Raw genomic sequence first — 72,089 nt, forward strand, 5'->3', positions numbered from 1 at the left:
CCCTGACACAACAGCTGGCACACCTGAGACAACGGAAATAACAACGGCACAGCAGACAAGTCAGTCATCTGAGACAATCTTGGCAACAACAACGCATACCATTTACTCTACTTCTGTTTCTGGATCTACAGAGGGGTTGACCTCAGGCACAACAGCTTGGACCTCCAGAGATTCAACCTTTTCAAGTGGTGAGCCAACTGAAACATCCACTACTGAAAAGTCAACAACACCTGAGACAAGTTCAACAGCAGCCAGTCAAACCTCTTACCGTACCCCCATCTCTAAATCTACAGAGGGGCTGACATTAGAAACAATAGCTTGGACTACTGAAGGATCAACTCTTACAACTGATGAGCCAACTGATACATCCACTTCGGCAAGAGTGACATCGACAGCCACTATTTCAAGCACAAACGCAGACACAACTCTCAGTACAACTGATAGACCAGTGACCACTTCTGCCCAGGAAACAAGTGCAACATCACAGACAAGTTCTTCACAGTGGACAACCATTACTGAAACGCTTTCTTCCACTGCAGTGTCAGAAGCCCTATCAACAAGTGCAACCATTGGATCTTCTTCCACAGAAGCTTTGTCATTTACAACTGGTAAGACAACTGATACATCCACCTCGGAAGCAGAGACAAGTACAGCGCTCACTTTAAACACCAGCCCTGACACAACAGCTGGCACACCTGAGACAACAGAAATAACAACGGCACAGCAGACAAGTCAGACATCTGAGACAATCTTGGCAACAACAACGCATACCATTTACTCCACTTCTGTTTCTGGATCTACAAAGGGGTTGACCTCAGGCACAACAGCTTGGACCTCCAGAGATTCAACCTTTTCAAGTGGTGAGCCAACTGAAACATCCACTACTGAAAAGTCAACAACACCTGAGACAAGTTCAACAGCAGCCAGTCAAACCTCTTACCGTACCCCCATCTCTAAATCTACAGAGGGGCTGACATTAAAAACAACATCTTGGACCACTGAAGGATCAACTCTTACAACTGGTGATCCAACTGATACATCCACTTCGGCAAGAGTGACAACGACAGCCACCATTTCAAGCACAAACGCAGACACAACTCTCAGTACAACTGATAGACCAGTGACCTCTTCTGCCCAGGAAACAAGTGCAACATCACAGACAAGTTCTTCACAGTGGACAACCATTACTGAAACGCTTTCTTCCACTGCAGTGTCAGAAGCCCTATCAACAAGTGCAACCATTGGATCTTCTTCCACAGAAGCTTTGTCATTTACAACTGGTAAGACAACTGATACATCCACCTCGGAAGCAGAGACAACGACAGTGCTCACTTTAAACACCAGCCCTGACACAACAGCTGGCACACCTGAGACAACGGAAATAACAACGGCACAGCAGACAAGTCAGACATCTGAGACAATCTTGGCAACAACAACGCATACCATTTACTCTACTTCTGTTTCAGGATCTACAGAGGGGTTGACCTCAGGCACAACAGCTTGGACCTCCAGAGATTCAACCTTTTCAAGTGGTGAGCCAACTGAAACATCCACTACTGAAAAGTCAACAACACCTGAGACAAGTTCAACAGCAGCCTGTCAAACCTCTTACCGTACCCCCATCTCTAAATCTACAGAGGGGCTGACATTAGAAACAACAGCTTGGACTACTGAAGGATCATCTCTTACAACTGATGAGCCAACTGATACATCCACTTCGGCAAGATTGACAACGACAGCCACCATTTCAAGCACAAAAGCAGACACAACTCTCAGTACAACTGATAGACCAGTGACCACTTCTGCCCAGGAAACAAGTGCAACATCAGAGACAAGTTCTTCTCAGTGGACAACCATTACTGAAACGCTTTCTTCCACTGCAGTGTCAGAAGCCCTATCAACAAGGGCAACCATTGGATCTTCTTCCACAGAAGCTTTGTCATTTACAACTGTTAAGACAACTGATACATCCACCTCGGAAGCAGAGACAACGACAGCGCTCACTTTAAACACCAGCCCTGACACAACAGCTGGCACACCTGAGACAACGGAAATAACAACGGCACAGCAGACAATTCAGACATCTGAGACAATCTTGGCAACAACAATGCATACCCTTTACTCTACTTCTGTTTCTGGATCTACAGAGGGGTTGACCTCAGGCACAACAGCTTGGACCTCCAGAGATTCAACCTTTTCAAGTGGTGAGCCAACTGAAACATCCACTACTGAAAAGTCAACAACACCTGAGACAAGTTCAACAGCAGCCAGTCAAACCTCTTACCGTACCCCCATCTCTAAATCTACAGAGGGGCTGACATTAGAAACAACAGCTTGGACCACTGAAGGATCAACTCTTACAACTGGTGAGCCAACTGATACATCCACTTCGGCAAGAGTGACAACGACAGCCACCATTTCAAGCACAAACGTAGACACAACTCTCAGTACAACTGATAGACCAGTGACCACTTCTGCCCAGGAAACAAGTGCAACATCAGAGACAAGTTCTTCTCAGTGGACAACCATTACTGAAAAGCTTTCTTCCACTGCAGTGTCAGAAGCCCTATCAACAAGGGCAACCATTGGATCTTCTTCCACAGAAGCTTTGTCATTTACAACTGTTAAGACAACTGATACATCCACCTCGGAAGCAGAGACAACGACAGCGCTCACTTTAAACACCAGTCCTGACACAACAGCTGGCACACCTGAGACAACGGAAATAACAACGGCACAGCAGACAAGTCAGACATCTGAGACAATCTTGGCAACAACAACGCATACCATTTACTCTACTTCTGTTTCTGGATCTACAGAGGGGTTGACCTCAGGCACAACAGCTTGGACCTCCAGAGATTCAACCTTTTCAAGTGTTGAGCCAACTGAAACATCCACTACTGAAAAGTCAGCAACACCTGAGACAAGTTCAACAGCAGCCAGTCAAACCTCTTACCGTACCCCCATCTCTAAATCTACAGAGGGGCTGACATTAGAAACAACAGCTTGGACCACTGAAGGATCAACTCTTACAACTGGTGATCCAACTGATACATCCACTTCGGCAAGAGTGACAACGACAGCCACCATTTCAAGCACAAACGCAGACACAACTCTCAGTACAACTGATAGACCAGTGACCTCTTCTGCCCAGGAAACAAGTGCAACATCACAGACAAGTTCTTCACAGTGGACAACCATCACTGAAACGCTTTCTTCCACTGCAGTGTCAGAAGCCCTATCAACAAGTGCAACCATTGGATCTTCTTCCACAGAAGCTTTGTCATTTACAACTGGTAAGACAACTGATACATCCACCTCGGAAGCAGAGACAACGACAGCGCTCACTTTAAACACCAGCCCTGACACAACAGCTGGCACACCTGAGACAACGGAAATAACAACGGCACAGCAGACAAGTCAGACATCTGAGACAATCTTGGCAACAACAATGCATACCATTTACTCTACTTCTGTTTCTGGATCTACAGAGGGGTTGACCTCAGGCACAACAGCTTGGACCTCCAGAGATTCAACCTTTTCAAGTGGTGAGCCAACTGAAACATCCACTACTGAAAAGTCAACAACACCTGAGACAAGTTCAACAGCAGCCAGTCAAACCTCTTACCGTACCCCCATCTCTAAATCTACAGAGGGGCTGACATTAGAAACAACAGCTTGGACCACTGAAGGATCAACTCTTACAACTGGTGATCCAACTGATACATCCACTTCGGCAAGAGTGACAACGACAGCCACCATTTCAAGCACAAATGCAGACACAACTCTCAGTACAACTGATAGACCAGTGACCACTTCTGCTCAGGGAACAAGTGCAACATCACAGACAAGTTCTTCACAGTGGACAACCATTACTGAAATGCTTTCTTCCACTGCAGCGTCAGAAGCCCTATCAACAAGTGCAACCATTGGATCTTCTTCCACAGAAGCTTTGTCATTTACAACTGGTAAGACAACTGATACATCCAACTCGGAAGCAGAGACAACGACAGTGTTCACTTTAAACACCAGCCCTGACACAACAGCTGACACACCTGAGACAACGGAAATAACAACGGCACAGCAGACAAGTCAGACATCTGAGACAATCTTGGCAACAACAACGCATACCATTTACTCTACTTCTGTTTCTGGATCTACAGAGGGGTTGACCTCAGGCACAACAGCTTGGACCTCCAGAGATTCATCCTTTTCAAGTGGTGAGCCAACTGAAACATCCACTACTGAAAAGTCAACAACACCTGAGACAAGTTCAACAGCAGCCAGTCAAACCTCTTACCGTACCCCCATCTCTAAATCTACAGAGGGGCTGACATTAGAAACAACAGCTTGGACCACTGAAGGATCAACTCTTACAACTGGTGAGCCAACTGATACATTCACTTCGGCAAGAGTGACAACGACAGCCACCATTTCAAGCACAAACACAGACACAACTCTCAGTACAACTGATAGACCAGTGACCACTTCTGCCCAGGAAACAAGTGCAACATTAGAGACAAGTTCTTCACAGTGGACAACCATTACTGAAACGCTTTCTTCCACTGCAGTGTCAGAAGCCCTATCAACAAGTGCAACCATTGGATCTTCTTCCACAGAAGCTTTGTCATTTACAACTGGTAAGACAACTGATACATCCACCTCGGAAGCAGAGACAACGACAGTGCTCACTTTAAACACCAGCCCTGACACAACAGCTGGCACACCTGAGACAACGGAAATAACAACGGCACAGCAGACAAGTCAGACATCTGAGACAATCTTGGCAACAACAACGCATACCATTTACTCTACTTCTGTTTCTGGATCTACAGAGGGGTTGACCTCAGGCACAACAGCTTGGACCTCCAGAGATTCAACCTTTTCAAGTGGTGAGCCAACTGAAACATCCACTACTGAAAAGTCAACAACACCTGAGACAAGTTCAACAGCAGCCAGTCAAACCTCTTACCGTACCCCCATCTCTAAATCTACAGAGGGGCTGACATTAGAAACAATAGCTTGGACTACTGAAGGATCAACTCTTACAACTGATGAGCCAACTGATACATCCACTTCGGCAAGAGTGACATCGACAGCCACCATTTCAAGCACAAACGCAGACACAACTCTCAGTACAACTGATAGACCAGTGACCACTTCTGCCCAGGAAACAAGTGCAACATCACAGACAAGTTCTTCACAGTGGACAACCATTACTGAAACGCTTTCTTCCACTGCAGTGTCAGAAGCCCTATCAACAAGTGCAACCATTGGATCTTCTTCCACAGAAGCTTTGTCATTTACAACTGGTAAGACAACTGATACATCCACCTCGGAAGCAGAGACAAGTACAGCGCTCACTTTAAACACCAGCCCTGACACAACAGCTGGCACACCTGAGACATCAGAAATAACAACGGCACAGCAGACAAGTCAGACATCTGAGACAATCTTGGCAACAACAACGCATACCATTTACTCCACTTCTGTTTCTGGATCTACAAAGGGGTTGACCTCAGGCACAACAGCTTGGACCTCCAGAGATTCAACCTTTTCAAGTGGTGAGCCAACTGAAACATCCACTACTGAAAAGTCAACAACACCTGAGACAAGTTCAACAGCAGCCAGTCAAACCTCTTACCGTACCCCCATCTCTAAATCTACAGAGGGGCTGACATTAAAAACAACATCTTGGACCACTGAAGGATCAACTCTTACAACTGGTGATCCAACTGATACATCCACTTCGGCAAGAGTGACAACGACAGCCACCATTTCAAGCACAAACGCAGACACAACTCTCAGTACAACTGATAGACCAGTGACCTCTTCTGCCCAGGAAACAAGTGCAACATCACAGACAAGTTCTTCACAGTGGACAACCATTACTGAAACGCTTTCTTCCACTGCAGTGTCAGAAGCCCTATCAACAAGTGCAACCATTGGATCTTCTTCCACAGAAGCTTTGTCATTTACAACTGGTAAGACAACTGATACATCCACCTCGGAAGCAGAGACAACGACAGTGCTCACTTTAAACACCAGCCCTGACACAACAGCTGGCACACCTGAGACAACGGAAATAACAACGGCACAGCAGACAAGTCAGACATCTGAGACAATCTTGGCAACAACAACGCATACCATTTACTCTACTTCTGTTTCAGGATCTACAGAGGGGTTGACCTCAGGCACAACAGCTTGGACCTCCAGAGATTCAACCTTTTCAAGTGGTGAGCCAACTGAAACATCCACTACTGAAAAGTCAACAACACCTGAGACAAGTTCAACAGCAGCCTGTCAAACCTCTTACCGTACCCCCATCTCTAAATCTACAGAGGGGCTGACATTAGAAACAACAGCTTGGACTACTGAAGGATCAACTCTTACAACTGATGAGCCAACTGATACATCCACTTCGGCAAGAGTGACATCGACAGCCACCATTTCAAGCACAAACGCAGACACAACTCTCAGTACAACTGATAGACCAGTGACCACTTCTGCCCAGGAAACAAGTGCAACATCACAGACAAGTTCTTCACAGTGGACAACCATTACTGAAACGCTTTCTTCCACTGCAGTGTCAGAAGCCCTATCAACAAGTGCAACCATTGGATCTTCTTCCACAGAAGCTTTGTCATTTACAACTGGTAAGACAACTGATACATCCACCTCGGAAGCAGAGACAAGGACAGCGCTCACTTTAAACACCAGCCCTGACACAACAGCTGGCACACCTGAGACAACGGAAATAACAACGGCACAGCAGACAAGTCAGACATCTGAGACAATCTTGGCAACAACAACGCATACCATTTACTCCACTTCTGTTTCTGGATCTACAGAGGGGTTGACCTCAGGCACAACAGCTTGGACCTCCAGAGATTCAACCTTTTCAAGTGGTGAGCCAACTGAAACATCCACTACTGAAAAGTCAACAACACCTGAGACAAGTTCAACAGCAGCCAGTCAAACCTCTTACCGTACCCCCATCTCTAAATCTACAGAGGGGCTGACATTAGAAACAACAGCTTGGACCACTGAAGGATCAACTCTTACAACTGGTGATCCAACTGATACATCCACTTCGGCAAGAGTGACAACGACAGCCACCATTTCAAGCACAAATGCAGACACAACTCTCAGTACAACTGATAGACCAGTGACCACATCTGCTCAGGGAACAAGTGCAACATCACAGACAAGTTCTTCACAGTGGACAACCATTACTGAAACGCTTTCTTCCACTGCAGCGTCAGAAGCCCTATCAACAAGTGCAACCATTGGATCTTCTTCCACAGAAGCTTTGTCATTTACAACTGGTAAGACAACTGATACATCCACCTCGGAAGCAGAGACAACGACAGCGCTCACTTTAAACACCAGCCCTGACACAACAGCTGGCACACCTGAGACAACGGAAATAACAACGGCAGAGCAGACAAGTCAGACATCTGAGACAATCTTGGCAACAACAACGCATACCATTTACTCTACTTCTGTTTCTGGATCTACAGAGGGGTTGACCTTAGGCACAACAGCTTGGACCTCCAGAGATTCAACCTTTTCAAGTGTTGAGCCAACTGAAACATCCACTACTGAAAAGTCAAAAACACCTGAGACAAGTTCAACAGCAGCCAGTCAAACCTCTTACCGTACCCCCATCTCTAAATCTACAGAGGGGCTGACATTAGAAACAACAGCTTGGACTACTGAAGGATCAACTCTTACAACTGATGAGCCAACTGATACATCCACTTCGGCAAGAGTGACATCGACAGCCACCATTTCAAGCACAAACGCAGACACAACTCTCAGTACAACTGATAGACCAGTGACCACTTCTGCCCAGGAAACAAGTGCAACATCACAGACAAGTTCTTCACAGTGGACAACCATTACTGAAACGCTTTCTTCCACTGCAGTGTCAGAAGCCCTATCAACAAGTGCAACCATTGGATCTTCTTCCACAGAAGCTTTGTCATTTACAACTGGTAAGACAACTGATACATCCACCTCGGAAGCAGAGACAACGACAGCGCTCACTTTAAACACCAGCCCTGACACAACAGCTGGCACACCTGAGACAACGGAAATAACAACGGCACAGCAGACAAGTCAGACATCTGAGACAATCTTGGCAACAACAACGCATACCATTTACTCCACTTCTGTTTCTGGATCTACAGAGGGGTTGACCTCAGGCACAACAGCTTGGACCTCCAGAGATTCATCCTTTTCAAGTGGTGAGCCAACTGAAACATCCACTACTGAAAAGTCAACAACACCTGAGACAAGTTCAACAGCAGCCAGTCAAACCTCTTACCGTACCCCCATCTCTAAATCTACAGAGGGGCTGACATTAGAAACAACAGCTTGGACCACTGAAGGATCAACTCTTACAACTGGTGAGCCAACTGATACATCCACTTCGGCAAGAGTGACAACGACAGCCACCATTTCAAGCACAAACACAGACACAACTCTCAGTACAACTGATAGACCAGTGACCACTTCTGCCCAGGAAACAAGTGCAACATCACAGACAAGTTCTTCACAGTGGACAACCATTACTGAAACGCTTTCTTCCACTGCAGCGTCAGAAGCCCTATCAACAAGTGCAACCATTGGATCTTCTTCCACAGAAGCTTTGTCATTTACAACTGGTAAGACAACTGATACATCCAACTCGGAAGCAGAGACAACGACAGTGTTCACTTTAAACACCAGCCCTGACACAACAGCTGACACACCTGAGACAACGGAAATAACAACGGCACAGCAGACAAGTCAGACATCTGAGACAATCTTGGCAACAACAACGCATACCATTTACTCTACTTCTGTTTCTGGATCTACAGAGGGGTTGACCTCAGGCACAACAGCTTGGACCTCCAGAGATTCATCCTTTTCAAGTGGTGAGCCAACTGAAACATCCACTACTGAAAAGTCAACAACACCTGAGACAAGTTCAACAGCAGCCAGTCAAACCTCTTACCGTACCCCCATCTCTAAATCTACAGAGGGGCTGACATTAGAAACAACAGCTTGGACCACTGAAGGATCAACTCTTACAACTGGTGAGCCAACTGATACATCCACTTCGGCAAGAGTGACAACGACAGCCACCATTTCAAGCACAAACACAGACACAACTCTCAGTACAACTGATAGACCAGTGACCACTTCTGCCCAGGAAACAAGTGCAACATTAGAGACAAGTTCTTCACAGTGGACAACCATTACTGAAACGCTTTCTTCCACTGCAGTGTCAGAAGCCCTATCAACAAGTGCAACCATTGGATCTTCTTCCACAGAAGCTTTGTCATTTACAACTGGTAAGACAACTGATACATCCACCTCGGAAGCAGAGACAACGACAGCGCTCACTTTAAACACCAGCCCTGACACAACAGCTGGCACACCTGAGACAACGGAAATAACAACGGCACAGCAGACAAGTCAGACATCTGAGACAATCTTGGCAACAACAACGCATACCATTTACTCCACTTCTGTTTCTGGATCTACAGAGGGGTTGACCTCAGGCACAACAGCTTGGACCTCCAGAGATTCAACCTTTTCAAGTGGTGAGCCAACTGAAACATCCACTACTGAAAAGTCAACAACACCTGAGACAAGTTCAACAGCAGCCAGTCAAACCTCTTACCGTACCCCCATCTCTAAATCTACAGAGGGGCTGACATTAGAAACAACATCTTGGACTACTGAAGGATCAACTCTTACAACTGATGAGCCAACTGATACATCCACTTCGGCAAAATTGACAACGACAGCCACCATTTCAAGCACAAAAGCAGACACAACTCTCAGTACAACTGATAGACCAGTGACCACTTCTGCCCAGGAAACAAGTGCAACATCACAGACAAGTTCTTCACAGTGGACAACCATTACTGAAACGCTTTCTTCCACTGCAGTGTCAGAAGCCCTATCAACAAGTGCAACCATTGGATCTTCTTCCACAGAAGCTTTGTCATTTACAACTGGTAAGACAACTGATACATCCACCTCGGAAGCAGAGACAACGACAGCGCTCACTTTAAACACCAGCCCTGACACAACAGCTGGCACACCTGAGACAACGGAAATAACAACGGCACAGCAGACAAGTCAGACATCTGAGACAATCTTGGCAACAACAATGCATACCCTTTACTCTACTTCTGTTTCTGGAACTACAGAGGGGTTGACCTCAGGCACAACAGCTTGGACCTCCAGAGATTCAACCTTTTCAAGTGGTGAGCCAACTGAAACATCCACTACTGAAAAGTCAACAACACCTGAGACAAGTTCAACAGCAGCCAGTCAAACCTCTTACCGTACCCCCATCTCTAAATCTACAGAGGGGCTGACATTAGAAACAACAGCTTGGACCACTGAAGGATCAACTCTTACAACTGGTGAGCCAACTGATACATCCACTTCGGCAAGAGTGACAATGACAGCCACCATTTCAAGCACAAAAGCAGACACAACTCTCAGTACAACTGATAGACCAGTGACCACTTCTGCCCAGGAAACAAGTGCAACATCAGAGACAAGTTCTTCTCAGTGGACAACCATTACTGAAACGCTTTCTTCCACTGCAGTGTCAGAAGCCCTATCAACAAGGGCAACCATTGGATCTTCTTCCACAGAAGCTTTGTCATTTACAACTGTTAAGACAACTGATACATCCACCTCGGAAGCAGAGACAACGACAGCGCTCACTTTAAACACCAGCCCTGACACAACAGCTGGCACACCTGAGACAACGGAAATAACAACGGCACAGCAGACAAGTCAGACATCTGAGACAATCTTGGCAACAACAACGCATACCATTTACTCTACTTCTGTTTCTGGATCTACAGAGGGGTTGACCTCAGGCACAACAGCTTGGACCTCCAGAGATTCAACCTTTTCAAGTGGTGAGCCAACTGAAACATCCACTACTGAAAAGTCAACAACACCTGAGACAAGTTCAACAGCAGCCAGTCAAACCTCTTACCGTACCCCCATCTCTAAATCTACAGAGGGGCTGACATTAGAAACAACAGCTTGGACCACTGAAGGATCAACTCTTACAACTGGTGAGCCAACTGATACATCCACTTCGGCAAGAGTGACAACAACAGCCACCATTTCAAGCACAAAAGCAGACACAACTCTCAGTACAACTGATAGACCAGTGACCACTTCTGCCCAGGAAACAAGTGCAACATCAGAGACAAGTTCTTCTCAGTGGACAACCATTACTGAAACGCTTTCTTCCACTGCAGTGTCAGAAGCCCTATCAACAAGGGCAACCATTGGATCTTCTTCCACAGAAGCTTTGTCATTTACAACTGTTAAGACAACTGATACATCCACCTCGGAAGCAGAGACAACGACAGCGCTCACTTTAAACACCAGCCCTGACACAACAGCTGGCACACCTGAGACAACGGAAATAACAACGGCACAGCAGACAAGTCAGACATCTGAGACAATCTTGGCAACAACAACGCATACCATTTACTCTACTTCTGTTTCTGGATCTACAGAGGGGTTGACCTCAGGCACAACAGCTTGGACCTCCAGAGATTCAACCTTTTCAAGTGGTGAGCCAACTGAAACATCCACTACTGAAAAGTCAACAACACCTGAGACAAGTTCAACAGCAGCCAGTCAAACCTCTTACCGTACCCCCATCTCTAAATCTACAGAGGGGCTGACATTAGAAACAACAGCTTGGACCACTGAAGGATCAACTCTTACAACTGGTGAGCCAACTGATACATCCACTTCGGCAAGAGTGACAACGACAGCCACCATTTCAAGCACAAACGCAGACACAACTCTCAGTACAACTGATAGACCAGTGACCACTTCTTCCCAGGAAACAAGTGCAACATCAGAGACAAGTTCTTCACAGTGGACAACCATTACTGAAATGCTTTCTTCCACTGCAGTGTTGGAATCCCTAACAACAAGTGCAACCACTGTCTCTTCTTCCACCAAAGATTTGTCATTCACAACTGCTGGGACAACTGATACATTCTCCTCAGCAGCAGAGACAACGACAGGGCTCACTTCAAACACAAGCCCTGACACAACAGCTAGCATGGCTGACACAACGGAAATAACCACATCAGAGAGGACAAGTGAGAAACTTGAGACAAGTTTGGCAACAACAATGCAAACCACTTACACTGCCTCTGTTTCTGGATCTACAGAGGTTTTGACCTCAGGAAGAACAGCCTGGACTACAGAAGTATCAACTTTTACAACTGGAATGCTAACAGGAACATCTACTCCAATAGAGTCAACAACATCTGAGACAAGTTTCTCTGCAGCCACTCAAACCACTCACACTACCCCCATCTCTGGATCTACAGAGAAGCTGACCTCAGAAACAATGGCTTGGACCACTGACGGATCAACTATTACAAATGCCCGGCAAACTGATACTTCTACTTTGGGAGCGGAGATGATCAACACCATTTCGAGCACAAGCCCATACACAATGGACAGTACAACTGATGGGAGATTGAGCACATCTGCCCAGCAAACAAGTGCAATACCAGTGACAAGTTCTTCACAGGGTTCAACCATTACTGAAACAGTTTCTTTCACTGCAATGACAGAATCCCAGACAACAAGTGCAAACATTGGATCTTCTTTCACCGAAGCATCAACAAATGGTGGGCCAACTGTGACATCCACCTCAGCGGGAAAGACAATGTCTGTTGTCATTTTGAGTACAAGCCCTGACACAACAGCTAGCACAACTTATGGACCAGTGAGCACAATTTATCAGCAAACAAGTACAACATCAGAGACAAGTTATTCACAGGGGTCAACCATTATTGAAAATCTGTCTTCCACTGCAACAACTGAAGTCCCAACAACAACAACTGAAGCTAGTACTATTCCATCTTTAACCACTTATTTGTCATCTTTGGGCACAACAGATGTCACTTCAGAATCAGAGCCAACAGATTTACCAATCACAGGCCTTCCAGTTGTTTCTTCATCATTAGCCACATCTCCATTTACGGAATCAACATTTTTCAGCACAGAAATTACACCAGCGGGAGAGACAACCACTGCCGCCATTTTGAGTACAAGCCCTGACACAACGACCAATATAAGTGATGGACCAATGAGCACTTCTGCCCAGCAAACAAGTGCAACATCAGAGACAATTTCTTCACATGGGACAACCATTACTGAAAATCTTTCTTCCACTCCAACAACTGAAGCCCCCAAAACAACTGAAGCTAGTACTATTGTATCTTTGGGCACAATAGACGTTACAGAATCAGAGCCAACAGGTTTACCTGTCACAAGCCTTCCGGTTGTTTCTTCATCATTAGCCACATCCTCATTTACGGAATTGTCATTTTTCAGTACAGCAATTTCACCTGTATCAACTGATGCATCAATACATACGGCTATGCAATCGACTGAAAAACCAACCTCTGGAGAAATTGTGACAAGTCCTATTTTACATACAAGCCCCAAGTATTTTGCAACTTCAACTGACAAATTACCTAGCCCTACTGCTCAGGAGATAACTGAAAGCCCAGTCACAGTCACTCTTGACACTGGTCCTACCTCTAAATCATCAATAGTAACAACTGATACATCCACTTCAGGAAAGCCTATCACAACTTCGATTTTACAAACAAGCACTCACTCATCAGCAAACACAGCAGATTCATTTATAAGCACCACTTCTGAAAAAACAACTGCAACAAAAGTTACAATTACTCTTGAGCTTACACCTACATCTGAACCATTTTCATCAACAACAGAAAAACAAACTTCAATCATAACACAAGTTTCTTCTACTTCTGGATTAGTAAGTACATTTTCCCCAAATACTCAATAAACTACAACTACTTTCATTAACAATAACAACTGACCCTAATGTTTTCTCATCAACAAAGCAGAGCAGCACATCTGGTCTTTTCCAAAGCACTTCTGGATTTCCTGCAACATCCAATGTACCAATTCCAACAAGTACCCCAAGTGTTTGTGAAAATGGTGGAGTTTTTGTACCTGGATCTGGCTGTAACTGTACAAAAAACTGGGAAGGTCAGAGATGTGAAATACCTAAAACAACTATATCTGTGGGTAAGTGATTCCATTTTTGAATTAGAATATTTACTAAAGCAAGTATCATTTTAAAATATCAAACATTTGTTAAACAGTTCAATTTGTACTATGAGTATGACAAATCTATTTGTGAGAGTAATATGATCGAAGTAATATGATTATATTTAAGATTCTGACTATACTTTTGTATGTCTTTCTTTCATGACATATAGATTTTATTGATGTGACAACAGATGTTGTTGTCAGAACTGACACAGTCTTCATAGAGGAATTCAGAAACACAAGTTCTCCAAAGTATAAAGAATTTGTTAAAAATTTCACAATGGACGTAAGACCCCTTTTAATTATTATAATTATCTAAATTATGTTATAGCTATGTTGAATATTATTATTCTTGCCATATCAGTCTCTTATTTTATACGAAGACGAGAAATCTAAATTTATATCCAAATTTGGTTTATAGATGGAGAGTGTGTACAGAGCCACAGTGAAACATTTTAAAAACATCACCGTTTTGCGGCTGAGGTAAGCATTGTATCCACCATGAAAATGCAGGCAAAATGCAAAACTGCAAAATGTGGTGCCTTGCATGAATGAGAGCTTGGCTCTGAAAGTATGCTTTTGTATTTTTCCAAGCATGGTTATTTATTGTCACTTGTAGAAGACTGTCTAGCAACTTTTATTATTGACTAGCTGTTTAAGAAGAGAGAACGAAATCATGGTACTGGAAGATGGTCCATGTAATGCTTTACAGTTCTGTTTTCAGACCATACCAATCCAAATGCAAAAAGAATTAATAATTAATAAAATAATGATTAATGATTTCTTTTTCAGTTACTTCATTATTGGAAAATTGCCATTTTCTGTAATTTTCTTACATTTGACTTTTTCTAAATTATTCATTTATTATTTTATTGAATAAATGAATTTACACCAGTTTACCAGTCTTGCAATTTGCACTATGGACTGTACCCTGGGGTTACAGTTTGCGCTGTGGGCTGTTAACAGGGGGTTGGGGAAAAAGTGGACACAGATTTCTTGCATTGACATTGAGGAGTAGTCTAAACAGCATTAGGCAATGGTGTTAATTTTTGGCAAGCAGGTAATTACGAGAGTTGACAAGCCAATTGTGCTATCCTCATAGGGATAGTTTCCCCAACCCACACCCCCTGGCAATTTGCGCTTTTAGCCCAAAGCGCAAATTGCAAGACACAAAAATGTAACACTGACAAGTCATTTATTCAAAAAAATATTTCTGTCACAATTTAGAAAAAAGTTTAATTCAAGAAAAGGGGAGCAAAGGGCAATATTTAATTCATAAAGTAACTAGTAAAAAAAAAAAAAAGAAGAAAAAAAATTGTTTATTTAGATTATTGCGCTTGGATTGGTATGGTCTTAAAACATTTGAGATTTGTTATAGTATTGTTCAGACAATCATTATTCTCATCAGGACCTTGATTTGGGGGGAAATGAAAACAATGATTACACTGAGAGGTATTTAGCTTATAACAAAACATGACCCCTACCAGAGCAATCACTTTACGAGGTGATGGTTTATCAAGGTCTGAATAGCTAATGATGAAGGCTTGTACTGTAAGTGTCCAGAAACCTCAGCCATTTGGAATTGGAATTGTACACAAAGTTTGTATTATGAATCAGAATTGACACTAACTACGTAGTTTCTTGCACAGGTAAAGGAGAACAATATGTTGTGTTATCCTACTTGATTTATAGGTTAGACTGTTTAGTTAGCTGTATTTAAAAAAAAAAAAAGCATCTTACTAAATGTTACTTTAACATTTTAGTTACATTAGCATGTCAGTGCAGAGACATGGATGTAAGCAACACAAATTATTATATGGTCATATGGCTTCTTTTTTTTTTTTTAAGTGCCTGTTTCAATAACATTCCAAACCATACTAGCTCAGAATCATTCACAAATTTTCTTGGTTAGAATAAAATTGTATAAAAAATTTGAAATAACAGTTTCATGAAAATAATATATTTACTTGTTCATCACAGACCAGGCAGTGTTGTAGTGGAGCATAAAATTTTTGTGGCCATAAGGAATGACAAAAATCTCACAATGATGGTTACTGAGAGCCACAACGAAATAAAAGAAGCTCTTGATAAACTCAAGAACTGTACAACAGGTAAACAAATATTATTAATGTATACAGTATTATTAATAGATATGTAATTTATATAAAATGTTTTGTTTGATATTTAGCAAAAAACATACAAAGCCTCTGCTAATTGGTGCAACATGTAACATTCTGTTGTTCCTTCATTCATAGGAGCTGATGGCTGTCCTCAGCTTCCAATCATAGGTGACCCAGAGTATTCCCAACCAGAAATTGATCTAAGCTGTGAGTAGATACATTCAAACCTTTGGAAAAAATGCCATGTTGTAGGTACATTACATAAAATTGTCTGGATTTTTCTTAACCTTCTCTCTCCTTTTAATGTTTTTCTCCTTTTTTATTTTGTATGTATTCATTTTTCATAACAGCGGTATGTACTGGAGAAGTCAATGATTTCAGTATTTACTACACACCAATTGTGCAAGGAGGAGAGATTTTGTGCATGTCAGCTTGTGATGCCAACCATCCAAGGCCAAAGAGCTGTAACACAGGAAGATGCCAAATAGAACAAAGTGGTCCAGTTTGCATGTGAGACACGTACACATTGACGACAGAAGACAATTTTAGGCTGAAATAAATTAATGCTTAAAAGTATCAAAATACTTCATTTTTGCTTTAATATGTATCACTGTGATCACTTGCCTGCATTTTTGTTGAATGTTGCAGTTGTGATGATGCATACTGGTATAGTAAGTCAGACTGCAGTGGACGAATCAGGAAAAGGGATGTTTATGCTGGTGTGGGAACTGCGGTAGTATGCGTAGTGTGCTTAATTGTGTTACTTGGACTATATGTGATCTGGCAAAGTCGAAAGGCACGAAGGTTGGAACAAACATGTTATTGTGCTTTTCACTCTCTGTAACATTTACATTGGGCTTGCAGATTAATGTGATGCAATTCATCAGAAAAAAATACTGGTTTCTTAAAATATGGCTCTGTGACACCAATCAAATTCAAGTGTACCTTTCTCTTTGTATTTTCTCTAGGATGAAAGATAGTAAATCTGAGCAATTAAATCAGTGGTTGGATGAAGAATTTGAATGGCCCTCACGAGAGGGTTGGTATGCTTCCTCTATCCATTTAACAGGTAAATTTTAAAGATGTAATAAACTTATTTTAATCATGTTCAATAACGATACTAAGTATGACTGCTTTTATGTGTTTTGCCGCTGTTTTTTGCACACTGTGGAACACAGATGTGCAGTGCCCCTGAGAGAGATTTATCACAAAACATGGGAGAAGGTAGCAAAACAGTGGAATATGCACAAGAACTTGCAGAAAAAAGGCCTGCTGCCCTGAAGGCAAATTTTAGCAAAAAGAACATTTTCCTAAAAAGATGCCATCCCTACTGTTTAAGAGGCAACCCGCTCTTTCTCCATCTTCTTTGAAATTGAGAAGCACAGAGCATGTGCATTACTGTGCACTGCTAGCCACATGTACCCTGGGTGTCTGTAGTTTTAAAACTGGATTAGTTCTGCAAAAATGTGTACAATTTCAGACATGAATGACACTTTATTAGAGGAAAAACAGTAAATATCAACACATTGATATTAACGCCCCAAACTCCCATTGACCAGCTGCAACGCTTCAACCTCTAGGTCTTTAGGCAAAAAGGAATAAGCTTTTGCTGTAGTTCAATAAAATTTTGGGGTGTTAATATAAGTTCAGTCAGGTCCAGTTTCGTCTTTATTTTTTTGATACATAGCAACAATTATGTTTGGAGGTATGATCTGCTCTGGGCAAAACTCCCCATGCCTTCCATGCGGTTGTGCCAGGACAAGGCAGGGGGAGCAGCAAATTATTTTTACATAACCCCCAGAGGTAACAGAACAGATATACAGACACAATGTTGGCACACAAATAGTATAAATGACATGCTAATAACAGTGAATAGAATAGATAAGACAAGATAGCAATGCTCATCCAGAATTGCTGACAATGAGGGAAAAGGGAGACCACAGGGTTCATGCTAAGGAGGGGCTGGGGATGGAGGTGAGTGTTTAAATGCAACATGCAGTATGCAATGAGGCAGGTGTGAATTTAAAGAACACTAGGTCATGTATCTACAGTTGATTGGTACACCTCATAATAATGTGCGTGCTGATTCAAGCGGACTGTCGTGGTATGCCTGAACTAACGCGATGCTTGATTGTGCAGATATTTTAATTGTTTTTCCTCATCTTGCGGCACTGTGTCCAAAATGCACAATCTTTTTATGCATTTGTGTGGATGTGCATAATTTCTCCATGACGCTGTCTTATTCTCATTAACAGGGGATGGTAACAGCTCTGAAGGCGGTGGCCTGTTTGGTTTGGATTTAAATGGTGGCACGGCTGCTAGCACTTCAAATTCAGACCTGATGTCGCCTTACTATGGTCCCCAGACAAGACAAGTCCAAACAAGGCCAGATACAATATATTATGACTACAGATCACATGATGAGATGAATGGAAGTATGACAAGGGGGGGGCAAACTTTGCTTGACCAACAACTACTCAACATCCCCTACACAGACAGACACTTTAAGGTATGTGTGAATAGACAATGTATGAAGTAAAACATATTTCAGTTTCAAATTGTTCTGCGAGAATTTATATAAACTGGTAAACCGGTTTCTTAACCGACTGCAATGGTTATCTATATGCGTTACACTCTGATAAAATTTCTTTTACCCCTCCCCACAGGCTAGACAGCCCCAGCTTGGAGATTATACAGAGATCTAGTTACACACCACACTAATGTTTGTACTGAACACAATACAAACAGACATATGATAGAACCATGAAGAACAAGCCTTCTCTACTGATGAACAAATAACTATCATACCCTCAAATTTATCAGAGCTAATAATAATAGAAATATACAAATTGCAAAATAAATAGGTTTATTTATACCTCAGTTTAAAGATGTATACTCTTTGTAAAATGTACATATTTTTCTCACTGGCACTTTAAACATACTATTTAATGTTCTATCATTAGTTTAATATTTAATGTTTTTTTTTTTTAAAGTTATTTAATGTTGAACTTCACTGTCTTTACTATTTTATTGTAACGCACTGTAATTTGTAATAATAAAGTGATTTTAATGGAAAAGTTCTTGAATGTCATTTCAAGTACAGTGAAACCTGCATCTTTTATGCACACACATTCAGAACAACACAAAAAGAACAGTTGCCCATGTAGTGAACAGCAAAGCAAAACATACAAGGCACGAAGAGAATTGATTAGGCTCAATGGTACAAAACTGAATGAGCCTGGCTAAGCACATAATTTCTTAGAATCCAGGGACTGTCTTTTCAGCAAGGTGACTGGAACCAACAAAGGATTTAGAGGACAGATGCCAGCAGTAGCCCAGTCTTTGTCTATTGCTTTTTCTGTGAAAGATGACTGACTGGAAAGATCTTCAGAGGGACAACAGGATCCAGAAGCTGTCCTATGTTGCTTTGTTAATGCAGTAGAATCTACTATATTAGCATGAGAGAAGCATGTCTTGTTAGTGCTGGAAGAGGAGGATGGCATTATCGCAGGTTTGGAGAGTTGTGTGTGTAACTGAAGCAGGTGATGTTGAAGTTCCTTGCAGTCCAATAAGGGGAGCTCCTCAGGCAAACACATCAGCATATCCAAAAGCACGGCACTCTCTGTGAAAAAATATCAGATGGAATTTGTCGAAAATCAGAGAAAGAATAAAAGAGCTTTTCTTTTTTTTTGGCTTCACCTAACTTCTACATCCCTGGCACATTGTGTAAATGCCTTTGGAGACTATGATGTATTTAAATAAGTCGTAATACAAGATATGTTAAATGTATCATTTAACAATACATACCCATTGAAGTAAGGGCTGAATTGCATGTTTTATAGTCAATGTCACTTATAAATCGATAAATCTTGTCAAAATTGACAATACACTTCAGCACTCTCGGTCTGTGTAGACAATCTTGATCTGACAGTTCCAACTGAGCTGGACTGTGCTTTTTTGATGGTAAGGAAGCTGATGGTGATACTGGACCAGTGGAAACCAGACTGGATTCTGTTAGCTTTTGCTCAGACTCCAGCTGACTTGGGCTTTTTGTCAAATGTGAGGATTTTGGTATGGGTGTTTTAGATGCGTTAGTCTCTAAAAGTGAACTGCTTGATGCATTATCAAGCTGGAATTTGATAGTATGATCAACAGCATTGAAACTAGTGTCAGAATAGTCTACTATGGTAGTTGAAGAACTGATATTTGGGCTTATGCCTGAACCGGAAGGCTGTGAGGAAGTTTTAGGGGTCTGACTAGGCAAGACTGTGACTTCAGGACCGGTAGACAGGAGGGAAGACCAAGGTTGTGCATTAGGCTTTGGCCTGATGAGAATAGGGTGAACACTGGAGTAAGCAGGCGTTTGGATAGTGATAGAGTGTGGAGGATCCGAGTGCAACAGGCTGCAGGGCTCTGTGGCAGCAATCTCTAGCATCTGATGACAGTAAAAAAAAAAAAAAAAAAAAAAAAAAATCAACAGTAATGATTACCTGATAAAGATTATTAGAAATATTACATAAGATACAATATTTCATCTGCTATATGAGTCATCAAAGCAATAAAGTCAATTATTGTCCAATATAACTGATTACCAAGTTTGAAATGGTAGAAGTCTAAATATTTAAGTCTTAAGATAATGACAGTCAATTCCTGATATTATTGACTGTGGTGCAAGGATGATACAATGTGAAAAACAAAAGTAGATTAATTCAAGAACCACATCTCTTTATTTTGCTTGCCTAAGCATTGTGGTTCCATTGCACTGTTTCTCTAGAAACTCTAAGTATTCTACTGTAAAACAAACTGCTTCTATCTACTTTTATTTGACTTAGCCACCACTCTTGGTCCATCTGTTTTTCTCTCAGACTAACTTCTTGATTCTTTGTGGTTTCATTGATTTCCATTAAAATATCTTATACAGACCTGGGAAAAGGCAGACAAAATTGTCTTTTCATGGGACCCTGAGATGTTCTGTACCAGCTCTGCCCAGGATTCAATTGGAACTTTAGCCCTGCGCTCCTCTCTCCTCTGATTCTGGACCTGTAGAAACACCCTCTGCACCACACGGGACTTCAATGATTTTATCAAGTGCTCAATCTGAAACCAGGCAGTACAAATAGCTACATTACAATGGACATCTGCACTAACTTCAGCATCAGTTGTATTTTGGGTGGCACAAAGGAGCCTACCTCTTGGAGAGAATGTTGGGGCACTCTTTTTTGAAGCTCAGTCAAATCTAGTTCGGATTCAAAATTCTGCTGCTGCTTCAAACCTTGCAAAAAGTTCTGTTGATCTTTGCGATTCCATCCTTTGCAGAAAGATCTGACGCTCACAGTCTGTTTTGGTTCAGTAGCCTTTAGTCGAAAGCGTGATGGTTCAATTCGGCGACGAGATGGAGGCTTCATTGTTGCTGGTTAGATAAGTAATTCCCCATGTACCTTAAAATTACCTGCGTAGCAAAGGGGAAATGTCCACACTTAAAATTAAAACTACCATTCAGTTACCTTATTCATACAGCAAAGTATATATTCATATACAAAATATATATTGTTTTATATACAGGTGTTTCTACAGGGGGCAGTTCGACTGTAAATGATGTCCAACAAAGATATTCTGTTCAAGATATTTACCTTGAGTTTTCTTTTTTTTTTCTTCAAACATCACTTCTCATTTTTCTCACATCATCTCATATTTCATCTCAAGCATGCTCTTTTCACAGACATCTTTGTTGACTTAGTAAACAAGTACACTAACATTTGAAAAAGCTTTATTGGGTGCAAAATTGTTTGGTGTGGTGGAAACGATGCCACAAATGTGAGACAGTCGTAACTTCTCGAAAATTGATGGAAATAATTTTTACATATATTGAAATGGATGAACTGGGTATTTGAAAAGTATAAAAAAAAATTATTGAAGGCCTGCTAAAACAATTCTAATTGTAGGGCTTTACTGATTGTTTAGATCAGTGTTACTATCAGAAATAATTAATTATTTCTGTAGTTATTAATCAATATTTAAATTAATTAATTGGATCTAACTCATTAAAACCTCATATGGGACTCCAGTAAATGTAGTGTGCTATGTTTAGGAGCAAGTTTGGTTATTAGCAATAATTAATAATTATCAAAGATAATTATTAATTATAAAAATCAATAGAACATTGATGAGAATCAATGTTAGCTTTTTCTAATCCTTTAAATCAACAATTATCAAAGATAATCGGTAATTGTTAACATCGATGAAACATTAATTAAAATTAACACTAGCTTATTGATCATTCAAATTCAATCATAAAAGATAATTATCAATTATCAAAAATCAATAGAATATTAATAAGGATTAACATTGACGGGGCACCACCCTGGAATCAGGGACTAATAACCGAATATTAAAACAGTCTCAATATTAGATTGTTTTCTTAGGAAAATTGACATCCGAAGAATATCGATTTTCGGGAAAAAAAACAATGAATGAAGGTTTGAATCCGAGCACTGACATCCCGTCAGCATGACGCAGGTGTATGCAAAACAAACCAAAACACTTCTCTTTGTAATATAAACAAAAGTTTATTTATGCAGTAATATCAATTAATAATTAATACAATGCAGTCAATAAACTTCCCACTTACAACTACAAACTAAACAGTGACATGATTAGATATGGAAATAAAAATAATCCTATAACACATAAGGTGTATGTGTGTGTGTGTGTGTGTGTGTGTGTGTATGTGTGTGTGTCAGTGTGGTTAGTGAGAGAGAGAGATTATTCAGTGACAGCCCGAAAGCTGATTTCGCGATAGCTGGAGATAAAAGCAGCCGTGTTCATCACTCAGAGACGCGGTTTTACGAGCGGGGCTCGTAAAAGTCCTGCGTTATTTGACTCTAATGGATGAACTCAGTTTCTGTCTCACCCGCGATGGCGAAAATGCACAACAGTCCAATTTGGTCGGACCACAATACAGCAAACAAATTCGTGATAATTAATACCCTGTGTATTAATAATGAGCGGACATGGCGATCCGTAAACTGTACAAGCAAAAAACCTTGAAACACAAGAATAACACACTATAATATTCTATCTCTGCCCAGACGTAAACCTCTTACTTGAATCGCATGAGGATACTGGTAGAATGTGTTTTCCTCCGTCCTTTAACTTTGACCCGGTTCCTTGAGGCTCGTGTGATGACGGGAGGCCGTTTCCTCGCGCTGTCGGCGGGCGGTACGGCTGTTGATTGTCGGCGGGCACGGCTGTTGATTCTCGGCGGGCTGGCGGAGAACTCAGAAATGTCGACTTGATTGAAGATGGAAGAGAAATCTTTAATCTCTTCACTTCTGTAGGCCAACATTACTTCCTTATGCCACGAGGCTGCACCGGAGAGCAGCAAAAAGCTACGTCCGTATTCGGTGAACTAAGTCGCTGGAAGCAACTCTGGAAGCATTTCAGAATTATTTGAAGTCCTGATGATGTCATGTTTGAGGGACGTTCTGTGGTGTGCCTCATCCAATAGGAGTTGAGCGCTCGATCCTTTAGTGAGCAAGGCTTCATGGATCTGTAGTCTGTTTTGGACTCCCTTTGTTTGATTTTGGCACGATTTTTATCAGTAAAATTTACGACTTAGAAGGTGGGGGCTTGAGTTATGTTTTTATGACTGTTAGGCCTGCCTTTGTCTTCTATCTGAACACATGAGGCCCAACATAATTCAGTTTTAATGAAACCTTCATATAACAAAAAGAAAAGTTGAAATCCATTTGTTTTAATAAAAATTATAGTAACAATGACCTAAAAATATTAGGACCACACTTTGCCTTAAGAACCAGGGTTCGGTTCAAGGTTACTATCGTAAACTAAAACTAAAAACATTTTTGTAAACTGACATACATTTTTTTTTTTAAATCTACATAATTGGAAAAACAAACTAAACTAATATACATTTTCATGGCTCTGAAAAAACTAAAATAAAAATAATCTTTAAAAAAAAATTCGTTTTCGTTGCGATAGGTTTTTAAACCTTTAAACTCGCTATCACCTTAACACGAAGATGCCACTAGGCGGCAATAGCACCAGCAGATGGCCTTTGCCTTCATTACATTAGAAAAGACAGAGTAGGAGGGAATCACTACAGTACATCATGGAGAGAAGCAAAGCAGGTAGGAAACCAGGGTGACCAGAAGTCGGTCCCGGATTTATGAGGTATGACCCGGTGTCCCGTCATTTCTCTAAAAAATGTAATAATGTTCCGGTTTCAGCTGTTTGACTCACTGATTTTTTTCCTTTTAAATTAAATATCATCAGTGTCATTCTTGGCATCGTGTCTGGTTTTGATTGCAGGGAAGATATTTTATTGCACTGCACAATGATTTGACAATACTTTCATTCTATCGATCCGCAGCAATCTGCTCAGAATCTATCTGGTTACCATGACAACGACTCACGTGCTTGGCGCTCCCTGTCATCATCCAATGCAAATTATAAATGCCCAAATGAAAACGCATGTTCAACAAGCTGAAAGAAGCCGATCTATTTCTTTGCACAACACGTGAAAATGGAATTGAAATGTTTTGCTGTCACTGTAAATGTTCACTTTCCCATGGCCACAGTGTTAATCTGGTGTTACATTAGGGAGACATCCTAAATGTGTAGTGTTGTGGGCACTCCAAGACCACGGGTACTTCTCAGTGCTCAAAGGGTGCTTCTAATTTCTTAAATTGTGCATCCTTGCTTCCATTCCTTGTTTCCTAGCTCCTCCCTCTTAGGAAACAAGGAAAGGATGCAAGAAAAAGAAGAGAGGAATCAAAGTAGGACAGATTTGTAAATAGGAATGTCCTGCTCATTCAAGCTTTACTTCAAATTCCATCTTTGTGCAGCTGCATTACACTGGAGTGTCTGCCATTATGTTGTTGAAACTTGATTAATTTTTTCATAATAAAACCTAATAATTCAAGATGCACAGTTTAAATGTAACATTATGGTTTTATTAAGCAGCAAAGGTAAAACATGAATAAAACTGTTGTGTCAGATGTGAAGGGGGAGGAGAATTTATGCAAGTGTCAGGTGCTTTGACCAAAAAGTCTTCAGCATAGGATGTTCCTGTGCTTTCTTTCCTTAACTGTAATTGTATTTAAAAAAAACAAACAAACAAAAAAAAAACAAAGAAATACAGTGAATGCAATACCAGTAATTGTAAATGTCAACTGTATGATAACCGTCTCTAAAACTCTCGTCTTTAAAACTGTGGTACACCTTGAAACCATGAGACGGTTACATCCAGAGGAAGCTTCCTGAGAAGGCTACAGCCAAGCCCTTCTACCAAATGAAGCCTACAAGGCTAGCAAAGCAATGCATAACGTGGCGGTCCCATAGACATTCTATGGCGGTATACTGGTGAGGAAAACAGAGGCTGTATTTTTAATTGATGATTATGGAGATGCTTGAGTGTGCTGAATAAACTTATTTTGAGGAAACAGCTCGTTACTTAATGAATTGACTGCCTGTCTGCTAATATTCAACATGTTTTAGACAAAACAATCCTTTTGGAATGAACTATGTGTGGAGTTTATTACGATAAAATTGCTGTTTCGTAAGAGAATACGCAGTCTATTTTGCGACAGGTAGTTGTTAGTTTACAGCTCTCCCCATTCATTTGTATGGTATCCCCATAAGGCTTCCTATCATAACACGCTAGCTGACAATTACATAGGGGGGTAACAGTTCATCGTGGCATGGTACATCGCGGTTAAAATTGTGATGCGTATTGTGGAGATGGGACGTTTTTTAATTTATTTTTTTTCGAATTTTTGCATCTGTTCTATCCAAAATGTGCGAAGGGATGATGGCCTACACCTACATAACTGAACTATGTGGTCATACAAATGGCTTCACTATATAGCCTATACAGAAATAGCTTAATTGCACACAAGGAGCTCTAAAATACGATTGCACACAAGCAGCCACAGGTGTTTGCTGAAACTGCGGAAACTTAAACCAGCAGCGGAAGAGAGATGCGCCTTTTCAGCATGAGAGATCGAATGTCCGTTTGAAGGGTGAGAGTGATCTGCTCTAACTGCACGAGAGAAAATTTACAGTTTACAGAGGTTTAATTATAGTGCTATATTAATCTACTATTTATAATGCTGAATATTATGTATAATAATGCTATAGGTATAATAATGATATATAATCCTAATGTCAAATGTCATGTATGATTTGATTTCATCAGGAAATTATTTTTCTAAATGGATAAGCACGCACTTCGATTAAATAAGTATTTTTGAAAATAATATTTAGATGTAGCCTAATCAAAGACAATATTATTTTAGAAAAATACAATTTTAATTTAAAATATATTAAATGTACAGTATGTAATCAGTGACAGTGTGTAAGCTAATATTTCCATTCAGTGTCACCTTTGCCCTGCTCTGGGCTGATTTTAATTCCCAGTACATCTCTGATGGATCATTTAGCACTTTTATAAACAGTACTCTTAGCTAAATTTTAAAGGAAAGGAACCGTTTTGCATATGTCTTTAAATAAATAACTAAAAAAAAAAGCTTGATTCAAGCTTAGTTTAAAGAATCGCGAACCGAACCGCGAGTTCAGTATCGTGAACGAACAGAACCGAATCACCAAGGTTGTTATCTCAGTATAAAGATCTCTGGCAGTAGTTCTTATCAAGCAACTTGTTAGCAACATCCTTTATAAAAAATAAATAAAAGATAAATTTAAAAAAAAACAACAAAAAAAAACAGCAGCTCCAAAATTCACATTTGTCTGTGTGCTTTGTTGCAGAACAAAATGTTGAAGTATCTTAAAATAATGTTTACCACAGTCCTTATTTTACTCAAATCCAAAACTGTCATTATAAAACCCATAAGAAAACCCCGTGGTTCGAAAATGTTAATTCTCTTCCGGGTTTTTGTGGACTACACCTGAACAGTTCTAATTCTCTAAATGCACCAGAAGGAGGTGAAGACAGAGGAAGCTTCCTGAGGAGGCTTCAGAGATGATAAACAGGTGCATCCTATGTGGAAGTCTTTTTTGTAAAAGCACCTGACATGTGCAAATTCTCAAAAAAAAAAAAAAAAAAAAAAAAAAAAAAAAAAAGCTAAAACCATACCAGGCTGGTCAGATGGCTGGTTTTAGAAGCGTTTTTTAACACAGCTTTAAAAGTGTTCAACCCCCCTCTAAAATCAGCCTGACCAGCTATAAACCAGCTTTTTTTAAATCTGGTCTTTTCAGCAGGGACATTTGGCAAAACGGTTTTAATTCATATTCCATCATTTCAGTTCAAATAACATAACTGTCACATACTTCAACAGTGCATCTTGAATGATTAGGATTTCTTATGAATGTATTAATCAATCAAGTTAACAACATAACATCAAGCGCTCCAAAATAATGCTGCTGTGCAAACATGCAGCTTTGAAGTGACACCTGAGTGAGCAGGACATATAGCAAGCCCTTTAAACTTTTAATCATTCATAGCAGGGCTGCAACTAGTCGATTATTTTGATAATCGACTAATCTAACGATTATTAGAACGATTATTCGACTATCCAACGATTATTGCAACAATTAATCAGTAGCTCTTAACCGACTATTCAGCTTGTGCCCCGACTTAAAAGGTTGCATTAAACATGCTTACTAACAATAAACAGGACAAAATTATCTTTTAAAAATACCACTTCCAGCCAGGTCTCCTAAGCAACCAAACTGGCCCGGTTGCTAGGGTGGGTAGAGTCTCATTGGGTTATCCTTCTCATGGTCACTATAATGTGGTTCTCGTTCTTGGTGGGGCACGTGGTGAGTTGTGCGTGGATGCCACGGAGAATAGCACAAAGCCTCCACACGCACTATGTCTCCGCGGTAACGTGCTCAACAAGCCACGTGATAAGATGCGCGGACTGACAGTCTCAGACATGGAGGCAACTGAGATTCATCCTCCGCTACATGGATTGAGGTGAGTCACTACGCCACCACAGGGACTTAGAGCGCACTGGGAATTGGGCATTCCAAATAAAAAAATTAAATAAAATAAAAAATACCACTAAAATGACATTCACTGAATTAAAGAGAAAAAAAAAATTAATTCAGTAAAAATTCACTGCAAAAAATGCTATCATCAAGTGTTTTTGTCTTGTTTTCCCATTAAAATCGTCTAAAAATACTTAAAACAAGATACATTTACTTGAGAAGCAACACATAAGATATTTAGACTTGCTTTGCTTTATATTATTAAATATAAGTATTTTTTTACTTGGTTACACTTATTTACACGTGGTTACACTAGCTGCAGCACGTGCACTCGAGGGACGAGCATCCCTGTGACAGAGTGTGACTCAGCCGGGTGCAGTTTCAGTCTCTGCCCCTTAAATCGGACACTTTGCGCAATTCACAGAAGAGGCGCTGACCGCACAGAGAAATGCCAGTTTTGGAGTTGTAGTAATTTACATGACCTGCTTATTATTTGAACTTTAATAAAGCTATAACACATTAAATATAACTGCATTTAAGATGTAACGCTGGCGTGTTTCCTTTAAAGAAGCTCAACACCCAAGTTTTGCTTCAGCGGAGCAGCAGGTCCAGCTCTGCTTATTTCACAACAAGAGTGCTTCTGTATTTACTTATTTTGTATTATTCCCTCATACTTGCAATCTACATCACCTGAAGTTGTTTGGAAAATTTGGAGAGCGTCTGGACTGTGAGCGGTGTTTTTCCTCTCCTCAGTCAGGCGCAAGCTGCAGTGTCATCATTAGAGTTTCATATGATCACGTTATGTTAAATGAGATCAAAAACGAAATTTTTGATGTCGATAACGTTGACTAATCGTTTCAGCCCTAATTCGCAGGATATGAATTGTTGATATCAACAATTCAGTTCTAACTAGTTAAATGCTAATCAGTCATCACTTGCCGAAATCACATTCTTGATTTCAAGAATGGAATACCAACTAGTAAAAACTATAATTCTTGTTTACTGCAATTGCATTTTTACTAGTAGGATTTCACAAGGATCTGTCATTCACTCCTATTCAAAATGCAATTACAGATATCTACAATTGCACAAAAGAATAACCTGTATGGCAAGCCCTACTGACTTTTAATCATTCGCAGGATAAGAATTGTTGATATCAACAATTACATTTCCACTAGTAAGGATGCTAATTTTTTATATCAGAAATTTTACTTCTACTAGTGAAAATGCCAATTCCAGTGCCAATAAAAAATGTAATTCTTGATATCCATAACTGCATTCTTACTAGAAGTAACTCCCATTCAGAACACAATTACAGATATCTACAATTCATTTGTTACAAGTTGAATTTCCAATTTCACATCAGCAAAGCATTTCTTACTAGTAAAAATGATACATTTTGATATCAATAATTAAATTGTCACTATTGCAAAAGTTAATTCTTGATTTCAATAATTAAATTGCAATAGTGAAAATACTCATTTATGGCATGTCAACATGTTGGATTTGGTTTTTCAGATATCTGGAAATGGATTTCAGATTTCATTAAATTGTATTTAGTAGTAGTAATTAAAGAATCCACATATCTTCCATTCATTCCATATCCGTTTTGAAAAAAATTAAATAAATATTTATAAATTATTTGCTTAATTATTCACTAAAACATGTTTTTTACCTTTATTAAAAATGCATTTTGCATTTATAATATTAAATTAGAGTATCTTTACATTATTGTGTGGAACTAATTGGGTGTACTCTTTAATATGTAAAGAGAAAAAACCTCTAACTACACATTATTTCTATATAAATGTATAGCTTATTAAGAAAAACTTTAACTAGTATACTGGATAATGTAGCAGCAAAATTAACAGTAATTCCAGCCTTCCAGTCTTCAGTAGAAAAGAAACCAGTGTTTTATTTTTGCCTTTTTTTTCCAAAAATCTTTTAACTTGCTTCAGGACTTTAAAGGATTTAGATTTCTTTTTTGTTCAATTTAGTTGTGAGAAATCACTCCACTTTTCATTCACACAGTTATTTTTTGGAACCCATTCAACTTAAATTTTATTATAATTTGTAAACAAATAATAATGATGACAATAATAATAATAAATTGTTATATTATTAACTTTTAAATACAAAAGTAATATATTTAAATCGTGCACTTTTTAAACCCTCACGCTTTTATTTTGACATTCTAAACTCTCCAGGAAGTCCTGTATGTGTCTGTTTGTAGGCAAGTTCACAGTAGTTTAATTCGCTTCTTATTCAAATTCTGGTAAATTCTGAGTTGCTGTTCTTGAGTAGCGCTCAAATATTGCGCACCGCTGTGAAGGCTAAAAATAGCCGTGAGTGCATCACCAGCCTATGCGTGAGTGTGTCAACAGAGCAGCACCATTCACTAATGCACTGTGCATACTATATATTTACTTATTAAACACAGCCTTTTGTGATTCACAGAGCTATCGCACATCTTCTAGTGGCTTTGAATAAAATGCACGAGTCATATGAACTACTTTAATAGTGTTTTTATGGTTCTTTTATGTCATTTTTGGAGCTTGACAGTGACGAACATGATTAACACACAGTATCGGATTTGGATCGGGCTCGTTGGACCGATACTCGATCCGTCTAAAAGCTTCAGTATTGGAGCCGATACCGATCCAGGAATCTGATCGGTGCATCCCTATTTTTAATTGTTGGTGTATTTAAACGTCTTTAACCGTTTTGATGCGTTTCTGGCAATGTGCACCTCGGTACAGGATGATACTGGAAACTGGATGTGTGCGTCTTCATTTGTGCTTTGGACTTTCAATGTGCATCAAGTCAATGTGTCTTCAGCGTATTTCAGTGTGGATTGCTTGTGAACTAGTCATAAAACGATTCAAGCTTTGCAAAGGAATTGTCAATGAAGGATGAGGCAGTTAAAACACTATTGGACCCAATCACAAATGTGAGTAAACAGTTCCATTCATGAATATTTCAAATGTCATGACTGTTTGATAGTTTATGGTGCTGAAACCTTGTCTACACTGGGCGCGTCCATTGATGTGACGCAGCGGCTTGAAAAATACCACAAACTTTCCAAACCATTTATTTGTGTTGTTGTTGGCAGTAGTAGCGCCAGTGCAAAATATTATGGGAGACCTGTTTACTGCAACGTACGCTTCCATGGTAGACAGCATAACTGATTATAATGGGTTCTATTGCTTTTGACATGACGCGTCTCTCCCATCCAGTTGTGCTCGAGATAAACAGTTTAATATATTCAGATGCGATGTGTTGGATGTGCGTTGTGTGTAAACCCTGAAATGTAGTTTTATAAAATTGCGGGGTTGTTCATTCTCTTCCGATGTGGCTCTATTTGCAAAATGTTAGCCAATCAGAACAGTGGGCGTTTACGTTGACATTTAAAGGAGGACCTGAGGCCAAAACCAAGCATTTAGAAAGAGAACAAGAAAACAGGGTGTAAAATAATCATACACCGATCAATCACAACATTAAAAGCAACTGCTTAAAACTGTGTAGGTCCCTCTCGTGCCACCAAAACTGCGCCAACTCGCATCTCAGAATAGCATTCTGAGTTGATATTCTTCTCACCACAATTGTACAGGGCGATTAACTGAGTTACCGTAGACTTTGTCAGTTCGAACCAGTCTGGCCATTCTCTGTTGACCTCTCTCATCAACAAAACATTTCCATCCACAGAACTGCCGCTCACAGGATGTTTTTTTGTACCATTCGGAGTAAATTCTAGAGACTTTTAGCTCTATGTCTGCTGACACTATTTACTTTGTTTACTCACATAATTTATTGTGACAAAGGCTGTCAAGCTCCAAAAAAGACAAAAAACTAATCATAAAAATATTATAAAAGTAGTCCAAATGACTTGCTATATCCAAGTGTTCGATTCCATATCGCATTGTGTGAGGAACAGACCAAAAATATAAGTCATTATTAGAGCCTGACCGATATGGGATTTTTGAGACCAATACCGATTTTAAAGATTTTAATAAACATCAGTACTGTTAGTATAAGTCAATTGCTGACCATTTAAATAAAGAATAGAGTAAAATTAAATAAAAAAAAAATCAGTACTATATGTTTAGTATCAGTCAATGGCTGACCATTAAAATAAAGAATAAATTAAAATAAAATAAATTGCCAAATAAACATCAGGGGCCGGTTGCATCAGCTAAACGTACGTTACGACTTAGCCTAGTTGTGGCGTAAATGGGCACTAAGTCACAATTTACGCTCTACTAAACATTTGAGTGTTGCACCATTAAATTTATGTAGGACGTAACCCTATGTATAAACTAAATATACACGGCAGCCTCCGACAAGGAGTAACAGATGGAATAAAAAAGCAGACTCACTTAATGACATCAATGAGCAAATGTTTTGGTTGACAGGAATCAGTCCTTTCGACATATATGATGTTGACATTTACACTCATTTACATTTACGAGAGAAAGAGGAAAAAAAACTTTTAAGCGGCTCTTCAGCATGAAACCGATCTAACAGTGCCGTTTTTAGGGTGCATCGCCCCATGTCAAGTTTCAACACATTCAATATATATATATATATATACATATATATATATATAGGATATTAAAATGAATAAATGTCTATTTTTCCAGCCTGTTGTATTAGTATGTATCACCCCTCATTTATTTTAGATACAGTTCCTATATATTTACATGGGGCAAAGATACTATTTATTAAATCTACTTTTATTATGTATCCTATTTTAATGTCTGGAAAACCAGACTTTTAAATATAATATTTTGTAAATGCAACGACTGTAATTGTTCGGTTGAAGGGGGTACCTAACTGTGAATCCTGAACAAAACAGTTTGGTGAATACATGTTTACTCATTGGCTTCCAATCAGCTGACTAGTCTAAAGAGAAACCAACCTTCAGAAAACAGTATAAAAAAAAAAAAAAAAAAAAAAAAAAAAAACATTATGAGACGCATTTAAAATACTTAATCTATTCCAAATCCGATGCTAAATTCCACTGAAAAGGGGCATTTATCTGTGTGCTCGCCTTGAATTATGATCATTGTACATTAACTATAGAACTGACACACATTCACTGAATCAACATTAGCAAATATTTAACAGACACATTTATTGAAAACAATTGAATGAATAACGCAGGATCAATGGAATAACCCTAAAAGCCTGTTCTAAACGGAAATCACCAAGTAAAAGTTACTTAACATATTAAAACAGTCAGGATATTGTTGAAAATAATTAACAGGTAGACTAAGCCAAATCTATGAGAGAGAAAAAAAATGCTCTGAAAAGTCAAGCGTATTTCACGACATGCAGTCATGCATTAACCATTGATCTAATATGACAGCTGTTCGGTAAAAACGTTAACCAATAACAGTTAAAACAGTAGCTATAGGATAGAAAAACTAGGCCTGTGATGTAGCCTACAGTAAACCTAATGTATTCTAAACATGACGTGTACACAGAATAAAAGACAGTTTAACCCGTTAAGCAGTCGACACCTCGTTGAAAATAGCCTTCTTAATCAAGAGATTAAAAAAAATGGCATACCTAGTCTAAATCAGTTATTTTCTAGGCTACTTAAAGGATACATTTTTTGTTGACCAAAATTAACATGTCAACATGGTCTGGTGAAAGACGGGACTTGACTCACCTGAGGTGGCTATCCTGCACTTGAAAAAGTCCGCACAGCAGAAAAATAACGTACAAGCATGCACAGATGTAAAGAAGACTCAAATGTGAAAACATCCATAGGGACTTTCAAACGTTTGGAAAGCCGATTCCCACACCACCAAAGTGATTTCATTACTACTTTGTTGAGTTTGCTTCTCTAGCGAGAGGATATTTTCCTGCTCATGCAGGAGTGAGAGAGGGAAGAAGCACATGCAGCCTGAGGTGAAATTAAACTTTGTATCTTCTCCAGATATACTCTTCTTAAAAATAATATTTGTATTATTAATTCTATTTAAAATATGTAACATTAATATGACAGTAATTTAAGCGCAGCCACAAACGTAAATGTGTAAAAATTATGATCAGTTTAATGGGGGGAAAAATTAACCGACTAATAATTCCAGTGTCGACTAGCAGCATCAGAAGTGTTTAGTCGACTAGTATAACCAAACCCTAGTATTCACCAAACTGTTTTGTTCAGGATTCACAGTTTGGTACCCCCTTCAACTGAACAATTCCAGTCGTTGCATTTACAAAATATTATATTTAAAAGTCTGGTTTTCCAGACATTAAAATAGGATACGTAATAAAAGTAGATTTAATAAATAGTATCTTTGCCCCGTGTAAATATATAGGAACTGTATCTAAAATAAATGAGGGGTGATGCATACTAATACAACAGGCTGGAAAAATAAACATTTATTCATTTTAATATCCTATATATTTTGAATGTGTTGAAACTTGACACGGGGCGACGCACCCTAAAAACGACACCGTTAGATCGGTTTCATGCTGAAGAGTCACTTTAAGTTTTTTTTCTCTCTCTCTCTCGTAAATGTAAATGAGTGTGAATGTCAACATCATATATGTCGAAAGGACCGATTCCTGTCAACCAAAACATGAGCTCATTGATGTCATTAAGTGAGTCTGCTTTTTTATTCCATCTGTTTCTCCTGGTCGGAGGCTGCTGTATATATTTAGTTTATAAATAGGGTTACGTCACACATAAATTTAATGGTGCAACACTCAAATATTTAATAGAGCGTAAATTGTGACTTAATGCCCATTTACGCCACAACTAGGCCAAGTTGTAACATACGTATAGCTGATGCAACCGGCCCCTGATGTTTATTTAGCTATTTATTTTATTTTAATTTATTCTTTATTTTAATGGTCAACATTTGACTGATACTAAACAGTACTGATGTTTATTTAGCTATTTATTTTAATTTATTCTTTATTTTAATGGTCAGCATTTGACTGATACTAAACATACAGTACTGATGTTTATTTAGCTATTTATTTTATTTTTATTTATTCTTTATTTTAATGGTCAGCATTTGACTGATACTAAACAGTACTGATGTTTATTTAGATATTTTATTTATTCTTTATTTTAATGGTCAGCATTTGACTGATACTAAACATACAGTATTGATGTTTATTTAGCTATTTATTTTATTTTAATTTATTCTTTATTTTAATGGTCAGCATTTGACTGATACTAAACAGTACTGATGTTTATTTAGCTATTTATTTTATTTATTCTTTATTTTAATGGTTAGAAACTGACTTATACTAAACATACAGTACTGATGTTTATTTAGCTATTTATTTTATTTGAATTTATTATTTATTTTAATGGGCAGCATTTGACTGATACTAAACAGTACTGATGTTTATTTAGCTATTTATTGTATTTGTATTTATTCTTTATTTTAATGGTCAGCATTTGACTGATACTAAACAGTACTGATGTTTATTTAGCTATTTATTTTATTTTTATTTATTCTTTATTTTAATGGTCAGCATTTGACTGATACTAAACAGTACTGATGTTTATTTAGATATTTTATTTATTCTTTATTTTAATGGTCAGCATTTGACTGATACTAAACATACAGTATTGATGTTTATTTAGCTATTTATTTTATTTTAATTTATTCTTTATTTTAATGGTCAGCATTTGACTGATACTAAACAGTACTGATGTTTATTTAGCTATTTATTTTATTTATTCTTTATTTTAATGGTTAGAAACTGACTTATACTAAACATACAGTACTGATGTTTATTTAGCTATTTATTTTATTTGAATTTATTATTTATTTTAATGGGCAGCATTTGACTGATACTAAACAGTACTGATGTTTATTTAGCTATTTATTGTATTTGTATTTATTCTTTATTTTAATGGTCAGCATTTGACTGATACTAAACAGTACTGATGTTTATTTAGCTATTTATTTTATTTTTATTTATTTTAATTGTCAGCATTTGACTGATACTAAACAGTACTGATGTTTATTTAGCCATTTATTTTATTTTTTTTTATTCTTTATTTTATTGGCCAGCATTTGACTGATACTAAACATACAGTACTGATGTTTATTTAGCTATTTATTTTATTTTTATTTATTCTTTAATGGTCAGCAGATGACTGTTACTAAACAGTACTGATGTTTATTTAGCTATTTATTGTATTTTAATTATTTATTTTCTCAGTGTTCATTTCTAGAATTTGTTGACAATGTATTACAATAATAATGTCAAATATTCTTTGATAAAAATATTGAAGAAATCAGCCTTCTGAGTACCTTTGCATAGTTATATCAATGCAAAATCAGTGCACAATCCACATAGAAATGGTCTGTTTTCATTCCAGCTCAAAAATGAGCTATATCGGTCACCATATCTGTACATTTTCCCTCTCTAAAATCGGTCACAAAAATTCCATATCGGTCGGGCTCTAGTATGGATTTCACAAACTAGTTAGCAGCTTACTTTGAAAACACTGCCTAGCTCACTCCGCCCTGTCTGCAGAGCCACCATCAGCTCAGTAAACAATGGAGTCAGAGCACGCTCTGCTGGACAAACTACGCTATGACACCAATTCTAAAGCATTGTTTTCTGCATTATATGTTCTGAAAAAAAGGTTCATATCAGCAAAATATCGGCCGACCGATATATCGGTCGGGCACTAATATTTAATGAAGATTAAGACAAATTTGCAGAGCAATTCCAACTCTAATTCTACCTGATGGGATTAAGACAGTAGGTTACAGACGACAGGGCAAGTTGACCAATCAGATAAAAGGGGCGTTTCAGTGTCGCTCACATGTGCGTATCAAATATTCAAGGCGTAAACTAATTTTTAAACACTGAAGGAATTTTTTTAAGCCTTTTCCCCCAATCTCTTTATTCCTTTTGAAATAGAAAATGAAATATTCAACAGGAAATGAGTTTGTATCTGCTTATTTTATTCATCAGTGTTAAAACCAATAAAGAAAAAAGTTTGTTTTTAGTTTTTCATTTTTGGGTAAAAAAAAAAGAAAAAGGAATGGACGCAAAAGAACACGGACCAGAATTGTAGTTTTAAAATGAATCAATGTGTTTGTTTGTATTACTTCCGCTGACAAATAAAACACGCCCGTTTTTTCTATTTCAAAACTGACAGGGAATGAACGGAAGATCCACGATTGAGGAGCATCCCAGGATCCCTATCTTTTTGTGTGTAATGATTTTAGAAATGTGATTCACTGAACATTAAAACAGACTATAGACGTAGTAGTAAGGTTCGCAAATGACCCCATAAAATGTTTTAAAGACTTAATCTTTTGACTCACTGTAAAGAGATTAGAATGCCAGAAAGAGCAGTGATTTACTATGTTGCCGTTTTGTCTACTTTTTGCCGTTTCCATACCATACATACTTGTAAAATAAGTTAGAGATCAGCGCTGTGCCTCTGTATCATGACCAGCATCTGTTTTGCTTCACTCCTAAACTGCAGTAATGAACATCTATCACGACCGTAAACAACTGCAAGGTAGTGAGCAAATAAAAAAGGAATAAAGACAGCTGCAAAACAACACAAACTTACGAGCTTTGTAACATGTCCACATGTTCAGCGACCTCACTTGCACATATTCTTCTTCACCTTTTCCGTTTTATGGCGGTTTGCAAACCAGCTAATGGTGCATATGCGCCACCTACTGGGTTGGAACTTGAACTCGCTTTGTTGGACCTTGGAGGGACCCGTATCTCGCTAAGAGTCAAAAAAAGGTTCAAAAAGTACGACACCAAAATGCGTTTGCCCATTTCATAGGCACCATACACAATACTGTATCATCCACAATATCATTTAAATATTATAGTAAATAAAAATTAGAATACGTTTTGCCTTAGCGGCCTCTTTAGTTTATAAACAAAGAAGATTTGCACTGTGATACTCGGTTTTTGCAGTTTTTCCTATTGTCGTTTGCGATCAAACCACTAGAGCCCGCTGCAAACCTTTACATTTGTCCATTCATTCTTTAAACATTTTTAGTTCAGTAGTATTAATTTACTTGTTACATGATCTTATGAAAATGTATTTGGATTCTTCTCTTTGTTATGATGACTTTAAATAACGTACTGTAAGGTACTACTGCATGCTAAAGTGTAATTACTATGAGATAAAAACCTTTGGCAGCGGTGGGATTCGAACCCACGCCCCCGAAGAGACTGGAGCCTTAATCCAGCGCCTTAGACCGCTCGGCCACGCTACCTATACATTGCATTGTGATAATTTGATAATAACTTCCTTTCTGTTGACTGCTGAGCACTACAGTTCCTTATTTGGGCGTTCTCATTTGTCCCATTCATTTTAATATAAATTGCCCATCTCTGCTAAATAGTCTGACTGTATGTGCTGAAAATTTAACGTTTTCCTATAGTCACATTTTCTTTGCATGCCCTTGCTTCAATTTAGAACACTTGATTATCTAATCAAAATATGCATTTAAGTAAGGATAAAAATATGGATGAATATTGTCAAAAATGAAGGATTTAGGCTCTGCAGATGGGTACTACTGGGGTGCAGCAAATCCCAGCGTGTTTGTTTTTATTTAATCTCTAGAGGCTGCTGTTATCCTAGAACCAAGCCATTCTAATGCTGCCTTCAAGTGCTTTCGGAATTATCGTAATTACAAGTTTCCTACACGGAAGTTGCACATAAATGACCCCCTTAAGTCGTAATTACGACTAGGAAACTCGAGAGATAATTTTGATACCCGAGTTTTCAAGTTGGGAGGACATGAAAACTTTCAACATCTTGAAGGAGAGTATGCGGTTTCTCCAGTGAATGAAAGGTTTTATTCATTTTACTAAACACAGCTAATCAGCGCTTGCCATTTTGGTCATAAACATTTATGAAAATCAGCAACCATTTGATGTGTATTGTATATTTTTACATCAAGAAAATAGCATGTATTTGCACAAAATACTATTATCGTCAGCAAGCATGCCTGAGGAAGACATATCATGGTGTCAAAATAAGCAGAAGGTTACCCTATGAACATGCGCTACACAGACTTTTTGCTCACAAAAAGCAATGTGGCCTGACCCCTGGGCACATGACCACAAAACCCAATGGATGTTCCGCCCCTGATGTTTCCTGTTCTTTATGACAACAAAGCACTTGAACACGACCAGAGACAGTTTAGCAGATACCGACCAGTGGTATTAAAATGAATGATTTTAATTCTTTAATGCAGTGGTTCTCAACAGGGGGGATGTGGAGAGGTCACAATTTTTTTTTTAAATTGCCACAAATTTTTTAAAGGTTGAATTTTTGATTGACTTCAAATAGGCTTCAGTACTGAAGTACCGAGCAAATATACATGAGCCTAATGTGAACTGCAAACATACTGTAAACATAATTAGCAGGGACTAAAAAACTAAATGTTTTTCATTTCGGTTCGTTCTGAGCAAAAACCTTTTTTTTTTTTTTTTTTTCCTGTTCAGAAGTTCCACAGCCTCCTTTCCAAAAGGTTACCGGGTAGAACAAAATAAAAGAAGGGTTCATAACATTCTTTTAAAAATGTGAAATACCAATCGCAGTGTTGCCACATCTCACAAGAGAAACAAGCAACATGGTCTGGGAAAAGAAACCCAAAATAAGACACTTGCCTCACCAAAATAAGAAAAAATAAGCAATATTATTTTTCCCTGTGTGGTGGATTTATCGGCATAGAAATCATAACAAGCAGTTAATTAACAATTAAGTATAATTTTATTTACAGATCTGCTTCTCAGTCAAAACCCAGCATCATCAAATCTGTATTAATTCATCATATCTAACAATAATTCAGTGAAGACTTGAAAACAACTGTGAAATGTACTTCTAATAATGTTTTCCTTGTATCTGGATTATCCGTGCATGTATCCTGTATGTAGTAATTATACATAGTTGTTAAAAAGGTCTTCATTCAGAGAATGCCACATCCACAACGGGCAATTAGGCAAATAAATGTGTGATGCAGCAGTTTCCTTCAGGACCAAAGCACATGTTTCATTTATTCAGGCAACATGAAGTGTAGATCCAAAACTTTACTGTGATAAACCCTTTGGCCTTTAGTTTAATGAAAAAATTACTGGAACAAAATTAACCAGTTATACCAGTTACCAACATTTAAAAATAACATTTTCACTCCGGAAAAATTGAAAATAACCTTTTTCCGGTTTTCGGTTATGTTCTGCTAAATTTGTTCATTTTCGTTTTTGTTTCTTGAACCGTTTTTAGTCCCTGATAATTATAACATATAACATCAATATGCTGCATCTCCTTTAGAAAATATGAATAAAGGTCAATTACAATTACCTTCAGTCTCCATGACCTTAACCTCTGCATAAATTAAAAAAAAAAAAAAAAAAAAAAAAAAAAAAACACATTGCGCGGAACCATGCGCGACACGGATGGATTAAGTCGTTGCGCACCTTCTCCACTATGCGAGCAGGGTTCCAGGTGGGGTGACAAAGCTCATTTTTAGGGTGGCATCTGGCACCCCATGCCACCCTTCTGGCCCCGCCCCTGCAGCTTCATGAGACTACTGATGTTGCAGGGCGCACAGTTGCTTTCCTAAGTCAGATATGTCAAAGATGGTATCTTTGAGGAGGACATTCTTTTCTGTCGGTGTCTTCCCGAGCACACAACTGGCGAGGCATTGTTTAAAGTTCTGGATGGGTATATACAGGATGCAGGAATGTTATGAGATAGATGTGTTAGGATATGCATGGGCAGGGCCCATTCAGTGACTGGGAGGGTAAGCGGTCTGGTCAATCGTGTCCAGCAGTTAGCTCCTTTAGCCAAGTGGGCCCACTATATGAGTCATCGCAAATCTCTTGCATCAAAGAAAATTCCTGAGTCTCTGGAGTCTGTTTTAAAGCAGGCAATGCAAACGGTCAGTTTCATTAAAGCACGCCATTAAATGCACGCCTGTTTTCATTGCTGTGCCAGGAAATGTGAGCCGAACATGAGCAGCTCCTATTTCACACTGAGGTGCGCTGGCTCTCTAGATGTAGGGTTTTACATCGCCTCTATGAATTGCGTTCGGTGTTGACGTTTCCCAACGTCGCTGACTGTGTGCGAGAGACCGGGATAAATATCTCTCCTTTGATACACACAGTCATTCACCATGCTGTTGGACTGAAACAACAATTCTGCTATTATTTCAGTGAGGATTTCAGTTAATTTGCTTGGGTCAGATATCCGTTCAGTTGCCCAGGCAAAGACCTTACAGTCGAAATGGAGGAGCAGTTAGTCGAATTAAAGAGCGACACATCTATAGCCCTTGCTCTCTGCCCTCGTTTTGGTTGACTGTGATGCCGGCGTAAAACTACTCATTACATTTGCCTCTACTTATCTGTGCGAAGCCAGGTTTTCAAAAAAAATAAAATAAAAACAAAATTCCGAAATCGCCTCCAAATGGAGGATGACATCAAGGCTTGCGCTATCATTGAACCGCGTATTGCGCTTCTTTGTAAAAAGAAACAAGCGCAGGCGTCCCACTGATTAATTTCACATCATGGCTAGAGAGACCAGTTCTTAAAGCAACTCTTCTCTTCCTTTTCCTCTTTCAGTTGACTTGTTTTACATGTAAAATAGCATAGTACACGTTATTACAACCTACTTTAAGTACTCTAAGTAGGCTAGCTATATTGTTCAGAAACATTTGTGATGATTTGTTTTTAGCATGAGGATGTGTTCCAGACCTTTCCATTATATCGTTTTATAAAAGCCATAAAAAGTGATTAAAAAAATCATAAAAGTCATGAAAAGTAATAAAAAAAATAAAAGTAAAAAAATAAATAATAATAATAAAATGCTTTAATGCATGAAGCAAATATGGGTTTGACTAAATTTTCAGAATGTTTCAGACAAATATATAGTCTTTAAATGTTAAAAAATCTAATTTCATCATATTTACAACTAAGAATAAAAATACTGCAAATCAAGATAAAAAAATTTAAATTAATGAATATGAACTGGTTCAGTTTCTTCTACTAAATTTCTTGGAATTTTTGTAAAAAAAAAAAAAAATCCTGGAAAGACTATATACATTTTATTACTACTAAAATAATGAAATCAGTAGGTATTCTAAGAAAAATTTGAGTCTCGGTTCATCAGGGGTGCCTTTTAACCTTGTATTACAGCCTAATATATCTATATCTCATTTATGGCAATATTGTTTGTTACCCTTCCAGTTTGCAGACATTACTCAATACGCAAAAGAAATGTATAAGGCTACTTTTTCAAGTAGCTTTACACCATCTACTCCGTTGTTTAAAAAAATAATATCTTGACCATACACAATGTTAATATACTTCAGTCATGCACTTTTATACATAAATATTATTACAGCCCAAATAAGCTGACCGCATCTTTTAATGGATTTTTGTGTTAAATGCACAAATACATTCATATAATACTAGAAACTCCAATGCCCTTTATCCTCCCTTGTGTCATGCTACACATAGACAATTTACCATTAAATACAGATTTCCACATTGCTAAAACGTCAACCTCCCTAAATAACTTCAAACACAGATTGAGGATCACCCTGATGAACCCAGTCACTCTTTAAATGCTTATACTCTCACACTTAAACTCTCTGTATTCCTGCTTAAGTTTTTATTTCCTTTGAATCATATGTCTTTTCTATTTTACTTTTGATCTAACATGGTGGATTATGTTTTTTATATACATATATATAGTTATTTATTTATTTTACTTTTCTTTCTTATATATATATATATATATATATATATATATATATATATATATATATATAATTATTATTATTATTATTATTATTATTATTATTATTATTATTATTATTATTTCATATTGAGTTAAATGTTTGTTATTGAAAAGGTGAGGTATTCAAATAAGCCCATAAGGGTTTCTAACCTCTCCTGCATATCTCTTTTCTATTTTTGTATTCTTGCTCTGTTTTTTATTGTTAAGATGTCAAACAAATAAACAAAGAAATTGTGACAGATTTCAACTGTATAGTAAAATGTAATATTCACTGTAATAATAATAATAATAATAATAATAATAAAGCAATATATCACAATCAAGAGTGCTGTTGAATAAAAGTTTTGGAAAAAAATGCAAATAAATAAATAAATAAATGGGAGAAACTGGAACACTCAACAGCCAAGCCTGTCCGGGAGCATTCCAAAGATGGCCGCTGAGTGAACTGACTTGCCTTGAAACAGACTTTGATGTGATATTGGCCCTCTCCCAAATGGCACCCTAAGCCCTTGTGGTCCTCCTCTGAGTCCAGACTTTTGTGACGTAAGCGAGTCCAGACCGAAGGGGCGCTAGTTAGCAAGTCCACGAGGGTGCATGAGTTATAAAAGTTTGCATTTGGGGCAGACTTCAAGACTTTAGTCAGATAACAGCATTTTCATACATTGCGTTTTTCATATACATGCAGTTTTACAAATTGATATATGGTAAAGGAACACAATTTAACTCTTGCATATTTGTTTTTACTGAATAATTACAAGCAACACGCTGACAATAAATAATTAGTGAATGTAATCAAGAACCTCTGAAAAACAAAGCACACATACAACAACAACAACAACAACAACAAAACCTCATCTTTTTAAATGTTTAGAGAACAAATAAACATGATTCAGACACATGGCTGGTTACAGGCAGGTGCTTAAAACACAGTCAAAGGAGAACGTATGTCTCACTCACCGCCATACATCACAAAAACATTATAAAATACACACAGCCACACTTCAGTTATACATATCACTGGTAGACTGAATGTTGCTATTTAAATAAATATAAGTGTAGCTGGTGGATTGTAAAGGTATAACACAGGATACAAACATTTATTTTTGGGGTTTTATTCTGATGGCTATTGAAAAAAGAGAAACAAAATACAAATTAATATCCAAATAAAAATACAAAAAGGGCATTAGCCTACCCATATGCTTAAACACTCACAGTATTTTATGCATTTAACACATGCTTAAATCACTCAAAGCATTGTATGGATTTTTAACCAGGCTTTAAGGACATATTTTCACATATAACACATATTTCACTTATCCACTAAACTGGAAAACACTGGGCTATAAATCATTAAATAAGATATGATTAATTCTAAATTTACATACCCAGTCCTTGAATGTATGCAAAACATGGTCAAACTCCACACATGCAATCCATATGCATCCTTCAAAAATTATTTATAACAAACATTCAGTTTTAACACAATTCTTCTGAACACATATTTAATGCAATTTATAAGCATTTTGTGTAAAATGTAATATTTACCTAAGATTTCTCAACCAATGTACCAAACCGGGAGCTCTCTTGCACAATACATGTTCTCACTTTTCTAACCAGCACATATGCGCAACACGAGGAGTGCCGGAAAGCGGGTATTGCAAAACTCTGGTTTTAAAGGGGCCACATCCAATTTATGTCTTGAGTTAAATTACATGAAATTTCTCCACTTGGCTACATTCTCCCCTGCTAAAAGTCATTGTCCATTATGACTTAATACATATTTTTCACTTCTTTAACAGCTTTTCTAAAGAACACACTACTCAGGCTTGTTAACACCTGAGAGAAGACTTCAGGACTGAGTGAAACAGCACTGCATGCTGATTTTGGCTCATTAAATGGGTTTGAGTGTATGCCAGCATTGGCCCTTTTAGTTCTTCTTGGTGCTGGTATAGGCTCTTTCCTCTCTGGTTCAGACACTCTAGGAGCCGTACCAGTGTCAGGCTCAACCCTTTCTGAACCAGACACTCTAGGAACTGTGTCATTGCTAGACTCATCTCTCTCTGGTCCCAAACCTTGTTGTTCAATGTTCCCTGAAATCAGTACAGGTTCACATATAAGGGCTTCAGCGGCTGACACAGGGTTTTCAGGGTTCACATTCTCTGTCTCTTGCAGACTAGGATACTGTATGTGACCTCTTCTAAAACAACAAAATCAGGATCAGAATGCATAACCTCAACCTGCTCAAAAACAGATTCTTCCCTCGATTGGGAGAACGGGTTTCAGTCACCTTTGGCTCAGGAACAGAATTAACACAAGGGCACAATTCAACTCTATGGACTCTCTGAAATCTCACCTCACACGTCTCACTGTACTTCACACTCTCGACATGAGACAGAGTATGAAGTCTGGTTCTGGCCTGTAACCAGATATCTTCTGGGGAGAGGTTCACAACCTGTATAGGAAACAACAGTTTCTCTGAAGACACAAGAGAGGGAATAACAATCAAACTGCCAGGTAAGGATGTGTTCGCTGGTTCTAACAGGAAGTCCCGTGAACCATCATTTAACATACTCTTTGCTCCCATGACCACTACCATTGTAATTGATGAAGTAGGTATATGTACCATGTCTTTTCCAGCTACTTGGACTATGCTTCGCTTCTCTAGACTGCTGGCACTCAACTTCTGCAGAAATTCCTCTCTTCAGTCAGACTGCAACTATCCACCTAGGGTAGTATCAATCTCTGCATGAATCAGTTGTCTACATCTGCTAATGATGTTCATGCCAATGAGAGCTGGTACATAGAAGAATGTTGTGAGTCTCTGACTACTAGAAAACAACACTCTGGTAGGGTAATACCTATGGTTTCAACCTCCAGCTTAAGATAACCTAAGTAAGGTATGTCTAAACCATTGGCAGGTGTAAACTTCAGCCAACCTGCTTTGGACAGCATATCTTTATCCTCCCCAGACAGGTGTTCTCTGAAGAGATATAGTACTGAATTGGCTTCCTGTATCAAGTAAACAAGAGGCCATTACTCTACTTTAGATTAGCAACAGGACATTATCCCACAGCACGCTTGACATGTCGGTCATGACAAGTATTGATATTGGCTGAGCCTATGGACTGCCCTCGCACTGCCTGGCTCACAGCAAGCGAGGGTGCAAGTTTCCCTGCTGCACTGACAATTTAGCATTCTCTGTGACAGTCGGTTTGTTTTTCTTTACACACCACTTAGCTATGTTGTCCTTCACCATTACACCAGAAACATATTGGCTGGCCATCATCTGTAAACCTTGGCTGCATCTTGGGTTTACTATGAGCCACAAGTTGTGACTTAGTGCAATGCAAAGTGAGTTTTTCGACAGCTTGTGTTAGCTCTCCTATAGCTTTTCCTTGTTCCGCTACAATTTTTAAAACTTCTTCAAGAGTACCAGGGTTTTTCTTAGGTATACCAACAGCAACGCACTTAGTTTCTGCTGTCTCAGACACAACACTTCTGTTGCTGACTAATATTGTGACACAAGATTTAGGATCTTCTAGAGATCACATAAGGGCTTCATATCACATTTCAATAAGTGTTGACTGTGGCTTGTCTCTCACAAGCTTAGGAGGCTCCCTTCTAAGGCCTGCATCCCTAATCCCCTCAATGAATTAATCTCGGATTGCCAAATTCATATTTGATATTGTATTTGATGATTGTTTCAGGATAGAACTCAAAATTTGAGACAAATCATGAAAGTATGAACATCCTCGTCTTCTGTTTGTTTACGGCTATAGAATATTTGCAGTATCTGAAACACACTGGACTTTTCTCGAAAAGCTTCTCTCAGGTACACAAAGAGGTCACATGGTCGCTTTGGTTCATTTCCCATCCGTAATCTGACCTCTTCTAAGACTGCACCCTTTAAGAGGGAGAGTACGAGATCTTACTGGTCCTCTGTGGTCTGATTTCTAGCATGTAGTACCCTGTATACTTTGTTAAAGAACTCATCAACATGTCTCCCATCTTTTCTGAAATCACCACAAAATGATTGGATGTGATGCTCTCTTGGCACATATACATAAGACCTGGTTGGCTCTCTACTCAAATTGGTGACAGCTGCCATGGTCTCGTCATGCTTTCTGTTGAGTTCTTGAATCTGTCCCTGAACATCATGCGTACAACTACCTGCACCATGTTCATCATCAGTGTTTGTTGTAATACTGGACTATCATCATCAGACTCAAAAACTTAAAACCAATGAAAGTTCACTTGTGGGCAAAAAGTCTCTTAATCAGTCTGTAACATTAAAACCAAAGGATATGTTGCCAAATGTCTCTATAATATACTTCTTTGTTCTCTTGTAGACAGTCACTGTATAGGTGTCTCATCAAACAGTACCCCATTGAATCAGCGGAAATCAGGTGCTCTCTTTCTATCGTCCAGCAGTCTCATCACCTTGCCATGTCACCTCTGGCTGACGTCTGTTCACTGGACATATATATATATATATATATATATATAAGAATTAAGAAACTACAAAATGAAATACGAAAATGAAATGCAGTAATGAAATACAATAGAGGCCAGTCCTCGTATGTGTGCAAAACATGGTCAAACTCATCACATGAAATCCATATGCATCTTTCAAAAATGATCCATAACAAACACTCAGTTTTAACATATTCTGAACACATATTTAGTACAATTTATAAGCATTTTGTGTAAAAATGTTATATTTTACCAAGAATTCTCAACTGATGAACAAAACTGGGAGCTCTCTTGCACAATGCATGTTCTCACTTTTCTAACCAGCACACATAGGCAACACAAGGAGCACCAGAATGCGGGTATCACAAAACTCCCTTAAAGGGACCACGTCCAGTTTATGTGTAGAGTTAAATTACATAAAATTTCTCCACTTGGCAACATAATCAATCATTTTCTCCAGCTCAGAAACTCCAGTCTGCTGTGATTGGTTGAGAGTATCAGCAGTGGGGACTGTTGGGTAGTAGTCCACTGTGAAGCTGGCACTGATGCAGGCTCAGCTGAAGGGCGCAAAGGGGTTGCTCGTGAGCACTCCTCTGAGCACTAAAAGGTCAAATGGGACACCCTACGGTCTCATGACCACGAGACTGGAAGTCCACATCAAGTGTGACATTTGGGACAGGGCCATACTCATAATTACCACTTCAGAAGTGGGAAGTAGGATATTTCTGATAGCACATGAGGGCAGCATAACTGTAGAATCCTCCAGTGATGGCCAGAGTGGAACACAGAGGAATATAAAAAAATAAAAAAACTATTGGCTACTATTGGCATAGATTTTTGCAGAAAACCAGTAGTTGCTAAATGCAACTATCGTCACTGATTAATCTGTAAAACCGATATATCGGTCTGCCTCTAATTTACAGTGCATCCGGAAAGTATTCACAGCGCTTCAATTTTTCCACATTTTGTTATGTTACAGCCTTATTCCAAAATGGATTAAATTCATTATTTTTCTCAAAATTCTACAAACAATACCCCATAATAACAACATGAAAGAAGTTCGTTTGAAATCTTTGCAAATTTGTTAATAATAAAAAAATAAATAAAATAAAAAAATAAATAAAAAAACCCTACATGTACGTACGTATTCACAGCCTTTGCTCAATACTTTGTTGAAGCACCTTTGGCACCAATTACAGCCTAAAGTCTTTAGTATGATGCTACAAGCTTGGCACACCTATTTTTGGGCAGTTTCTCCCATTCTTTGCAGGACCTCTCAAGCTCCATCAGGTTGGATGGGGAGTGTCGGTGCACAGCCATTTTCAGATCTCTCCAGAGATGTTCAATCGGGTTCAAGTCTGGGCTCTGGCTCGGCCACTCAAGGACATTCACAGAGTTGTCCCGGAGCCACTCCTTTGTTATCTTGGCTGTGTGCTTAGGGTCGTTGTCCTGTTGGAAGATGAACCTTCGCCCCAGTCTGAGGTCCAGAGCGCTCTGGAGCAGGTTTTCATCAAGGATGTCTCTGTACATTGCTGCATTCATCTTTCCCTCGATCCTGACTAGTCTCCCAGTTCCTGCCGCTGAAAAACATCCCCACAGCATGATGCTGCCACCACCATGCTTCACTGTAGGGATGGTATTGGCCAGGTGATGAGCGGTGCCTGGTTTCCTCCAGACATGACGCTTGCCATTCAGGCCAAAGAGTTCAATCTTTGTTTCTCATGGTCTGACAGTCCTTCAAGTGCCTTTTGGCAAACTCCAGGCAGACTGTCATGTGCCTTTTACTGAGGAGTGGCTTCTGACTGGCCACTCTACCATACAGGCCTGATTGGTAGAGTGCTGCAGAGATGGTTGTTCTTCTGGAAGGTTCTCCTCTCTCCACAGAGAAACGCTGGAGCTCTGTTAGAGTGACCATCGGGTTCTTGGTCACCTCCCTGACTAAGGCCCTTCTCCCCCAATCGCTCAGTTTGGCCAGGCGGCCAGCTCTAGGAAGAGTCCTGGTGGTTCCAAACTTCATCCATTTACGGATGATGGAGGCCACTGTGCTCATTGGGACCTTCAATGCTGCAGACATTTTTCTGTACCCTTCCCCAGATCTGTGCCTTGATACAATCCTGTCTCGGAGGTCTACAGACAATTCCTTGGACTTCATGGCTTGGTTTGTGCTCTGACATGCACTGTTAACTGTGGGACCTTATATAGACAGGTGTGTGCCTTTCCAAATAAAGTCCAATCAACTGAATTTACCACAGGTGGACCCCAATCAAGTTGTAGAAACATCTCAAGGATGATCAGTGGAAACAGGATGCACCTGAGCTCAATTTTGAGTGTCATGGCAAAGGCTGTGAATACTTATGTACATGTGATTTTTTTCATTTTTTATTTTTAATACATTTGCAAAGATTTCAAACAAACTGCTTTCACGTTGTCATTATGGGGTATTGTTTGTAGAATTTTGAGGAAAATAATTAATTTAATCCATTTTGGAATAAGGCTGTAACATTACACAATGTGGAAAAAGTGAAGCGCTGTGAATACTTTCCGGATGCACTGTAGATAATAATAAAAAATAAAACTAATTATACACGTACAGACACACACATACATACATACACACATACACATGGGTAGTGCAAATCTAATACAATCTGTTATGTACAGTGCAAATACAAATCTGTTATGTACAGTGCAAATGTTTTTTTTTTTTTTTTCAGAGGAATGAAATGGCAGAAGAGGTTGGATGTGTTGGATAAATATAAGAAAGATTAAACTGTGTATTGCACATAGTTATTGCTCAATGGGGCAATTTAACTGTTCATGAGATGGATAGCCTGAGGAAAAAACTGTTCCTGTGCCTGACAGTTCTGGTGCTCAGAGCTCTGAGGCGTCAGCCAGAAGGCAACAGTTCAAAACGATAGTGGGCAGAGTGAGTGGGGTCCAGAGTGATTTTTCCAGCCTTTTTCCTCACACTGGAAGTGTATAGTTCTTGAAGGTCTATTGAAGATCTGTGTGAAGATGGGGGGCAGGGGGCAACCAATAATCCTCCCAGCAGTCCGAACTGTCCTTTGTAGTCTTCTGATGTCTGATTTCATAGCTGAACCAAACCAGACAGTTATTGAAGATGGGGGGCAGGGGGCAACCAATAATCCTCCCAGCAGTCCGAACTGTCGTTTGTAGTCTTCTAATGTCTGATTTCGTAGCTGAACCAAACCAGACAGTTATTGAAGTGCAGAGGACAGACTCAGTGAATGCTGAGTAGAACTGTATCAGCAGCGCCTGTGGCAGGTTGAACTTCCTCTGCTGGTGAAGGAAGTACAACCTCTGCTGGGCCTTTTTCACAATGGAGTCAATGTGGGTCTCCCACTTCAGGTCCTGTGAGATGGTAGTGCCCAGGAACCTGAATGACTCCACTGCTGCCACAGTGCTGTCTAGAATGGTGAGGGGGATCAGTGTTGGGGTGTTCCTCCTAAAGTCCACAATGATCTCCACCGTTTTGAGCGTGTTCAGCTCAAGGTTGTTTTGACTGCACCAGACAGCCAGCTGTATTCTGGAGTATAGCTGGGATGATGGTGTTGAAAGCTGAACTGAAGTCCACAAAAAGGATCCTTGCATATGTCCCTGGTCTGTCCAGATGTTGCAGGATATGATGCAATCCTACAGTATGTTGACTGCATCATCCACAGACCTATTTGCTTGATAAGCAAATTGAAGGGGATCTAGAAAGCGTCCAGTGATGTCATTCAGGTGGGCCAACACCAGTCTCACAAATGGTTTCATGACCACAGACGTCAGGGTGACAGGTCTGTAATCATTAAGTCCTGTGATTTTTGGTTTCTTTGGGATGGGGATGATAGTGGAATGTTTGAAGCAGCATGGGACTTCACACTGCTCCAGTGATCTATTGAAGATCTGTGTGAAGATGGGGGCCAGCTGGTTAGCACAGGATCGAAGACACGCTGGTGAGACGCCATCTCGGCCTGAAGCTTTCCTCATCTTTTGTTTCTGAAAGATGTGGCTCACATCATCTTCACAGATCTTAAGTGCAGGTTGAGTAGCAGGAGGGGGGAGGAGGGGGGGTTGCAGGAGGTGTTGGTGTTTGTGTGAAGTGAAGGTCAGAGTGGGTGTGGGGTGTGGGGTTGGGCCTTTCAAATCTACAGTAGAACACATTCAGGTCATCAGCCAGTTGTTGGTTCCCTACAGGTTAGGGGGTAGGAGTCCTGTAATTTGTGAGTTGTTTCATGCCACTTGTTGGAAGAAGATGAACCAGACAGTGATCAGAGAGTCCCAAAGCTGCTCTAGGGACAGAGCGATATGCATTCTTTATTGTTGTATTGAAATGATCCAGTATATTTCTGTCTCTGGTTGGGCATGTAATGTTCTGTTTGTATTTGGGCAGTTCACATGTGAGATTTGCTTTGATAAAATCCCCAAGAATAATAATAACTGAGTCCGGGTATTGTTGTTCTGTGTCTGTGATTTGATCAGCTAGCTGTTGCAGCGCTGTGTTCAAACAGGTGTTTGGTGCGATATACACACTCACCAGAATAAACGAGGAAAACTCCCGCGGCGAGTAGAAAGGCTTACAGTTAATAAAGAGCGCTTCCAAATTAGGATAGCACATCTTCTTTAACGTTGTTACATCTGTACACCAACTTTCATTGATATAAAAGCATGTTCCACCGCCTCTCATTTTACCCATTAACTCTGCGATGCGATCCGCTCTGAACAGCTGGAATCCCGGCAGATGTAACACGCTGTCCGGAATGGCTTCACTCAGCCAGGTTTCTGTGAAGCACAAGGCAGCAGAGGTTGAAAAGTCCTTGTTTGTGCGGGTGAGGAGATGTAGTTCATCCATTTTGTTAGGAAGAGAGCGGAGATTCGCAAGGCGAATACTTGGCAGCGCTGTTCGAAATCCGCGTCGACGGAGTTTGACCAGCGCACCGGCTCGTCTTCCTCGCCTGCGTCTCCTGAACAGCAGAGCTGCGCCTCCATCTAAAATGTCCAGCAAAACGTCTGAATATTCGAAAACCGGGAAAAGATTGTCTGGTACATGCTGTCGAATATTCAGCAGTTCGTCTCTGATAAAACTGACTGGAAAAAGATTACTAAACACAGGACAAACAAACAAAAACAACAAAAGAACTGAGGAGCTCCACACCTATTATAAACATTTATAATTAAACAATATAATTAAACAATTATAAACACAAAGCAGATCTACAGTATCATTTTCCTACAGTAGCCTATTTAAACTGCTGAGCATGGCTTTTATCAGAAAAGACCACAATAATAAACAAATAATAATAATTTTGAGTTTCAATAATGTTCTTTCGTCATTGTAAAGCGCATTTCACATGAGTTGAGTTGAGGCGTCAACGCTCCGTTCAACGTCAGCGTCAAGCGCCGCATTGCCCTCCACATGACAAGAGTTGCTGAAAGCGTCACAAAGGGGCGATTTTACGAGTTTGCCAGGTAAAAAAGCGGGAGGTGTGCATAATAAACACTGAAAACGTGTATTTGGAAGAGAGAAAAAAGCTCGCAGTTGCTTTGATTGCAGAAAGTAATAAAAGGACTCGTTTGTGTTTAGGTTTAAGCGTTATCTTGGTGAATTTAAATTAGTTCAATAACTGGGGACTCTGATATTCGTAAACGATAAGGTAATATTGAATTAAAAGAAATTATGAGACATTCAAATGTCTCTTCACAAATTTGGACAGTTTTTAAATATTTCTTGTTGCTTAGTACTCTCAAAGACATTATTGGTGAAGCAAAAACGTGTGTGAAAAACACTTTGGTGTAAAGTGACGTCACTTAAGACCCTTAACGCGTATAAATATCAGTAACATTTGCACATTAATCATTGCTCTTCTCAATCACAAAAGTGACCGATTGTGATTTGAAAACGGCGAATTTCTCGGAAAGGTGAGGAGTTTGGATCCCTGAAATTATTATTTTTTTTCCTTCATGCATTTATTTATTTTGTGGAATTTGATAATTTTTCACTGTGGTTGGGAAACACTGCACTAGTGTATTAACTTACTGCATATCACTTTATCATGGTTTTGTGGATGTATTTTGTAACTGTCCTGCTGGGGGGAAAAAAAATCTTAAGGTGGTTGGCTGGTTTTAGCTGGTTGCCCAACCTGGCCAAGCTGGTCAGTTGGTTTGTTTTAGAGGGGTTTTGAACATGTTTTAACTGGTCGGACTGGGTGACCAGCTAAAACCAGCCAACCAGACTAGTCTATCAATCTGTCTGACAGTCTGCCTGACAGTGGATCTGTCATTCTGTCTTATTATCTAGCTAGCAAGCTAGCTAGTTGATTGTTTGTCTTGCTGTAATGTACTAGTTTAAACTTTCAGACCAGGTTTTATCAACCCAACATAAAAATGGTCTTGATGAACTTTATTTAGTTTATATTTTGTTCATTTTATTGCTATGAGAGAAATTGTCACCCACTTTTGACAGAACTGTTAAAAAATTGTTATAACTTCACTGAATCGACTCAGGTGATAAGTTTTCCTGTGGAATTGCACACTTAATCTTATTGGTGTCAAAAAGATGAATAATATCTCTCATTACTTTGGGGTATTTCATACATATATTATATATTTTGTTTCATTTGTGATATGTCTATGAGAAAATAAGTCATCAGTGCCTTCTTGTCACAAATTTCTCAGAATTCCGGCACCTGTATGCACACCTGTGCGCCAAGGTCTTTTTTATTAAATTTAATAATATTATTATGAATATTTATTTATTTTTTTGTAACTGCTAAGCACTCAGATTCAGCTGCATATGTACAGTATCTATTTATGCTGCAAAAGTCAAGGGGAGCAAAGCATGCACTGAGTCAACAGCACTGTTCAGTGTAGACACATTAGGAGCTGAGAGAGACAGAAAGATAGAGGAGAGAGATTGATCACGGTTGGGTGATGGTTGTGGGGCTGGCATAGCTCACTGCTTACTGCTGGGGGATGGGGATGAGAATTCTGGGAGGAGTTTAACAGTGACCTCATACTACATATATTGGAAGTCTGAACCGGCATTTACTAAATATTCCCTTTTAATCTAACCGCAGTACAACAAAAGCTTACATCTATTCAGCATCTGCCAATTTGACTTCTGTATCCTTCACGGGTCCAACAAACGACGTAGAGGTAGGTAAAATTCCACTCTGGGCAGCTTTTATTAAGAAAGGCTTTTGCTCGTGCAGACTATGTATGGTGAGCGTTCGACGCTTTTGAACAATTATTGTATTTGGATTTTCACGTTTTCAAATTGTCATTAACATCACGCATTTGCTGTGCATTGTCCCTTTTGCGTCTCCCGGACATTTTGTACGTCTCACATTAAGGAGTACCGTCTGAAGACGGATAAGCAACGATTTGCCAAATTTAAGACATTCTCCTGAGAGTCTGAGATGCTACATTATATTTTTTGTTAGCCTATTTGTTGGTATTCAAGTCGAGTTGCCTATTGACGTTTTCTCTCTGTGTACGTGCGACGTTTTCCAATTTATCCAGGATGCTTGTACTACATCGTTTGTGGAAAAGGATAATTGAGACAAAAAAAAAAAAAAAAAAAAAAAAAAAAACACAATTGTACAGGTGTCTTAATAGAGAATATTATGTACTGTCTATTGTGCCTCAGCTTGAAGTGTCAAAGTATTGTGCACAATGTATAAAAATGTATATATTTATTTATTTATATAGGGCGACATATACTGTTGGCATTATTAAATTAAGCTAGAAAATTATATGAATGCACATTCTTCTTAAATGTCTTCTGAAGGCTAAGATGTATTAACTATGTTTCGTGTTAGATGATTTAAACAGTCTTATAAGGGCATAATAGTAAAGAGCGCAGTGGTAGTTTTGCATTTGGGCTATTCGAGTGGGGGCGGGGCGAATGAGCGGTCGTATTGCAAAGATGCTGAAAACACGTTACAGCTTTTTGCTGAATCTACACTGAAACATCATTATTTCGTTATATCATTATATCTAAGATTTATGCACAATAAATGTTCATTCCCGACACTATGATTCAAAAACGGTGAAGCGGCTTTAAGACATCTCTCAGCTGTATATTTTGCTTTGGAATATAGGCCTTCACTTGATTTTGAATTAAACAATAGGCAACATTGTGCTGATATCATTCTCATGTGTTTAAATGTTCATCCCGGGATTTGGGGGTAAAGAAGCAAGGCTCATATCTTTGCTATTTTCCAGTGGCACGTGAATGCCCATGCTGACATACTATACATCCACTTACATGATCAACTGCCAGAAGCATGAGAAGCATATGGCATGTCCTGTTATTCATGGATGTGTGCTGCAGACAAGCTGCTGCAGTGGTGTAGGCATGCATGCTTCATGGCCCATTTTATGATGCTACATTTAGTTTTTGATATTGCTCCCCCAGTAAACACAAATGCATTCACAATTGATTGACCGATTGATTAATTGATCAACATTTTATGATCCAAATTCTCAGAAATTTGTTTTGCGCCAGGCTGAACATGGTCATCACCATCATGTGATGATGCCAATTAGCCTAGCAGAGAGGTATGCTGTCCGGATTATCTTAATTGAAATAAACATATTTGCATCTGTCAAGAATGATGTTTATTATCAATATACACTACGGGTCAAAAGTTTTGAAACACTTGACTGAAATGTTTCTCATGATCATAAAAATCTTTTGATCTGAAGGCGTATGCTTAAATGTTTGAAATTAGTTTTGTAGACAAAAATATAATTGTGCCACCATATTAATTTATTTCATTATAAAACTAAAATTTAATAAAAATAAAAATAGCGTTTTTGAAATTGATGACTTGGACCAAATAATAAAGAAAAGCAGCCAATAAGTGCCCAACGTATAGATGGGAACTCCTTCAATACTGTTTAAAAATCATCCCAGGGTGATACCTCAAGAAGTTGGTTGAGAAAATGTCAAGAGTACATGTCTGCAAATTCTAGGCAAAGGGTGACTACTTTGAAGATGCTAAAATATAACATAGTTTTGATTTAGTTTGGATTTGTTTTAGTCACAACATAATTCCCATAGTTCCATTGATGTTATTTTATAGTTTTGATGACTATTATTCTAAAATGTGAAGGAAAAAAAGTATAATAAAGAATGAGTAAGTGTTTCAAAACTTTTGACCGGTAGTGTATATGTTGTTCTTTATTCACTAAAGTGATATTAAGAATGAGCCTGATAACTCATTGATTACAGTAAGTCAGATTCTCTAGTCTGATTCCTCAAACTGCTGTCATGCACCTTCTATTTTTTACAAATGATGTAATGACATATAGAGATAGCTGACAGACACCTCTGAATTATCACATGTGACAGGTCAGAACTTGAGTATAGCATACTGATGCATTGATGATTTAAACCAACTGATGTGATTTTATGCTGACATGACACAGCAAAATGGGACTACATGAAATAAAAGAGGACATTTAAGCATAAAAGCACTGAGCTGAAAAGGACATTTTTTGCTCAAAGAAGGTTACCTCTGAGCTCACATAATAATGAATTTATTTAACAAATAGAGCAGGGGAATCTACTACAATACAATGGCTTGTCCTCTAGATAAAGATAGAGCGACAGAGAGGAAAGGACAAAGGAGAAAGGAATAAACTGACAGAAGAAATTGGGTGATAAATTAATTGGAATTACATATCCATTTTATGATGCATGAGCATAGATTACCTACTGCAGAATATGGGATCTATTCTGTACTTAAAGCTTGTTTATCAAGTCCATACATTTTTTTTTTTTTAATAAAGGAGAACTTATTAAAATGGCATTTACTACACTTATTGGATATGTCAGTACCGAAACTAATGCAATAAAACATTCCAACTTCATAGAAGAGAATAACAGGTATCTTAGTGTAGGAGCATATAAAGTAGTCTTTAATACCTACAACCGTACAGTGTGAATTACCCTCATAAGAGTCCACTTGGCCATAGCTGTAATCATAAGCAAGATAATGATTAACTCTTCAATGGTCTAAGGGTCATTTTTGACCCGGTACAGGTAAAGAATACTTTATAAATACAGCATAGTGGTGCACTCAGTATTATTTTCCCCATTAAAAAAGTTTTATTCCTAAAAAAATGAATTGTAATTTTGAAACATATGCATAAAATCATGAGCACTCACATGAGATGAGGACTCTAGTCATATCAGTAACCTTATAAAAACTGTTTTATTCTACATGGGGGAGGAGGCACCCTCATGGGGGCTGCCATTTTAGAATCACATGACCAGCTGAATACTTATCGCTTAATCTCAGTAACTGTCTTGTTATTGGACACTTTCACTCTTGGATTAAATTAATCATGGATTATTGTGAACAGTGAATTTCTACAATGGCAACTGTAGCTGAAAACTATTGATTTTGAATGATGCTGCATCCACACCACTAGCTGTCACTGTAAGTCCAAAATGACACAAACAAAATGTTACTGAGTACACCTTTAACTGAGAAAAAATCTAAACGGTCTATTTTGACCCGTATCGGGAAAAACAGTTGTGACCTTAAACCTTCTGACTTTCTGGATGTTATGCAGCTTAAAATAGTTATTTGTACATATATGAATCAAATTTGAACTAAAAATATTTCACATTTTCTCAAATTTAGCCCCTAGCCAGCCCCATACTGTTCTCTAGCCACCTGTATCAATAATATGTAGTAAATATGTTTACTAACAAATGTATTACCCCCAATGGTAAGACCAATTGGATGTTCTTTTCTCTGAAAACATTAGATGTCAGAAAGAACAGTTACAGCACCTTCTTAAACCCCTGTAACACTACAACAACTTGTTTGATATTAGTGGGAAGCAATGGATTTATTGCAACAGATGTGCAACGTTTACCCATTTTAACTGCTGGAAAAGGCAACAGAGATTCATTTTTTAATTAGACATGTTCTAGATTTGTCTAAAATGTACACTGTTGATTTTCTACAAGCGGAATGAATCAGAAATTGTTGTAATATATATGAGATAATATAAAATGCCCAAAGTGATTGAAATACACATAAAATGAGACATCCTTTGCCAAGTTTTTAAACTTATATATATTCAGAATGTAGCCCTTTTTTTCCCAATCATTATACACTTTGGGGCCACAACAGAACAGATTTTCGTTAAGGGGGTTATACAGTAATCAAGAATTTATGCATTTTTAATGGTTTTAAATACAGGTCAATAATGGTCCAAAGGACAAAAGGAGGTTGCAGTTTCTTAAGACAATAGGAGGGATAAGGTGACAATATAGGGATCAGAATTTTTATTTATTGTATATAGTAATAATTATACACTGTGTATTGTATTTTTACATTTTTTATATTTTACACCTTTATAGTGGAGGGAGACAGGAAATGATGTAAGCGTAATACTATATGTGTAATTTGATAATTTGACTGTATAAAATGCTTAATTGTATCATGGCTTTAATAGAAAGTGGGCATAGGGTTCATCTAGGTATTAATCAGTTCTTGGTTATATTAAAATAAATAATAAGTAGTCATTTAGCAGACACCTTAATTTTATTTAATTGTACTATTTTACATATAAGAAATGCACAGTGCCTTTGTGCTCACAGATCCCTCCTCATGGTGTTTGAATTTAAAATCTTTTGGCATTACCAGCCCAGATCTTTAACAACTAGTCCATAGCACCCTGGGCTGTGGTATGTGTCTTCAATAAATCAGGAAGATCCCACCAATGCTCTGATCATCATCTCCCAAGAAGTATTATTATCTGCTGGAACACCAGTACGCCACAGAACGTGTAAAACAAACAAGAGGTTTAGCTCAGCTGAGACAGATCGTGTCCTTCCACTTTTCATCAGGAATCCTCACCTTGGTCACCTACACTGATTCTTTGTTTTTTACTCCAAATAAGTTGAAAGGATTATTTTGCTTCCTGATGTTCTACTTTTTCACAATCATCCTCTTCTTCAAAGGAAAAAAGAAGTGTCATGAACATTCATGATGTTTTTGGTTCATTGTGATGTAATTGTAATAACTCTGCCTAAGGCCAGTTTATAGTCTATCCCATGGAGAGATGACAAGTACTGATATAACAGCAGAGAAGGACTTCTTTCGCATTTATAAAGCTTATTTGAGGATCCGTGCACAAGATACAGTACTACATGTACTATTTTTAGAAACACGTATAATTGGTGCTAATGCCCAAAGAGAGGTTTTACAGGTTTATGTATATTTTCATGTTTCTTCAACTGAGCTAAACAATTTAAAACAATCTTCTGGACCTCATTAAGGGACAGTTATCCATCTCAAAAGACTCCACTAACCTGATGGAATTTGCTAATTGCCCCCTTGATATTGCATTCTCTTATTTTCTGAGCTAAATTAATTTGGGGTTAATAAGGGTTACCTATACATAGATAGGACATTGGTTAGGTTAGAACTAGGCTAAGACATTGATTCAGCCCAGTGGAAATATCAGACATCTGTTCAGTTTAAGCGAACTATCCCATTGCAAATGCAAGGACAAATGAAAGACTGAGAAAGACAGTCACATGGAAATTTAGAAATCAAATATTGTATGGCAATTGGCAAATTAACCATGAATGAACAGTTTTTGTCACAGGCTCACAAAGTGCTGGCAATACTTGTTTGCAAAACCCAAATAAGCTTTCAGAGATGGTTGGGCTTCCTGCTACAATGGTGCATCAATGGAAAAGTACCAGGGATTTCTCAACCAGCATGGGCCCAAAGGGGTGCAAACAATGTTTTCTCTGTGACTTGTTCACAGTGATGCTCCCACTGCACAGATTTTCAGACTTTCAATCCCTCTGACATTCACTACCCATGTATGCGTGCCTGCACACATCTGCTTACCCATCCGCTCCATCTTCCCCTAGATGTCTCACACCATTATTTCCCAAGTCCCTTCAAAAGAATGTGTTTATTTTCCACTGGGAACTAGGGCAATGCTGTTCAGTGATAATAATAATAAAAAAAGGATTAAGGGTTCTGGCAATAGGAGGTGGAGATATCTGTGTATGTGTGCTGGCAGAGGGGTGACTGTCTAACATTTGGGCACGGTTACAAGTTGCCACTATTGATGCCAACCTACTGCCATGTTGGCACGGGAAGATAAACACTGCGACATTTAGCACAAAACCTTGCATTGCCCTGAGAGTCACTGTTCTATGCTGAGCTGATAAGGACCCACAGTGTTTTGTAATTGGCCATCTTTAACACCCTGGGCACATAAAATAGCATATCTACCACTTTGTCATCTGTTATAGGGGAAAGGGGAAATACGTTGAAAATAAAATATCACATGGAACCTATTTTTGGAAATCTAGGAAACTTACCTCAATTATAAAATGCTGCTCAAGTTGGAATCTCATAGTAAATATTTTTCCATGATTGACTGTGTCTCCAGCTGTAAGGATGAAGATTGAAAACAGCCTGCCATGCTCTCAGCTCCCTGAGGCCCCTCCACAGACTGGGCTACAGTTTACAGTGGCAACAGACGAGGACTTTGATGACATCATGGCTATGAGCAAGGATATCTATGGTGGCCTGGACTACCTTCCCTCTCGGTATCAAGCCTGGCTGCAGGAGAGCAACCGCACTGTCATTTTGGCTCGCAAACAAGGCAAAGTGGTATGAAAACACATTGATATTATGTAGGTTTTGCAGTGCATGTTCAAGGGTCAATCCATTATTTAATTTTGAAGATTGAGTTTTTCTTGTTACAAGCAGCAGTAAGGAGGCACACTGTTGGATAATAGGTTCAGAATCAAATGGAGAGAAGCTACAAGCAGCATTAAACATACACCAAAGACTGTCCACTTCCTTAGATATAAAACAAATGCATTGTTTGCTCTTTATGCAACTGCATTTTCCAGATTGCTCTGGAGTCAGTATGTGTTATTGATGATGGGGAGACCATGCTGGTGGAAGGGCTTCGTGTTGCCCCACAGGAGAGGGGGAAAGGTGTGGCAGGGGTTCTTCTCCGGTTTTGCTCTCAGCTGGTTAAGTCCAAGTACCCTGAGGTTAAAGTCAGCAGATTGACCAGAGATGACCAATTGGGGCCAAAAGACTTCCAGAAGTACCGGCTTATCACCAAACAGGTAAGGATCACCAAATGTAAACATTTTGCTCAGATAAGGTTTGGATGTTTTATCTTTAATAAAAATTGCTAAAGCCGCATTGTCTTTATTCTGTCACTTAATTTATATATAAAGGGAATTCTCCTGGTGCGCTTCCGTGCAGAAGACTTAAAATTACGCCTTGCTGATCTTGGGCCTAATATCAGTATTGCTGGGGAGGGTTCTTCCCCAACAAAAATCCCAGTCCGTTTGGAGCCTGCAGAGGTGCATCAGCTCTTCTTAAGTGATGTTCTAATGCAGGATGTCCTCCCCAATGCCACCATCGTTCAAGATTGGCAACCCTTCAAGCCTCTTCCTAGCAACATGGCCATTCTTCTGAAGAAGGACATTGATTGGATGGTTGATGATGCCATGCATCCAACCATGGTCAGCCTGTGCACCTTCCCATTCCGTGTGCCAATTGGTGATGACTGGTACTACCTTAACATCGACATGTTTGGCAAAGACCTAGTGCTGGCCATAAAGCAGCTATTGTGCCACCTAAGGTGCCACACTGGCGCTCTAAATGGTTATGTGATGTGTCAGGTTTTCCTGGAACCAGCACTCTGGAAACCTATGGCGGATTTCTTTAGGGTGATGCTTAAAGTGGAGTTGGTGAAAGAATACACCGAGCAGTGCGTTGTGGAGTCTGATGTTGTTTAGTAAAGGGATGACAGCAAAGTGCAAGGAGCCTCAGAAACCCCTTCCCTTAAAATTAGACAACAAACTTACATAAACAGGAGGACCTCCTTCAAATATGACACTTAAAAGAAAATTAATACATCCATAAAAAACATCTAAAATATCTACTCAAATGGGACATTATTCTGCTTGATAATAGAACTTTCGTGTAGAATTTAATTTAACTTAATTTAACAAATTAATTAATTAAAAAGACATATATTTAATGGAAAAACAAACAAACCACAAAATAGAAGCTTGTTTAGGGAACCTAATTTATTTCCATATGCAGCACTGTGAACAGCGGCACTGACAGTTGGGACAATTAGAGACATCGTCATGTGCTCTGGACAAAACAGGAGCAGTAGCAGATTAAATAAAAATGGGGACCCAAATGATAAGGTTTGTCCTAGGTTCTCCCATTTCTGTTGGTGTCATTGGCAGTGAATGCATATTTTCTCATACTGAGTTGCGAAGAAAACTGCACAATCTTTAGGGCACTTTATGATCAAAAATGTGATCTCACTTTAGTGTCTGTTGCTCTTTCAGGAATTTGGCACTGTAGCTGCTAATACTTAGAGGAAAAAATATTTATGTTTAATTGGAGACTTCACAGGCTACCCATATACAGATCTAAATTGCCAATCTCAGTACAGTTTTATTAAGACTTTTTTTTAATTTTTTTTATTAAACTTAATTGAAATGACTAAGATTGACTCATTGTGAAAGTAATCTCAGTTTAAGCAGTTTTGCTATATTAATTTTTTTAATGCTCTTTAAATAAAAAATTATGTAACTAAGTTTTAAATAATGTTTCCTCTAAAAGTACTTTTCAGTGCTTATAACTCAGTGTCTAAATATGTCTAGCTGAGAACTTTGCTTGCAGTCTAATTTTATTTTATTTGTATTTATTTTTTATGTACTTGAACTTATTTGCTAAAAATATGTTGTCAGCATTTGTAATTAACTGTAGATGCAAAGTGCAATTTCAAGTACACTGGAATATTGTTAGTTGTACATTAAGTTAATTAATAATTAATTTAATTAATAACTATTAATGAAAAAGACCATTTTATTTGATTCAATATTTATTTCTAAATTAATGATAAACTGACTGATACTGTTTGAGTTATAGGATGACATTTGAAAATGACATTACAATACAAATGACAGTAAATATTATTAGGTGTATTTATAGTACATATATATATATATATATATATACTGTATATAATACATGTTTTTAAACAAAATGTTATTTTAGTTAAGACATCACTATGTAGTCAATAATGATTCTGTTACATTTTAAGTATGATTTAGAAGAAAACCGACTTAAGGATATTAATTTAGGATCAATGATCCAATGTAAAAACATAAGATAATTCTTTCATCAAAACCCATTACCCCTGACATTTTTAGAAAAGCTTTCATTTTAAGGACATTAAGAAATTATCCCAATGAAATTAACTTTAAATTTATTTTGCAAAGAGAGACAACCTCTTTGTCTTCCGTGTACTTGTAAGATACATCCATGGAATCTGGAAAACCAAACCCTTGTATTCTGGACAGTTGAAAACCTCAGCTAAACAAGAGGCAACCACTCATCCCTCTGGAAAAAAATACAAATAAAAATTGTAAGGATAGTTTATTTCCCTTTTTAAAGATGACAGTGACCAGTTATCCATTGGAAAAGAATGGATGAAGTCACCAATGCTTCTTTTCAAGATTCTGACATACCATCTTCTCTTGACCATGTCTTCGTAGAGAAGGATGGTGAAGAAAATATCGCAATATTACCAACAGTATAACCCAGAAAAAGAAGAACAGAAAAAAGCCTTCAAACATCCCCAGATCCAAATTTAGTTAATTTGCCCCAAAACCAGATTGCTGCATGCTCTATCCCTGATGTACTATGCCAGAATGAGTGTGTGTGTGTGAGAGTGAGAGTGAGTGAGAGTGAGTGAGAGTGAGTGAGAGTGAGTGAGAGTGAGTGAGAGTGAGAGAGAGTGAGAGAGAGTGAGAGAGAGTGAGAGAGAGTGAGAGCGTGAGAGAGCGCGAGTCCACTTTAGCAAATGCCTTCCCCTATGTTCCTCCAATGGTAAAAATTTTGAAGTTAAATGAAACAAAATATTTTATCATCTAAAACAAATTATGTTTCTGTTTTAACTTCATTTGCTGGACTTAGAGCTGTTTTATGAACTTTGCTGGACTGTTTTTTCAACATCCACTGACAAAAAGGTGGCCTCCTATCCTCCTTCATTTGGACAGCTGCATCTGGAACTTGTATTGCGGTCTGTATTTATAAAGGGCAAGCAGGCAGCCTTTTTTGATCCTGGCAAATGCACATATACATTTATGTATGTGTTGTAAGGAACAGGAGATCATTGTTAAACTTCTTTCATGGCTGAAATCTCAAAATCTTTAATGTCTGATATGTGCTTTAAGAGAAACATTTTCAAAATCTGTTTCAAAATATAAGGTCACAAAGCACAAAAAAAAAAAAAAAAAAAAAGGATTAATTCTTCAGTTTTCAATTAAGTAAATTTAACCTTTAAAGTACACCCTTGGTAGTAACTCAAAAGTGTCTATTTGCCTTTAACAAATAGCAAGTGAACTTCAAATTACATTAGACGCAAGCTTTTGTCTCTGATATGCTATTTTTGATTTTCCTTTTTTTTACACCTCTTAAAAGCACACATCATAATTAGACTTGATGGTTTAGAGTCCCAAAATGTATATGGTTTGCTGGTTTTGTTGTACATATTGCAGTGCATGTACTAGATTTGAGTGCTTTGTATTATGCGGTAGAGGATTTAATCACTGTCCTATATTTAGTTGTTAATCTCTTTTTGTCACTTTTTTTTTCTAAAAAATTAATGTGAATGACCTTTGGTAATCCAGTTATCATTGAGGAATATTTTTCATTTCTTTTTTACTTTTACCTTTAAACTCCACCTTCTTTTTTTGCACATTCATTGTCTACAGTAATTGCCTTTTTGGGTATTTTGTGAATTGTGTAGGAGGTTGTAACCCTATATATTACACAGGTCCCAAAGCCAGGCTAGGGCCACGAGACCATAAAAGGTTAGACGAATGTGACCACCTGATGGTGTAGAGATGTAGAAGATACACTGCCTCCTGTTTCACTGGCAAACAAAGAGTGAACTTTAAACCCATTTCCTTCAATTATGAAGTGGCTTTTCACTTTCTTTTTCTGGAATGGAAAAATAAGATGGGCCATAGAGGGAGAAGAGAGATCCAGGGTTATGCTTGGAAAAAGTGAGGATGTGATCCAGATCATGTTACCATTCTAAAAAAAAGAGTACACTCATTTGTTTTGTGAAGATGGTAAAGACATGAGATTGCTTGACAATGCATTATTTGTGGCAAAAAAGGGAAATCATCGTTAGCACAAGAGGTAATTAGGCCTGGTAGAAAGGGAAATATCGGTTTATAATCAGCTGTGTAGGTAGACCAAATAAGAGTGTCCCATCATGAACTGTATATTTCCTTGAGAGATATTTCCTTTTTGTACCATACTCTCAGTGATATTGTAGTTGCACATTGCCTGGTTTGTTAGACTCAGCGCTGAAGTAAAACCATGGGTGCTGAGACATAAGAAAGCCAGTATATATAAACAAGACTTGTTATCCTGTATGACTGTGAGCCAGTTAAAGTTTCAGGGTTTTTCTCCAAGTAATTGAAACTTGATATAAGAGTGTTATCTTGCGTAGAACAAGGGTTCACCCCAGATTCCATTAACCTTCTACCTGATCCCCTTCAGCTTGACACTGTAGAGGGCCACATGGAAAGAGTGAGCAGGAGAAGTTAAAATAAGAAGGCTGGGTTCCAGTCTTGTCATACTAATGCACTGTCCACTGTTTTGTACCTATTCCTGATTTTTATATTCTGTTCATTTGACTATATTCGATGGTTTCCTTTGTTTTTAATTTTACTGACTGCTTTGTAATGATTTGAAGGGCTACAATATATACAGTATTTGTATTGAAACTTGGAAGCAGCTATGTATTGCATGTTTGGTGAACGAAAATGAAGGCAAAACCACCAGGGAGATTTTCTATTCCAAGTCATCTTTCAAACATTACAAAAGTGAAAACTAAACTGAAAGCCGTATATAGGCTACATGAGTTGAATTGCTGATTTGCACTATCAGAGCTCCAACTCTGCTTCTCCCTTTGTTGTTTTCCTAAGAAAACAAACACTGTGGTTGTACACAGACTCTTCTCAAATGGCTAAATCACACAGGTCTTTTCACCTGTGGCGCACTATGCTATTTTGTTAATCTTCTGCCGTATTTAGGGAGAAAATGCAAGTGGATTCCAATGCAAAGTATATATTATGTCATGCCATGTCAGAAAAATCTGACTCAGATTGGATTGTCTATAGCATACTGAATTTACCATTCATCTAGCTATTCGGATGTGCTGCACTTTATACTGTAGATATGTAGATATTCCTAAGCACACTGGGGGATCTTCATTAAAAAATCTGTGTGGACCTGTACCAGTCATGGTCATTCAGTGGATCGGTATATATATTTTTTGTAATGGTTCATTGAAAAGGAGCATAGGTCTGTCTGCATAATGTTTTTAAATGTAAGGATATTTTTTTTGGTTTGCTCCTGACTTGATATTTATAGTGGTAATACAGCTCCTACTTAATGACCATGGTCTGAATGAACCACATGTCTGAAACCATTTGGTTGGCCTGATGGACATATTAACCACTATCAGTAAAGTAGGGACTATGATTTCTACAGACCTCAAGAAGGTGGTGGTTTGAATGTCATCCATTCTCTTGATGCAGCAGTGGTTTTTGAGCTTGTTTTCACTCAAGTCTTCCCATTATCCCTAGATACATACTGGGTGAGGAATATTTGAAAATAACCTAGAATGGGAAACTAATGTTCATGGTGTTTACACCAGAAAATATATTTCTTGAAAACTCATGGCCAACTGTTAGTCAAGAGGGTGAATACATTTTAATGCTATTCAAAGGCATTTTCATTATATGATAAATAGTTTTGTTTTTAAGCTTTTTTATTACCCAATATGGCTGCTTATTATCAAGCAGTGACGACTAATGGAAAAGTATTTTAGTGTTTTGTTAACTTTGTTTCATTTATTTATTTATTTTCCAGAAATTGTGAGATTTGAAGAACTATTTTAAATACAGTGATTTAAAAAAAAGAAAAAAGAAAAAAAAAGTATAATCCACGAGAGCTTTTTGAAATGTGCATGTTGTGTGAGTGGGTGGAGAAGGGCTTTAGTGGCCAAGTTTACACTGCACACAATAACCCTGTAATGATACATTGACATTTAGAACCAACCAATCATATTGGAATTGGCAGCAATGAAAGAGTTAATGGTGTGAGTTTAGACTGGTTGGCTTTTTTTTTTTTTTTATATTTTTATTTATTTATTTTTTTGGACTAACACTAGCCATATACATACATGATAAACAATTTTAGAGACTATATACTTTGTTAACTGTTTAAAAAGATTGCAAAATCTGCAATGAACTTTTTTCTTTTCACTTTTTGCTTGCAATGTACTATTGTTGTAATTGTGTGCATCTCTATATACCTCTTTTTCTTTACATACTTAACAAATAGCTTACCTTCAGCATCTTAACATATAGAATATCTTTACAAATGTTTCCGAAACTAAAAATGTTCACTTCAATTCAGCGTTACAGCAGCAGTCTTATTGTGTGTGTGAACTCTTGACAGAACTTTAACACTTAGCCAACCCGAGTTGCTATTCTTTATGTTAGTATTGTTGTTGTTTTTTATTTTATTTTAATATTTTTTCTTTTTTTATAGTAATCTGATGACAAGGATGGAAAAAGATGACAAAGATTTACAGGACTAAAGCAAAAAGTTAAATTGAATCATCATTACAAATCCTGGCTGGTAATCTATTTTTCACAAATTATTTGCAGATTTTTTTCACTGCCTTCACTGCATGTTAAGTGTTCCAACAAATTTTAGTAAGATATTGTAAATGAAGGATCCTGAAGCAGATCCATGTGTAATTAGACATTTGGCATGAAGTAACCATACGTTACTGAATTAACAGATATGCCAAAGGCCATTAAACTAGGCCATGTGCACATATATTGTTACATTAAAATACACAAATTAAATGTGTTTATTGAATATGTACAGGAGACAATATGACTGAACAAAGGATTTATCTATGTAAATAATTTACATTAAAAAAGCTTAGTTAACCTATGATGTCAGAGCTATACCTCTGCACTCATTTGTGAATCATAATTCTATTTACAATTTTCCAAAGATCACGTTTAATGCAGTAGAAAGCTAGGAGATAATCCCCCATGAAAACACACCTATGATGTTTCCATCTTGCCATTTAAAAATGCCCAAACCCATGAGCTCAGTACACAGGGTCTTTCACAACACATTACTCAAATGTTTGAATTCTATTTCTATTCTATATGGCTTTCATTGAGGTCCTTCATAGGTATTCGAAGATTTGAAACTTTAATCGAACTCTTTGTATTGCAGTTGTTATGACTGCAATATATAGTTGTTATACTGCAAAAAGACATTGAGGTCTTTCAGAGTTTCTTGGTTAATGTCATCCTTTTGTTGTTTTTTTCTGGTATTACTTTCATTTAACCTTTGAAAATACTGTTTGTTTTGTCAAAGTATTTGTCATTACCATTGTAACACAGTGGCAGTAATGAACACTTTAATAGCAATAGATGTAAAACAAATGATGGCAGATAACAACTTTATATTTATCATGTGGCTTATATTTTTGATCAAATGAAATTGTTAAGGGACTGATGAGTTTTTAGCTACTTGTAGTTTTAATGCAGTATAAGGATGAACAAAATGTTTCCAAATAGCATAGTTTAGGTCTGTTATTCTAAGTGATGCTTTGAATTTATGTATTAGTATAATAAGTATGCTTTATTTTCCAATGGTTAATCAAACTTTAGTGTTAGAGATATTTGTGTGTTTGTCTATCCAACTGTATAATGTATTGCTATTTAGCAATAAACCAACAAACAAAGAAACAAGAAAAAAAAAAAAGAAAAGAAAAAAGAACCCCTAATACAGCCCTTAAACAAACAATTCATCATTAATAATGGGTAAAGGGAGTTAAATTGAAAAGTGATACAAAAGGAGTAAGGTATATGACTGGAGATTTTTTGTTCTAGTAAAAAGATAAAGGTCAATGTTACAGTTCCACAAGGATTTTTTTTTAATATACAAAACCAAGTTTAACAGCAAATGCACAGCAGATGCTTTCAAAGAGACTTACATTACAAAATAGTACACAAAACACATGACTGACAATTACCAAGACAAGCAGCTGAGAATACATCACGCTTGCTAAACTAGGCTTTAATGACCAAGAATAAACTCCTTACAACTGCAGGTAAAATTCAATATATATATATATATATATAAAAAATGTCTAACCTGGTCATTTCAGTTTTTGATTTCTAGCCAGGTCACTTGGCAAGATATTACTAATTAAGTTATTTTTTTTATTTTTTTTTTATTTATTTTTTTGTGTGTGTGTGTGTATTTAATTTTTCATTCATTTTTCCACAAGGATTGTGGAAATGGAAATGAGAAGAGGAAGGTAATTATGGATTTATAGTCACTCCTTTAAAATCTGCTAAAATATTGCCAAAAACCTGTGTTGCTCAGTGACAATTTATTGACCATGCCAAAGTCTAGTGCTCTGTCCTTGCATTATTACACATTATTACTCATAAAAATGATACCATGCACCATATAGTATTATAGAGAATGCATGCACAGGGCAGCACATAAAGTTAAACAAATAGGCTTCATAAGCAACAAATATGCAGACACAGGGAAGAGCAATATAGGTTGGTAAGGAGTGAGATAATGGAAACAAAAACAGCTCTAATGCAGTAGGGCAAGGATATATATATATATATCAGGCAACAACAAATGGTGAGAATGTGAGAATCTTCTTTGCCGAACCATGCTGATGTGCAGCTGTCACTGCAATCTCACATTTCTGACCTCTACTTTACTACTGCTCCAAAAGAACAAAACAGTTTCTCATGGAACAGCATTTATTAATAAACACACTTGTGACAATGTGAGCATCTTAAATGTTCAGTTAAGGTATTATAGCTCGCTTTGGACAGATAGAGAAAATGAGAGGTGGAGAGTCACTAAAGATGGATTTAATAGAATTAAACCCATGCCATCTGTCCTCAAATTCAAATCAACATTACGAAATTTAAGAACCAGGGTTGCGTTGCCCAAAAGCATCGCAAGCTTAAGTTGATCGTAGAGACCATTGGCACCAATGGTTTCTACAATCTACTTATGTTTACGATAGCCCTGGTTGTTTTTGGCGGAGACATATTATAGAAGTCAGCAAATAAACAATGCTAAGTAAGATTGAATCATTAATTATGATTAATTAAATCGTAAAGTTAAGAAGAGACATGAGATATTCAGTCAATTTAATCATTTTCTGAATTTTTTTGAAAAGCAAATGTTAGATAGACTTGACTTTTTTTCTGTATTGGACTGTATGACACTCGAATCAAGCTTATATACCTAGAAAATAACAAAAGGCCAGGTCCACGCTAATACATTTTCGGTTAGAAACACATTGATTTTGCAATGTGTTTGCTTCTCATCCACACTCAAAATGGAGACTTTCGAAAATGCTTTCCAATACTGCATACTTTGTAAAACGATGATGTTAGGAAACTGAAAAAGGAGTTTTCAAACTCAAACGAATCAGTGTGGATGTGGCAAAAGAAAAGTGAAAGCTGGGAATGTAGAGGAATGCTAAAATAATTGTCTGAAGGAGTGTGGTAAATGATTCCAACAATCGCAACAGTAAGGATAAATATTTATACAAATATTTATCCTTACTGTTGTGATTTTTGGAATCCCATTTAAACAATAAGGATAGAGCTACTGTATATTTTGAATAGTCACGGCAGAAGGGCATTGTTACGCATAACACAAAGTGAAGCCTTGAGTGCCTTAATCCTTTTATAAAAAGGTTAACACATAATACAAATTTGAAAGGCACACATTTATTAAAATTTTGTTTTTTAAGTATAATCATTAAATGCTATTCTTCCATTAGAAGATACTGTATACTAGTGCCTAACAGTAAACAGTAGGCTATCAGAATGTTGCTATGTAACAAAAATAGCAATCAGCTATGGGTGAAGCACAGTGATCAATCAGCATCTAGGACCAGAACTGTCCATTTCATAATGAAAATTAGGTCCAAGTCATTAATGAGGTATCATAATACTAAATGAGGTTAAAGCAAACTAAAAAACAAACCACCAAACAACAGTTCTTGTTAAAAAGAAAGAAAGAAAGAAAGAAAAAATAAACCATTAGCGTTATATAATTGCAATGACCTAGACAACTTCAGAGTGGAAATTACCCAAACTCCATTTCTTGCTATGCACAACTGAAGGGGGATGGGAAAAGCATGGTGTAGTGCAGCACAATAAACTGCAGTGTAGAGGGGGACTTGGGGGTCAGCCTGTGTGTGTTGGAGTGGGGGTGGGGATTCTAGCCAATCCTGATCCAATTCTGGGGGGATATTAAAGGCAGGGCTTAGGTTAAAAGGTGGAGAGGTGGGGGAAATTGGATCATATGGTACATACTAGGTGGCTTCATCTAACTCTCAGTAGACATACCAAACACATATCATCCAGAAAGACAGAATGTTAA

At 38.1% G+C, this 72,089-nt stretch overlaps 3 protein-coding genes and 1 non-coding gene across 8 annotated transcripts in view; 2 read left to right on the top strand and 2 right to left on the bottom strand.

Annotated features, from left to right (window-relative positions):
• The first annotated feature begins 12,049 nt into the window (after positions 1 to 12,049).
• LOC127445081 (serine-rich adhesin for platelets-like) lies at positions 12,050 to 19,113 on the top strand. Of its 2 annotated transcripts, none has more exons than XM_051704848.1 (11): positions 12,050 to 13,858; positions 13,947 to 14,133; positions 14,328 to 14,443; positions 14,579 to 14,640; positions 16,138 to 16,268; positions 16,413 to 16,484; positions 16,628 to 16,787; positions 16,926 to 17,081; positions 17,246 to 17,346; positions 18,533 to 18,786; positions 18,944 to 19,113. In XM_051704848.1, the coding sequence occupies exons 1-11, from the start codon at positions 12,116 to 12,118 to the stop codon at positions 18,980 to 18,982; spliced, it is 3,021 nt and encodes a 1,006-aa protein (XP_051560808.1). In that variant the 5' UTR covers positions 12,050 to 12,115; the 3' UTR covers positions 18,983 to 19,113. The 2 variants fall into 2 exon arrangements, with proteins under 2 accessions (XP_051560808.1, XP_051560816.1); XM_051704856.1 differs by having other exon boundaries at positions 13,950 to 14,133.
• Positions 19,114 to 19,254: 141 nt separating this feature from the next.
• On the bottom strand, positions 19,255 to 37,907 carry snapc2 (small nuclear RNA activating complex, polypeptide 2). Its single transcript, XM_051704869.1, has 5 exons — positions 37,822 to 37,907; positions 21,467 to 21,726; positions 21,201 to 21,374; positions 20,085 to 20,712; positions 19,255 to 19,899 (listed from the first exon to the last, which is right to left on the bottom strand). The coding sequence occupies exons 2-5, from the start codon at positions 21,680 to 21,682 to the stop codon at positions 19,520 to 19,522; spliced, it is 1,398 nt and encodes a 465-aa protein (XP_051560829.1). The 5' UTR covers positions 21,683 to 21,726; positions 37,822 to 37,907; the 3' UTR covers positions 19,255 to 19,519.
• Positions 37,908 to 38,406: 499 nt separating this feature from the next.
• trnal-aag (transfer RNA leucine (anticodon AAG)) lies at positions 38,407 to 38,488 on the bottom strand. Its single transcript has one exon. It is a non-coding gene; the product is annotated as a tRNA-Leu (tRNA).
• A 14,461-nt stretch (positions 38,489 to 52,949) lies between these two features.
• The window catches only part of LOC127446388 (histidine N-acetyltransferase-like), a 22,268-nt gene continuing 3,128 nt past the window's right edge, over positions 52,950 to 72,089 (top strand). For 2 of the 4 annotated variants that reach the window (XR_007898210.1, XR_007898211.1), the window contains exons 1-4: positions 52,950 to 52,965; positions 60,940 to 61,163; positions 61,409 to 61,633; positions 61,748 to 68,267. Coding sequence is in view for 2 of the 4 variants with exons in the window: in XM_051707299.1 (XP_051563259.1) it covers positions 60,948 to 61,163; positions 61,409 to 61,633; positions 61,748 to 62,314 (1,008 nt within the window). In the remaining 2 variants the exon portion in view is untranslated. Of the gene's footprint in view, positions 52,966 to 54,533; positions 54,652 to 60,939; positions 61,164 to 61,408; positions 61,634 to 61,747; positions 69,582 to 72,089 lie in introns of those variants that run through there. The other 2 variants (XM_051707299.1, XM_051707306.1) reach the window with 2 other exon arrangements.

Source organism: Myxocyprinus asiaticus, chromosome 1 (assembly GCF_019703515.2).
Source record: "Myxocyprinus asiaticus isolate MX2 ecotype Aquarium Trade chromosome 1, UBuf_Myxa_2, whole genome shotgun sequence".
In the NCBI taxonomy this organism is placed as follows: Eukaryota; Metazoa; Chordata; class Actinopteri; order Cypriniformes; family Catostomidae; genus Myxocyprinus; species Myxocyprinus asiaticus.

Excerpts from the sequence above, each read along its gene's own strand:
- LOC127445081 (XM_051704848.1), top strand. The coding sequence starts at position 12,116 with ATGGCTGACACAACGGAAATAACCACATCAGAGAGGACAAGTGAGAAA. Across the intron at positions 13,859-13,946 it reads TTTCTTCTACTTCTGGATTA|CAGAGCAGCACATCTGGTCT; the intron begins GTAAGTACATTT and ends TCATCAACAAAG. Across the intron at positions 16,485-16,627 it reads ACCAGAAATTGATCTAAGCT|CGGTATGTACTGGAGAAGTC; the intron begins GTGAGTAGATAC and ends TTTTCATAACAG.
- snapc2 (XM_051704869.1), bottom strand. The coding sequence starts at position 21,682 with ATGAAGCCTCCATCTCGTCGCCGAATTGAACCATCACGCTTTCGACTA. Across the intron at positions 21,375-21,466 it reads CCCAACATTCTCTCCAAGAG|ATTGAGCACTTGATAAAATC; the intron begins GTAGGCTCCTTT and ends GCCTGGTTTCAG. Across the intron at positions 19,900-20,084 it reads TTCAGCCCTTACTTCAATGG|AGAGTGCCGTGCTTTTGGAT; the intron begins GTATGTATTGTT and ends ATTTTTTCACAG.